Genomic DNA, 72,089 nt, shown 5'->3' on the forward strand with positions numbered 1-72,089 from the left:
TTAGTTAATTATTTATTTTTGTGGAACAGGTACTCATTGTTCATATATTAGGAGAGGGTAAGCTGGGGATGGAGGTAAGGGAAGTATGGAGAAGGTAAGAGCATTAGGAAATGTAGCAGGAGAAGACATACATGACTGATAGGGTGTGTGGTAACACAATAAGGGAAGTGAAAGCAATGGTGAAGGAGACATCAGACAGAACATAGGCAATGGTGAGGGGAGGGTTGTACAACAAACAACAGTGGTCAGTGAAACAAAATGGAGGGGGACACTGGAATAGGAGATTGAACTGGAATCTGCAGCTGCTGTCCTTCACCAAAATAAAACAAAGGTGATGGTAAAGAGACTTTAATAAACCAGTGCCTCAAGTTAAGCAGCTATTCAGAGGTTAAAAAAAGTCTCAAATAAATTATAAATATGGTGAAAAAGACTCCTCTCAATCATTTAACCTATAAGAACACTTTCCAGGCAGGGTAAGCATTTAAGCCATCAGGTTGCAATGTTTTAAATTGTAAAGTATACATCACCTCCATTTTGTCTAATAACAAAATTCTATATTTGTCAGTATAACCTGTTCTACATGCAACCTGTGTCAGGACAAAAAAATCTGAGGCTTGATACATTCCCCTCATATTTCCATAGATGTTCTTCCACTGAATTTTCCATTTTCATATTTCAGCAATAGGTTTGAAACAAATTTGAAATATGTGACTTTGCTCATTATTATTGTTATTGATTTTTTGAGACAGACGTTTGAGAAGGTTGCAGTCTTCAATGTGGTTACAATTTCTAGGTTTGGGGGAAGTTTATATATATAAATGTACACATGATCCTCCACTGGCCTGATTCATTCGCGTATTCAATGAATGTGTGTTTCAATGGAAGAAAAGTCTACTACTCTTTATGGCAAGTCTGTTTTCAATGTGAAACTGCTTTGTTTTGTTTATCAAATCACCATTAGTTTTTCTGTGATAACATTTGAAATAAAGGTTTTATATCAAATGTGTATAATCACTGTAAAAGTAAAAAAGAAAATAGTTTGCACACTGACGATTTGACCAGTGTTTATGGTAAATGGGGAAAGACAAGCAAGCAATGGGACACTGGAATGGCTGGGAGGTCTGACCACTTACCCTGCCTAAGACCCTATTGGACCATGATCTGTTTCTATACCAAACAGCACACAACTTTTCCTGCCTCCAGTAGAAATGTGGGATCCTATTCAGAAAAGTGTTTAAAAAAACAAAAGTAACAAAAATTATAGAAAAAGTATGACTGCATTACTAAAGAGACAGTATACATTTGGTACACTTTATCGAACTATATTACAAAATTCTCCCATACAAAGTCATGTATTTTTGCTTCTGAAAAAAAGGAGATGTAGATTTGTGTCTTTTTTCGTTTAAATTACTGGTATTGTACCACTATTATGCTGGTCATGCAGTGTGGTTTTATGTGCATTAGACTTCTTCAAAAATCATGTGATGAGGTAGGATTCAGAAAATTGTATGAAGAGGAATAATCAGTCCTAAAAATCTCCAAAAAAGGTATGCCATGTGCATGGGTAACTTAGGCATGACAATATTAATGTTCCTCCAAAGTAAGGAAAGCTGAGAGGTCTGCAACCCACTCATCATGTTGCACTATAGATGACCTGCATTCACAACCTTCTGTCTCTCTCTTTCTCTCACATTTCTTAAAACTTGCCTTTCCGTTTTTACAGGAAATAAAGCTGTATTGTGTGTAATTTTTTTGTTGTTAATTCTTGTCAATATTGCAGCAATCTCATCTCACCTAATTATCTGGAATTAATGGCAGATGCATAAATACCCAGCCAACAAGCATAAAAAGTAAAAGCCCATATCTTAGAAGCATTGACATCTTTATTGAGTCTTAAGGTAATTCTTGTTTATAGACCAACTCCCGCAATTTAGTCTGAAATACAACTCCCTTGGAGATTTGTTCAATTTACATAAACAACTAAATCGCTCTTGTAATGGAATTGTGTACTGTTCTGAGAGTGTTTTCAGTCTCATCAGCAGTTATTCTGGTTTTCAAACACAATGCAACCAAGATCTTCTCTATACAATGTGCAACAATACCTAAGGACAAAGCTTTCTTTGAAGAATTAGCTGGTAGACATTTTCTCCTGTCACACAGCTGTAATTTGTCTTTGTCATATGTCAATACCTTTGCACAATACATAACAGCTATGTGAAACGCAAGCTCTCTTTTAGAAGGCCTTAAATTCTAATTTTTCCAATCCTATCTAGAAAAGAAGTGAAAAAAAAGTGGTACAATTAAGAGCATTCAGAGTTTGTACATAATGTTATAATGAGTATTCATAAGAATAGCAGACAGACTTGCAAGGAAATCCATATATTATTGCATATGATTTGGCCACATCCATAAAAAAAGCATTATGTGTGCATATATTGTCTGATTTGTTGAGATTCAGACTTCTAAAAGGGATCAGGACCCAAATACTTACTGCCAATCACCCAACCCACTATCCTGCTAAAAGATTTTCTCTTCATCCTGTTTGGTCACTCTAAAATGGGATTGTTATCTCAACATACTTTATTTTAACAAAGGATTTTATAATTTTTATTTTCAACTGTGTTTAGCATCATGTTGTTATTTTAGCCACTAAAAGTGCAGTTTCATTCCATTTTATGAGTTTTTTAAAGGATTATGAGTGGATCACATATCACAAGTGGCTTATTATTGGTTCAAGACATGGATGCAAAGAAATTCACCTTTCAAGGTTTCATGTCAAGAACATGTAATTATGGGTTAAGATCAGAGACACAATCATAATTCTTTGCAGTGAATGTGGAAACATCTCTTCCAAGTGCTATGTGCAGAAAAAAAGGGCTACATTTTTTGCCAGCTTTGAAAGCTGCAAAGCACTTAGTGAGCTTTGTCAGAAAGGCAGTGACACACTCTGTTATATTACAGAAAAACAGGGACACATTACTGGCACAGACAGCAGGCAGAATACAATCTGTTTCTAATTCTGCTGCTGTCATTTACTGGTCACTATTGGCAGATTTAACTGCCTAAGAGAATACTTGATCTTAGCAAGTAACATAGAGGGTGCTGAACAATTGTTAAGAATGGCCACCAGATTTAATAATCTCAGTGTAGGAACAGTGTAAGCCCTACATGGAGTGTATCATGGCCATGTCTGCAGCTCCCCCTCAGCAGCATACCTTGCATATTAATGAATGTGCGCTATTGAGGGAGAGCCTTGTACACGGTTACTGAATCAGTGATAGGAGGTGTGTTACAGTGCTCAAAGATGTGTAACACACCCCTGTACTATCAAAGTGCTGTATGGCACTAAAAGATTTAAGTGAAGTGTCCTTGGACACTTTTTTATAATTAGAAGTATGTATTTTACACAGGGGGTTTGTTACAGTATCCGCAACATACCCCCTGCACTGTCAAAGTGCTGTACGGCACTGAAAAGATTAAAGTAAAGTGTCCTCGGGCACTTATTCATAATTATTTTAATGTACTTCACACGGGGGGGGGGTGTTGCAATGTCTGTAATACACCACCAGAACTGTCAAGCTGCTGTATGGTACTAAAATATTAAATTGTAACAGTGTCCCGGCCCGTATGTAAAATACATATGTAGGGGGTGTGTTACAGTGTCCATAACACACCCTCTGTAATGTCTTAGTGCTGTATGGTAGTGCATTTATATATGGAAATGTCATTTTGTCCCTGTGCATTTTTATTTTTTTGTGTTTGCGTGGCATAGCATGGCGCTTAGCCATAAACACATGCCAGACATCTAAAAATAGAAACCGGATGCTTTTAATTTTTGTCCAAAATGTCAAGTTTAAGCATAGCTGAGTGGGTTTGCACGGTGTGCCACATTGTTCAGCAATGTTTAAATGTAATGGAACAAAATGCTATCTAGAAATCTATAGCTAAATTCTTCACATCTATGTTAACTGAATGGTTAGAGTTTTGGCCTTGTATGCAGTAGGTGCCCAGTTAGAATGCAAGGGCGGACAATTTAGCTTGTATATGTGATAGCAATATTTTATGCAATATTATTTTTTTTACTGATGTATTTAATGACATTTGTTAACTGGGTTAGTTCAGCTGATCCACAAGCCCATGTCCCATGGAGCAAAGCTCCAGTTATATACAGGTGTCCAATACATTGCAGTGGCATTCCAAGATAATGTAATTAAAATACATAAGGTTAGGGGATAAAAAGTAAAAGGCATACATAATAATAAAAGTATCCCTAATGAAGAATGACTTTCAATATTTTTTTTAACTTGTAAAATATCTAATTTGCTGGTAGCTAAGCTCTGCTAAGCACTGCTAAGCAAAGCCAACCAATGCTTAAACAGGACCTGCTTTAGCTGTACTTAGCATTGGGCAGCCCTGCTTAACTGGTTTCAGCACTGCTAAACAGTCCCAGTTTAAGGAGTCCTCAGCACAGCTAAGCATGTTTGTGCACTGCTAAGCATTTCTAAGCAGTCCCTGTTTAAACACTGCTCAGCTGAGCTCATCAGGTTTGCACGATGCTAAGAATTGCTTAGCATTTTTAAAAATGGACCAATGGCAGCAAAGTGACGGAAAACAGCCTTATTTAAACTGAACAGGTGGGAATGCAGCCATAACCTGTTGGAGTTTGATCAATGCAGGAGCTATGGCTGGAGTCAGAGAGGGGAGCACTTCTGGCATTAGGGCACATTGGAGTTCAGGGTCATAGCTGGACTCCTAGTGAAAGACCATGATACCAGATTGCTGCAGAGCCATTACCAGGGCTGTCAATTCAAGTCTGAGGCCTGAAGCTGTCTGGCACATGACCTCACCATTGTCACTGGAATCCCTCAAGTGAAGGAAAGGGAGGATCTTGGCCAAATGGACCCAAGATGCTCAGGATGGGAATGCCCAAGAAGTTTGTAAGTATATCAACTGGTGATTTATCAAATTGCAGTATGAATATCTGATAGACAGGTATGCATAATGGTGTGTTTTTCCCCCACAGCTGCACAGAAGAGGAGTTACAACTTAGACGCACATGCTGGGTTCCTAGCAAGGATGCACCAGCAGTGTGGTGAGTACAGATCTATCTTGCAATATATAGTACAATAAATAAAAAGGAGTACATTGTTTACTGCCAGTAGATATAGTGTGTTCTAAGTGTACTCCAAAAAATGTGTTCTTAGACCCACATTGATATAAGTGAGTAATGCCAGGTATTGTGCAATACATATGAAGGCATCAAACAAGCTACTATTATAGTGTGCAGGAATGACATAAGTATACTGTATACTGTATTAATACTATGGATCTTGCAACAAAGTACACCGTGATTGAAACTGTGAAGGTAATAAATGACATTCATTCATCTAGAGGATATGCAGTACAAAGGCAGTCAGATTTCTGAATGTAGTAAACCACTGTAAAATGTCACCCTCAATAAAGTTCTGTCCACCAAGTGTTGTGTTTATTCTGGCCTGTTGTTGGTGAAATTCAGTTGCACAGGTGCTCCACAGCAAATATAGCTATGACACCATGAAGTGACTGAAGTTTAGCTGATAAAGAACTGTTATGCTAAAGTGTAGATGTGGAACTACACTAAGATCTGAACCTTGAATAGTAATGTGTAAGGTATTATAGTGTGTTTCCCTCAGGACTGTCTTGTGTTAACCTTTGCACTTCAGCTATATGTATTCCTGAATGTAGGTATGCTGATGCATGTGAGTATGAGACTATAATTTCATGGTGACTGCAAATATACCATGTGCAAATGTATATGGGTCACTTATGCAACCAAGCACCCCAATATGATCTGTACAGATCACTCATATTCCCATCCACTAGGAGTTAAATGTGTACACCTGCATTCTAACTATTAATACACACTTTTCCTACTATCTCTGTCATGCATTAATCTCATGCCTGTATGGCCAATTGTCACTGCAGTCTTCTGTGACACTCCACCTATATTACCAGGTCAGACTTTGTAACCAAGTGAGCTTTAGGCACAAATCAGTCAACCAGCACACAGTAGTGGCCCAGTAGCTCAGTGTGATAAAAAAAAATATGCTGTCCATTTGTGCATACTCAGACCAAGGTTTGAATCCAGAGACCAGTACTAAACTCTATTTATAATAACAGACAAGTAAGTAGTCTTGACTATTAATACAACCTGTCATGTAGCGTTAACAGATATTCTTGCCACAGGGCTTACAGGTAAAAAATGTTTGTAGTGTCCAGATGTACTAGTGTGTAAACAGCAGTACTCAGCAAGTTGATAAGACTCCATTAAATAAAATGTCAGGCAGTACACTAGTATTCCAACTGTATTAGACAAATTCAATATTCTACTGTTGGTACGGCTGTATGCCTGGTGCATCTGTAAATGTGTGCTGATAGTCCAACCCCAATGCCTACAAATGACAGCAGGATAGGTATATACACCATGCACTGTGCTCAATGCATGTCTCTCAAGTGTCATGCTGACATGTCTAGTGATCACTGTTGCCATTAAACTTGGACACAGATATAACTCCATTTAATGTATGCCAGTAGCACACTCACACAATATCAGTGCAGGGTACACCTTGTTAGTCATATATGTTATCCTGACATCTGCAACTCCCCTGTAGTTATGTACCTATAGGTCTTATAGCTTGGCCAATACTATTCTGTTTCAACAGCTTGAGAGGTATGTTTGTGTGTGCTACAGAAGCTTTAGGGCACATGTAGATGTAAAGTAAGGGCAGACCTGTAGAGTACTGAGCAGTACTGTTGTGAAAAATGTAGCCTATACAGTTGTTAATTAAATGTTTTTCTCTCCCCCTACCCATTATCTGCATCACAAATTACTATTTTTATACTATGGGTATGGTTTTATTTCCTCATATATTGTTCTCAAAACCTAATGTTGGACCTTGTGTTGTATTATTGGTTATATATTTCAATGGTTGCATACTAACATACCTTGTTGAAATTCCACCATTGTTGGCCTTTTGCCGTAACTTTTACTGGCATGTTGTTACAATAATGACTGTTATTCCATTTATGCCTACATTCCATATGCTATGCAATTCTATTGTTGCGGATAAATTGGAACACCCATGTATGCTGTTATAACTAATGTTGAAATATTTTGCTCATGACTAACCAATACACTTTGACAAACCTCAACACCATAGCACATTTGGGTAGGCCCATCTCAGTGGATCCACCTGCCCCATCTCATCTGGCCACTGCACCGGGTCCCAGCATGTCTGGGAGTCAACCTAGAGCTGCCTCCTCTGTTGGTCCTGCACCACCCTGAGGTGGAACCTCGATAGGGGGATGGGGCCTGTCCCCACTGGGTGCTGGTGCTTATATGATCCTGTCTCCTGTAATCAGCTTTCAGGGTTGTTGCGCAGAGCCCTCCAGAACAATTTGGATGTCCAGCTGCACCAGATCAAGGGCAGATTGGCACATCTTGAGGGACAGGCTGACCCTGGTACCCAGCCTCCAGCACAACCTCCTTCAGGGCCGTGAAGAGGTAGTGGTGACTGCCCATGGGTGGGGACCTCAGTCCCACTGTTTACATCTGGGGCCACTTGGTTCTCTGATTTCCAACCACCCTCCCTGTCCAAGGTGTTTGCCCCCATCATGTGTCATAGACTGTCCTTGTCCACTGTCTTGGCTGTCCTGAATGTCTGCAAATGCAACTTCTCCTACCCAACTTAGCTCCCCAAATGTACCTACAACCCTCCCCCAACATTCCACTCTCTCCTTAAAAGAAAAAAAAGTTGAGCACCTGTCTTGCAAAAAAATGTCGCCCCATACATACATGCAATTTTGCCACCATGTACACTGGCATAAAGCAATCATCACAGTAATTAATTAACCAAGTTATGTCACCCACACCCTTCCCTATGCGATATGTGAGCCTCCAAATTCCAAATTGTCCACAACATGCACACCTGTTGCTGTAGAAGAAATGGATAGCTATTGTCCTTTCCTGTACCCATCCTACACATCCCTACCTGCCTTTCATATTGTTTTTCCCCCTGCTTGTCCAATTTCCCCACTTTCCTATCACCCCTTTTTTCTTTTCTTTTTTGGAAATAGCGTGGGTTTAAGCAGGGATAAGTGTCGCTTAGCATCATTGTGCGCCATGCAAACCTGCACAAACCTGCTTAAAACTGCTTTAATCAACCTATCTGATTCAGACACTGTTCTGCCCAACAAAAAAATAACCACCCCTGCCTAGTCTTAAACCCAGGACCCTCTGCACTACCGTCAGAGCAACACATCAGTAGGCCAACTCAGCTCTGGGGAATTATGTTTTTTTAATAAATATATCATGCAGTACAGTCATGTAACATTAGGGAAATAAGACAATCCTACTAAGTATTGAACCCATGACCTTCTAAATTACAGTCAGAGCAACACACCACTAGGCCAACTCAGCTCTGGGGACTTGCTACTGATTTTGTAAATATATTGTGCAGTACAGTCATGTAATGTTAGGAAAAAAAAAAAAGACACCACTGCCAAGTATTGCAACCAGGATCTTTCAAACTACAGTCAGAGAAACATACCACTAGGCCAGCTCAGCGCTGGGGAATTGCTTCTGCTTTTGTAAATATATAATGCAGTACTGTCATGTAACATTGGGGGAAAAAGATACCCCTGCCAAGTATTGGCCCCAGGACCCACTGAACTACAGTTCACTTCAATACACCAGTAGGATAACTCAACTCTGAGCAATTACTGGTGTTGTCATGAAGACATCCTGAGTAACAGTGACACTACTTCTACATATAATGTGATAAATGACAGTGTACTTGGGCCTGTGATGCAGACACTGAACCAGTACACAGCCAAAAACATGCTGATGGATTGACCAGCAGCCTACAATATCAGGTACAGCTGACAATTGAACAGACTGTTGCAGAATGTCCACAGTCATGTCATCTGTGTATGTCATGGTTGTCATCAAAGCTATTCTGTGTGCTGACGTGCTGGCAAGGCAGTGCAGATTGATTTTACAAAAGCATGACAGACAGGTCAGTGTGTTACATATCATATCAATCCAAGCACTCATGTTCATGCCATTCCTGTGTAACACACTGTATGCATGCACACATGTCTTGCAACTACAGCTCACATAATAATTACTCAGTAGGTCTATCTGTAACATTCTAAGAATGTCTCACATCTGGACACCCACAGTTCAGGCCCACAGTCCAGTCTGTTACACAACAACTACATGCTTGGCAATACAACCTAGAAATAACTGAGCCCTGCAATGTCCAGCAGACCTGATTGCTGCTACCACAGTCACTGCCACCCATAATAGCACATCAAAGGCCTGCAGGGTGGGACACATTTCACAAATATGAATATGTGTCCTAAATGTCACCTACCAATCTGTGGATGGCACTATTACATAACATATATACCAGAGACACATGCTTCCCCTGGCCTGTTAGGGGTACTTTTAACCTGGTCATGTTGTGACACCATATCTGACACTGCTCCCTCACTGACAGTAACAACTTGAATCCCCCACTGTTCTCACAATCTCTAGTCTAACTCCTGGCCAGAATGCAACAGCTGTGGCCTGCTGCACATGAAGCAGTATGTTCAGCTACCTGCTATGGACCTAAAATACATCCCAAACACCTAGAACAGGACATTCACACAATACCCACACAAAAAAGGGTTGGGGGAAATGCTCAGGTGAAAGAGGCATGTGTCACAGTCTCCCCCTACAAACATACACAGCTGATAGACCAACATCAACTGCAGCAATATGAACATTCAGATAAAAAGGATGTATGACACTTACAGCTGCTTGTCTCCTTACTGACCCCAACACACATTGTTAAATAATACACTGCTACAGAATCTGGAAGTCTGTTAACAATGGCCAGGCATAGCATGCAAAACTGTGGACATAACATATCAATCCAAACAGTGGACAATATTTCTACCTATCCTCTGTGATGTTGTAGCACCCACACCTCAATAATGTCCTCCTCACAGGCCTGAAAAAGGGGCAAGGCCCTCATGAAGACCTTAATTAAAGCACTGGGATGCCTTGCCATTGACTAATGGAAAGGCAACCCAGCTGTTCTGGATGCAATTAGCAAGCAGGAGTCATAGATTGTTGCACAGGCAATAACCTGTTCATGAGCATTCCCTACAAAAGGCATGCTGCTGCCTATGGTAAACAGGTCTGGCACTTTCTTCAGGAAGACAGACTGTGATTCTCTAGGGCACTACAACTGGATTTCCTCTCACAAAGGAGTACAGCACCATACCAGGTGTGTCATAGAATTGAGCATGTAATGAAATGCAGATGGGAGGATGCAGACATAGGAAATAGGAATTTAAACAGTTGGTCTCAAAACATTTCCTGGACTGACATGCTGCTGTTCATCTGCTATCCAGCACCTTTGGCCATCCCTTATGGCTCTGTCTGCAGTGACACAGATCACAGCTCTGGCCTCTGAGTCACCCCAGCAATGGTCAGCTCACATATGACTGCTACTGGGTTTTCTGCTGTACAATGACAGTAAGTACTGGTGGATACAGCTGGCATATCACATCACTTACTGTCAGTGAGCCCCTCTCAGTCTGTGAATGTCATACAGGCTTAGTTCAAAGATTGTACAGGTGTCCCTGACCATTCCTAATGTACTCTGGCTAGGTCACTCCACACCTGTATCTAATTGCCTGACACCTATGGCTAGCATGCCTGGTGACCCCCTGCAACAGGACAGCATGTTATAGGTACTAGGAGTGGGGGGACACTGGCAATGCCTCAGCAGGAGTGTGTACATATTGAGCATACAATGTAAGAGAATAAATACAGTACCAGATATTCATGCACCATTACTGTATTCACAGAGGTCTGACATATCACAGACACATTCCCCAAACTCTGGGGACAGCCATTACATATTGTCCAACTGGTGTCTTAAAATACGCATTTGTCTGGCAGGGGGTCTACATCTATCAGGCACATGTACACATTCCGCAAACATTTGGGTACTGCAGATGTCAGACACCCATGAGGAGGACATTCTACACCACATATGCACTGCTCTCAGTTGTTGTGTGGCACAGATTTTGCTGGAATGTCCACATGCACTTGTACTACCACTCACCTATTTGTCGGATGTAGGCTGGATGACATGGTACTGTAACGCTGAGCATAGGGGACACCTAACAGTCAATGTCAGTGATTAGTGTGGACACATAACAACACAGTCTGTCACTGCACTCAGGCCATATCTGGTATTCCTGGTACCATATGACATTACTAGGCTATGGGCCCTGAACAGTCATATGCCTAGCCCAGATATTAGCCCCTGTGTATGCAAGGCAGCACTTGATGCCCCCGTCCAATAGGAACACAGATGGTTTCCCAAGGGTGCATGAGCAGTTAAGCATCCAGTTATCCAGGTTACGCCTGCAAAGGTGTAAATAGCGACCCTGCCTGATGTGGACAGGGTGCTCATTCCACCACAGGGTGATTATGTGGGACACACTTCTGAGCTACCAATAAGCCCAGTTCATGTCACACACCAGGTTGAGGGCATGTGTGTGAGTGTTAACAGAGTGTAGCATAACTTTCCAGTCTCTGCAATGTGGAGTCCATGATTGCCTTGCATGCCACACTGAGGTTACCCCTGAAGATTTTGTACAAAACTGGGTAGAGGGTTGACTTTATATCCTATTGTTGTATGGTAGATGTTTGAAGCTGTGGTATTCCCTGGTGAGGAACCTCTGTGATGTCCACAGCTGCTGCATGTGCTGTGTGATGTGAATGATGAATAGAGAATTATACACATTAATGGTCCTCACTGGGGGGAATATGGAGATGTTTATATCCTATGTCCCTTGATGACATACCCTTATGTACGACATGGGCTATGTAGAAGGTTTACCTTACAATGGAAGCAACATTGTGTTGAAATGTCATGTTGCCAAAGACCTGTGTCCACAACACCCTTACAACTGATTGCATACCTAGGATGTTGTTAGTACTGTGATAATATGTGGAGATGTCACTCTTCCCATAGGGGTTCACACTGCATGTCCTGGTATGCAGCCGCCTGAGGCCATGTTTCTGGTAGTAGTCATGTATCTGTGTGAAAACCTCCTAAGCAGATGTCCACATCACTAGGGAATCTGGTGATGGCACTCAGCATGCAGTTGTCCGCAGACATGGTTGGACATAGGCTAATGGCTGTTACATGCATCTCAGATGTGTACATCACACATAACAGAGGCCCAAAAACAAAACAATAGGTTATGCACCTAGTTATGGTTCAACCACTTCAGGTGGATTTCCCTATATGGAATATTTGGGTCGTGTCAGTGCACCGGTGTGTTACCCTTATAGTAACATATGGTGTGATGCATACTTGGGAGTGTTATATCTATAATGGCCATGTGGCTTATACTGTCACAGAGTTTGTCCAGGTCAAAGTAGGCAGTTTGCACTGTCACCCCTCCATCCATGGCTTTGGGGACTGTGTCATAGAGGTCAACCAAGTGTAACAGACATGAACCTTTTCTTGACAAAGCCTAAGTATGCATAATGAAGTGTGGGCAGGTCACCAATGTCCTTGTTAATGGGGTTCATTATAAACTGTGCTATGACCTTGCAGAACAGCCTAGTTAGGCTGCTGGGTCTATCATGTGACTGAGTGGGGGACACCTTACTTTAGTCTAAAGGGGTGACAGCAGTCGTCCATCAAACAGATGGGGCAAAGGTGGTAGTCAGTCCTCCTTTGAATATGGTTCCTTATGGTATTGCAAGGTTATGCTTGGAATCATGTAGGATGCATCCTGTGATGTGATAGGCTCCCATGGCAGATGTATACCATGACAATCACATGGGAGTGGTCACCTGTTCCCTACATATAGGAGACAGGAGAGGTACTCTGGATATCCTGAAATACTTATGGGGAACACAGTAGGCAAAGCCTACACTGACTATGTCAGGCAACCAGTATGGTATACCAACAGCACTGATATAGCTGGTGTCCTTGAGCACAAGTGAACGGTTGCAGGTGCTTCCTCTGCTGCTGCAGACATATGTGCAGTGGGGAGATAACTGTCTGTAGTAGATGTAGACAATGTAAGCTCTGTGTTTGTTGTGCAGGTTTGCAGGACTGATTACATTCTCATGTACATGCTAAGGAGACATTGCTCCAAAATGGGCACCTGCCCCTACTTTGTCTCTGACAGTGGTATGTCATCCCTGTTAGGGACAGTATGTATTGCACATGTCCACCAGACAGGTGTACATATCCTAGCAGAGGATGATGTAGGCCTGTTAGTCATACCTAACTACCTGCATCTATACAAACGCACGTATAGCACTTGTGTGTATGTGCAGATATTGGTGCCAGGTTGGGGGCTGTGAGGCTGTGTATACCCCCCAGGAAGATGTATTCCATGTTGGAGGTGTATGTATGACTGACCCTAGCTAGATGGGTATTGTGGGAGATGGTGACTGCAAGTATGACTGCATGATGGTTGGTTTGCCATGGAGGATGACACTGTAGGGATGCTGCAGTGGTAACCAGTGTTGTGTAATGTCAACTGCAATGCACCTTCACCTCATGTGGGGGTAGCCCCTGGCCACACCAATGTGTTTATACATCCACTGTTGATAGCTTTCTGGCCATTTGTGTGCTGGCATGGGTATGTCTTACAATGCATTTTAGGGTCATTCAACTAACACAGGATCAGGGTACAGACCTGACTCATAATACAGTTGATGACTTCCATATAGGCAAAATGGGCTTCCTTGTCAGATTTGGTGGCTGGTAGCTAGCTGTGATTTGAATAGGTTTGTGCTGGCAATGGTGAACTGCTCCTGCAGTGTCCCCTGTGCATCTTACTGACCATACAGTGTGAAGCTGTGTATGTGTCTCATATATATATATATATATATATATATATATTTATATATATGGAAACCCCATGTCCCATGGCATTACCGGCTACACTTTGGCTTCTTCATGTATGATAGGATGGGTGATCATGTAAGGCTGGGGTGCTTTTTCAGCTTTGAACCATGGTCTGTGTGACTGCTCAGATATCTGCAGTTCCCAGGTTAGGACTACTTGCAATGAGGGCAAAGTCATGCATACACCTCTAGCGTTTAGCAGCATGGCCTTCAATGTGTGTTGCACTGACACTTGTATGTTGGTAGTGATAACTTCACCAGTTTTGGAGTCACTATGGGGCTGGTGAAAACCACTACCAGATGCATGAAGACCAGTGAAGACAGATGGAGGCTATCTCTCACAGAACATTGTAGTCTGTTTACCATATCATCCCAGACTCACAGGTACTGGAACCCCTGGAATATCACAGGATAAGTGTGTACATGTTAAGGGCAATCATTCCCTGATTGTACTGTGTCATCCATCTAGGTGACAGGATAATGCTGCATAAGGCTAGGGACATACCTGCCTGGGACACATAACCAGTGTGCTCATTCATGTCTCACTGCATGTAGTCTAGGGATGTACATGTCAGGTCAGGCACACAAACATGTACTGTCACAGACACGCAACAGTACCTGTTGGTGAGAGACAGCAGTGTGTATGCAATATGGTGGAGTTTGTCACCTGACACAAAGGTCACTGTGACCATCCACATACACAGCCAGGTCAGAGGCACACCAGTGTGTCTCCACTGGAGTCCCCTATGTGTAACAAGTTTGACATAGCCTGATGCCTGTGTGGCTGTGGAACAAAGGTGTGTGGCCATGTGTGGTATGTGCTGTGTATGGCTGTGGTGTTCATTTGTGGCTTTGCCTCAGAGATCCCCTTTGTTTGTGGATGTGTATGTTGATGACCACTGCAGATGTTTGTGTGTGTTGTGTAGGTGTGGGTGGTGTGTGAGGTGCACTGATTGTGTTGACAACCTGTTTGGAGACAGATATGTGGCTTTGACAGGCAGAGAGCATGGACTGCAGATTCCTACAATCATTGCATCTCTTACACAGTGTGTTCCTTGGTGGTGTTCATAGATGTCTATCCATCCGCGTACATGAGGCAGGTGCTACACAGTGCCAGGACACAAATATCAACCACACTGGCCGGGGAAACTGTAGGACATTGTCCAGTCATATATTCCAGAATCTGAGGGAGGAAGACCAGGGAGACCTGAGGGATGGGCCTACAGACCAGGTGATTACTAATAAAGTAGGAGGCTGACACCACAGCAGGCCATGTAGACATCCCTATGAACAAGCAGTAATAGGTGCAACAGCTACATGCAGAGCAAAACCTCATAGCACATTCATCAAGTAGCATGAAACATCAGGATCAAGGGGGCAATGCATGCTGTATTGCCACTATGTTGCCGATACCCACAGACATACTGTGCTACTAGATGGCAGGGGTATGATGTGGGGGTTAGATGTGGCTAGCACTGGCAAAAGTGTATGTGCAGGGTCTCTACATAATGGTGAGCAATATATGCCATCCTGTGATGTGTTCCCCTGTTCTTATATTTCAGGTGAGATGTACAGATGATGCAACCCACCCTTCTCAGAAGCTGAGACCGCTGCAATTATCAATGCCCTAAGGCTTCATCAGTGGGTGCTGTTGTCAAGGAGCCACCATAACCTGCAACAACATGCTTCCCTGTGGGCAGAACTAGTAGCAACAGTGAATAATGTGGGCCATTGGAACAGGAGCTATGAACAGGTCTGGCACCATGCTACTGATCTCATATACCATGCACATCAAAGGACTGCAACTGTGGCCAGGGACCATGCTGGCACAGGGGGATGGTCTGCTACACAACCACCACTCTCAGCCCCAGAGGAGTTCCTGGAAACCCTTGGTTCAGCCACCAGCTCACAGGAAACCATCATTACACATATTGTGGAGGTGGGTGGCACACATTCCACAACTGATGAGTATCCAGGTAAGCCTCCAGTGGTCATGTTAATACTGTAGCATTCATAGTGGCAGCTTCTGCATACCTGCACACATATGTCAGGTCAATCTGCATTTGTGGGTGGGGTTTTATAATGCACAGGTGCACACATATTGTGAATGTCAGCAATTTATGTAGTATCACAGCTTGTACTGTACATGTTGATAAATGCACATATTGTCCTGTGTCACATGTGTGTGTGCTGACAATACCTCTCCCCACAAATCCATAGGTACCTCTGGTGTGGCTGGGGAACATCAACCTGTAGCCAGTGAGTGTGGAACTGTCATGTTATGGCTCACCTATACCCAAGGCATGTTATGTGCTGCCAGTTTGCCATGCACACAACTGTTAAGCTTAGTCATATTGCAATACGTGCATGATCACTTGTGGTGGGGTTCACTGCAGTGCATCACACTGGTAATCACAGTAGCATATTTGCAGGAGCTGTAACATATTAGCATGTAGTTTTGTATAGGTGTAGCCACTGTGCTATACAAGGGTGCATTACTTTTGTGTACATGGGTGCACTGTGTGTTAGGTGAAGGTTCATCACATACTGAAACTTGCCACATATCTCAAAGGTGTATAGTACTAACAACATTAACTGGACATAGCTGCACTGCATGTTGTTGAGGGCCTGTCCAAAGTGTGTCTGTTGTGTCTGATTCGGTCAGAAGGTGTGGTCTGTATAATGCCTTTGTGGCAACTCACCTGCATGTATGTGTATGTGTGTGCATGTGTGTGTGCGTGTGTGTGTGTGTGTGTGTGTGTGTGTGTGTGTGTGTGTGTGTGTGTGTGTGTGTGTGCGTGTGTGTGTGTGTGTGTGTGTGTGTATATGTGTGTGCGGATCAGCAATCATTATAGTCTAGGAATTAATGTAGTCATGTTATCTTTCCCTCACAGGTGACCATGGGTGTTGGAGTGGGTCCCCCTCAGAACCTGATGCCAGTGTCTCATCGGACTCTGATGATGATGGTGGCCATTGTGACGTACAGGTGGGGATGTTGGGGCTGAATCTGTCCCATTGGTTGACATCTTACTTCCATCCCCAGTGTCCCTGCACAGGGTCAGTATGCCCACACATACTCAGTCCCCAGCAGCCACAGATAGTGGGCAGAGGGTGGTGGCATTGAACAGGGTAGTGTGGTAATTATGGCATCTGTGACTGTAGACACTAGACATAGCCAAAGATCTGCCAAAGTCGCACACAGGCAAAGTGACAGGGATGCTCAAAGAAGGAATGCTGCCCATCCAGCACCTATCAGAGATGTCACAGCACATGTCACCCAATGCATGCTTTGGTCCATCATGGAGGCACAGGCACATTGTGAATGGTACACGAGACAGATGCTCTGGGTCATGGATGCAACACTGCTTGGCATGCATCACTCCTTCCATGGCATTGGTGATGCCTTACGTCATTTTGCTGATGTAGTGGATAGATGGTGAGGTGAGACATTGTCAGTCCTTAACCGTGCAATGTCTGTGCTTGAACATGTGGTGGGAGTAGTACATTGGACACGTGTGTGTAGGTCAACAGCAACATCAGCTGAAAGCCCACGTGGCCATGCAAACTCATACTCCCATAGTGGCAGTAGCACCAGCACTAATGAAGGGAGGGTGATGTTCACACCACAACACAGCAGGCCATGGGCACGTGGTCCTGGATGGTCCCATGAGGGACACAGAACCAGCAGATACAGGTCACTGTCAGGAAGTAGTACTGAATTTGGCCTTGGGTATGGTGGTACCAGTGCCACTCCTGGCAGAGCCAGTTCCCATGTTTGTGGCCAGAGACAGTGAACTGTACATTCTACCATATACAGTCCATGGCTGTCCAATATACCCTTGTGTAGAGCTAGCACATGGCTTGACTGTGTACATGCACACACTCACACATCACTGTCATATGCAGGTCACCAACAGATGCACACAGCTCCTCTCCATGGCCCAGCTGACCAGCACCCCTCAAAACACCCACACATGATGTCAACTGTATGGCACAGTCTAGGCCTTTGGCAACCCAACACCACACCCTGTGCATGTGATGATACATGTGCCACATCCTGGTTGCCATATCATCAATGTAGGTACATGCTAATATATATCTGATACAGAGGGTGAATATAGTACAGATAATGACAGTTTGTAGTGTAGTAGTGTTATTATGCCCTGTCTGCTGGCAATTGTCATGTGTACACATCAAAGGGTAAGTACCTTTGTGCCATGATGCTTTATTGCTGTTATTACTGCTGAATGACATTTGTCTCACAGACCTGATTCTTTTTCTGTTCCAGGTGCCTGTGTGTGTAAGTTGTGGTGAGCTGCTATCATTTGTGAAGCTCAGGATAGTGGAGTTGCAACACAGAGACTTTTTCATCGCCAAGGTACGGCTGTATATGTGCATGTTTACCTAGGTGCATATGCATGGAATAGTGTGTGAGGAACAATGGGGGCAGATAACGCAACCTTGCATGCATACCCCTTGACACAGCAAGCTAGTCTTAATACATGTCACCTGGGTGTTCTGTAGGATCACAGGCTCATAGTTACAGAGGAGGTTACTAGAGTACTGGACCTGGGTCCCTTAATTCACCCCCACCAGAATCATCGATCCTTACCTGTTGCCATGGCATTGCTGGACACAGGCTGGACACCTGGGACAGATGTTTTGTTTTTTTCCCATCCACTGAACCTTGAAGCAGTAGATGAGGGTCTGCATGGTACTGTGTTTGACATGTTTGGAGAGTGCATTTGTGAGACAGGGCAGCCTCTGGGTGACAAACCTGTCTCTCCATCAGTTTTTTTTTGCTGTGTCCTACGTGAATCAGGTCTGTCATGCAGGTAATGCGCACAGAGTTTTACGCTCATATACGAGGTAGCCATTGAAGAGCTGAGCACAATATTGCCATCTAGGCATGCCACAGCCCAGCTGTGGACAACCTCACCGATACCCAGTGGGGCAATACTGATTTGAGGCTGTCTTTGTGGAACAGGCATTGAAGGCCATGGATAACTTTTGTGGGGGTTAACATAGCCTTTACAGTTGCTGCAGATGTCTGCAAAGGTACATAGCAGACTGGCCATGCTGACAATGTATTGTTGTACTGGCTGAGGACTATACAGAGGTAATATCCACCTTTTGTCCGGATGCAGTCCTTTTACCTATGTGGTGAACCACATACAAGCTTTTTCTGACCACTGCCACAACTTGTTGCCTGAATATGACAGTGTTATCATCCTGAGTATCAAGGTCTGTCATAGTCTGTGTGTTTACAGGGTTGCTGTTGATGTGATAAATAGTGGGGGCATGGCCTTGCCATATGGTATGCTCCTACTGTTGTCTGCATTCAGCTTGAGGCCAGGACCTTTGCACCATTCCATACCCATTGTATGAACCCAATGCAGTGTGTTAACAGCTCTTTGGGGGTCAATGACAGACAGCACACTATTTACAGTTGACACAGCCTTAGGCAGTACTTACATATGTGGGTGGTGGCATTTAGCATGCAAGCTTATGTGGGTCATTTGGGACAGCAGCTACTTACATGGCCTCCACATGTCTACGTATTGCACACACATAGGCAACACAGATTGGAGTTGCTGCCTTATCAAATGTGGACTGTGCAATATATCTTGTAATACTGACACAGTTGGCAGGACATACCATACCCAGGTCAAATGCAATGGACAGGACTTCCTTTGATTTGCTAATATGACAGCTTCTTTGTGTGACATTACCTTAGCTTATGCTATTTCTCATAATATTAAGGTGCTTCTAATGTGAAATAACTGCTTTATGCAACTAGTAGACAACTTTAGGAAATGTTTGTTATCCTACACTCTGGGGACCTCTGTATTGTTTGAGTTGTTGGCACAGGTCAAACCTGGTCAAACATGGACTGCAACCTGCAGAGTGGTACAGATGGTGGCCATACCTCTCACCTCTACATATTTCTGCAGAATGTCCTGATGTTTGCCGCATATTTCTGTTCCATTTGTTATAACATTGTGGTTTTCTGGTAAATAAGTGGAAAATCATGAAAGATTAATGTTAGACAATAATGTTGGATATTGTGATGTCAGAACTCATACCCTTCAGAAAAGGCATGCAATTGCACAACTTGTTATACTATCTACTTTCTATGCTTGTCACTACAATATGTGAAGATTGAGCTTAATGTTTGGGCTCTGTCCCTATTTTCTGTTTGGCTTTATACAGATGTCTTTCTGTGAGGGGTTGAGAGGCATACTGGTGGCCCTAACATAGTTACACTGCTGCAAGGGGTTATACACACACACACACACACACACACACACACACACACACACACACACACACACACACACACACACACACACACACTCATGAACTTCTCCTGTTGAAAGTATAATGCCTACCAGCCTAGTTTTACATACAATAGTGCTATATACGTAATGCAAGCACCACAGAGCTTATATAGTTTTGCAGTGTCTGCCACTACTATTCAGGTGGATGACATTTGCAGGTGCTGTAAGGATTGCCCCTGGGTGGTTAACAGGCCCTTAAAATGGTAGAGCCATCTCAAACACACACCTACACACACACACACACACACACACACACACACACACACACACACACACACACACACTCACACACACTGCTGCATGGGAACATGCATTGAAATACACATGCACACAGAGTTGCCACTTTTGAGATTAGAACAACTACCTCTCTAGTTATGTACACTACAGACCAACATGAGTATTGCATGCACAACAGGGCTATTGTGTTAGAAAATGTGTAACTGTGCTTCTAAGGTGAATGACTTCAGTAGGGGCACTGACTAGGTTGGCAATGGGGGAGTTAACAGGGTGGAACAGGCACACAAAATGGTATAACCATCACGCGTGCACACACACACACACACACACACACACACACACACACACACACACACACACACACACACACACACACACACACACACACACACACACACACACACACACAACAGGCAAGACAGCCACAGGGGATATGCATACAGATGCATATACACTCACACAGTTGGCAGTATTCAGATTAGAACCCCTACCTATCTATAGTGCTACGTACATATCTCATGCACCATGGAGATTATATGCCGGAGGTATACCTCACAACCTCTTACAGCAATTAATCTGGACAAAGCCTTCGGGAGTGGTAGAATAAACTCCTAAAAATAGGGAGACTTCTCACATATTGCTGTTGCAAACCTAGACAACTGATAAGGTAATAGGGTTTGGATCAGCATGAATTTTCAGAAGGGTATGACATCTGAAGCACAAATGTCTGTCATTATTTCTGACTTCAACTTTCACTGATCTGCCAGTGGTTTGACAGAAAACCCCATTGGTATGAGAAACCAACCACATATATGCAGCAAACATCCGGACATTCTGCGTTAATCTGTACAGATGAGTGGCATGGCCTGGAGAGTTTCAAATGGTGTATTTAAGGTGGATGACATCACTAGGCCCTTTAATGTAACACCATAGGGAGGGGGTCAACAGGTTTCAAAATGGTATAACCAGCATGCATGACAGCCAAAGGGGATTTGCTTCACACTCACACAAATATATAATATTACAATTAGTTGTATTGAGATTCAAACCCCTACTTACTTAGTTACGTGTACTATAGTGCTGCCTATGTATCACATGTGCCAAAGAGCTTATATGCCTCAAAAGTGTCCAACAGTGAACTTAAAGTGGATGACATGAACAGGCCCTGTAAAGTAATGCAATTAGGGGGTGTCGACAGGGTGGAACAGGCCTTGCAATGGTATCACACACCCACAGTTGGCAATACTGAGATTAGAATGGGGTACTATAGTACTACATACTTACCACGTCCACCACAGAGCTTATATAACTGAAAACTGTCCAACGGTGCATTTAAGGTGAATGACATCAGCAGGCCTTGTAAAGTAGGGCATTGGGGGGGGGTTACACACACAGTTAGCAGTATTGAAATTAGAACTCCTATCTAGTTGTTTGTACTATAGTACTACATGCTAATCTCATGCACCACATAGCTTATATACCTGCAAACTCTCCAACTGTGTTTCTAAGGTGAATGACATCAGCGAGGACTTGGAAAGTAGGGCAGTGGAGGTTGCACACAGACACACACACACACACGCACACACACACACACACACACACACACACACACATACACACACACACACACGCACACACACACATATACAATCATTGTTGGCAGCATTGAGATTAGAACTCTTACCTGTCTAGTTGTCTGTACTATGGTACTACATAATTACCACATGCAGCACGAAGCTTACATACATGCAAACTGTCCAATGGTGCATCTAAGGTGAATGACATCAACAAGCTTGTAAAGCAGGGCAAAGGGGGGTTTACTGGGTAGAACAGGTCTTAAAATGGTATAACCTACAAGCACACACTTGGCAGTACTGAGATTAGAACCCTGGCCTATTTAGTTGCATGCACTATAGTGTTATGTACTTATCACATACACCACAGAGCTTATATGGCTAAAGAGTGTCCACCGGTGGTTCAAAGGTGAAGGTCATCAGCAGGCCTTGTAAAGTAGGGAAATGGAGGGGTTACTGGGTGGAACAGGTCTCAAAATGGTATAACCAACAAACACACACACTTGGCAGGACTAAGATTACAACCCCTACCTATCTAGTTGTATGTACTACATGCTTATCGCATGCGCTACAGACCCTATATGGCTGAAGAGAGCCCAATGGTGCTTCTATGGTGGATGACATCTACAGGCCCAGTAAAGTACACACATAGGCAAGAAATAAAGACAGCCACATGGGGATATCCTTAAACACCCACAGACTGAATGACCATTGTCGGAATTAGAACCACTACCTATCTAACTGTCTACGGGTGGGATGGTGGCATAATGGTTAAGGAGGTTAACTTACATGTACAAGATACAGGGTTTGATACTCACATAGGGTAATTGGCTAGGCTTAAAATGGCCCACAAGGGCAATTAGCCTAGTAGTAACCTATGAACCTATGAACCTATACACTACAGTGCTACATACTTATCACATGTGCTACAAGGCTCATTCACATGAAGAGTGTCTAACACAGCTTACCTTCATGTGTGTGTATTGCACAAGGGTGAACAGCAATTGTCCGAATAGCAGTTTGCAAAGTTTGCAAACGCCGAATGGAAAAAGGTTTGAATGTGCAATGAGCGTATGCACAGTGGCATTCGCTCATTACACATTCGACAATATAGGGCAGATTGCACTAGAGTGGGGATGGGAAAATGGTCCTTTTCCCCACTGTAGTGAGATCTCAGAGTTAGAATATTAAAGTAGGGGGTGGGGGGTGCAGTCCCCCACATGGGGGGTGTAGGAGGGCTTGCCCCCCTGCTTTACACTTCATTAAATTTTTTTTGTTGTCATTTATGCTTGAAAAATCAGCGAATCTGCTTTTCGATTTGCTGATTTTCAAACATTTCAAACTGTTGCTGATTTCATTTTCATGGTTCTGATTCGCTCATATGAGCAATCGCACCACTGTGTTTCACTTTCATAAAAGTAAACCATCTAACACTGCTGTTGGTGTGGATGACATTAGTAGCTGCTGACAAGAGGGCCACTGTTGTTGAGGACACTAGTATCAGGGCCATAAAATGGGTGATCATGACACAGACATAGGCCTGTTAGGCAAGTGTATTCTGCTGTAAATGTAAGATATAGAAATACACACACACACACGTGCGCGTGCGCACACACACACACACACACACACACACACACACACACACACACACACACACACGCACACGCGCACACATGCACACACACATGCACACACACACACACACACACACACACACACACACACACACACACACACACACACACACACACACACACACGCACACACATGGCGAGTGATGTGAGATTACAACCCCTACCTCACTACTATTACACAATGAAGCTCATCTTAGTACATGCACATGCCACTGGTTACAATTGGTGTGCAAATGGCTGTAGCTGTACATCACTCTATGCCTTTCAAGGTGTCTCTCTCTCTCTCACTCTCTGTATCTATCTCTATCTATATATCTATCTCTATATATCTCTGTCTGTCTTTCTCTCCCCCTGTCTCTGCCTGTCTATAATTGATATATCTGTATATGTTACCTGTATATTTGTATGTATATATATCACATTCAGCAGATCCAGCTATATCTTATAGTTACCATATACAGATAGATGAGGGTAATCCTGTTTGATGGAGATGAGGAGATACAGTTAATGTGTACATAGCTGTCTGTATGCAAAGGCATATATGTACAACACAGTTCTATATCAGATGTGGGTTTAGACATTGGCTGTAATTCTCTAAGTGTAAGAGCAGTCTCGAACCAGGGACCCCATTAACCACAGTATTGCACTTAGACCAGTAAGCAATGACAGCCACCAGTAACTGCTGTCTACTTCCTGACACTATTAACCATGCACATACATAGCACATTGACCCCTGCATATTTTGGAAATGGAACAAGTTAGCAAGTTGATTGGGACAGCCCTGGGCATGTGTAGTCTGATGCTATTACCTTACAAACATAAATATTACTGCAGTTCTATGGGAACACAAGTCTGTTGGGGGTAGGGGAGCATACCTCTCAACTGTACACATTTTCAAAGACTATCTAGATGCCTGTCTCATATTTTGGGTCCATTTTTCATAATATTGTGGTTGTCTGGGAAAATAATGGCAAATCGTTAAAGACTGAAGTTAGAAAGTCACAACAAACATCTGAGTTTCAGACTTTTTACCATTCTGAGAATTAATGCTACTGCAAGACCTGTTATAATATAACTTTCTAAGTTTGTAAGAGCAATATTTCATAATTGTCCCCATGTTTGGGCTTTAGCCACACATGTTTTTATGGCTTTGGACAGATATCTTGCTGTAAGAGGTTGAGAGGTATGTATGGAACTCAAACATTGAAATCCATGCATCTGTCCTATGACCCTACTGTTTGTTAGTCCCTCACATATACTGCAGTGAGTTTTGCCACCTTGGGGACTACTGCATATTCTTGGGCAGCCAGTACTTGGCAGACATTTCCTGTTGTCACACATAGCTGTCAGTTGCTTGTTGCTATCCCGGTAGCCCACTCTATTCCTTTGCATACATGCAGCAATACCATAGATATGCTACCAGAGTCTACTACCCCATTCATTTGTTGTTAAGAAGAGTGACTTACCTTGTGCTAGCAGCAGTTGAGAAGACAGTGCTTCAGGGCTGACTCTGTTGGATGCACACAGTACATAGCCTATACATGGTAAGGTCCAGGTTGTGTGATGTGGGTGGCATCCTTTTTACTGTGTGTGTGAGAGTTGGAGTGAGATGTCAGTCCCTGGGTCCACAGGATGTCAGTGTATGTACTATGCATTGCCTCTTTGGCAGGACTAGGGTGTACTGGGCATACCTATGTCTGCCTACAGGGACAGGCTCTGGGGGTTCCTCCTCCGAGTCCCCCTGTGCCTTTGGGGACCTTGGCAATGGTTGGGGGCTGTGTGTCCCTTCCCTCTGCTGCTCATACTGCAGCTGTTTCCACAAGAACATATTGTGTAGCATGGCACATACTATGAACATGTGTGCACATGTGGCTGGAGAGTACTTCAGAGCTCCACCAGATATGTCAAGGCAGTGGAACCGTGGCTTGAACAGCCCAAACACATGCTCTATAATGTTCCTAGTTTGTGTGTGTGCCTCATTATGGCATTCTTCAGTGGGTGTGTATGCATTTCTGATGGGTGTCATCATCCAGAGTTCCAGTGCATAGCCATCATCCCCCACTAGATGGTCATATGGGATATCCTCCCTGGCAAATGCCTGATACAGCTGTGATGCATGCCGGATGTGGGAGTCATGATAACTGCCAGGGCTGCCAGTGCACACATTGATCATATTACCCTGGGCATTGCACATGACCTGGCAGTTGATGGAGTGATACCCCTTGCAGTTGACGTAGACTCTACCATCCCCACTGGGTGGTGCTTTTATGTGCATGGATGCAGTCTATGGCACCCAGTACATCTGGGTTGTGTGCTACATGGTGGAAGAGATGCATATTGCTGGTCATCTCCTCAGGGGTTTTGGGGAAATAAATGTGCTCACTGGCATGTGTTACCATGACATTCAGGAACTGGTGGAGTACCCTGGATGTGGATGCCTGTGAGTCCCCCATGATGTCCCCAGTAGGTCTTTGGAAAGTACCTGTAGCTAGTATTCTTAAGGCTACACATACTTTTGTTTACACTGAGATGAGTCCTCCTCTGTTGGTTCTGGGTCTGAGGTGAGGGTGGCAGAGCTCGGTGAGATCCTGTAGTATGTCCCTGTCCAGTGCTCTACTATCTCCAGCTCATGTAGCTCCTGAAAGGTTCCCTGGGTCTCAATGCTCTTTTTCTCCTCAGTCTGGGCCTACTGTCAACATCATCATCATCACTGACCTCAGCCTGTAGCAAGTACAGATGTAGCAAAGCAGCAGCAGCCCCTATCATTTTGTTAATTAAAATTTGTATGCATACTATATAGTGGTGTGCTGCAGATACAGTCTGTGTAATTGACTGACTATCATACATTCCAACTGCCAGATATATTATTGAGTGGTTTCAATGGGCCAGTGTGAATGGAAGAGGGCTTATCAGTCATTTATAGTTGATTGTCTTTTCCAGACTACTTCCTTTAATTTTTTTTTCAATTCCCTCCCTGCTAAGCCCTGTGGCACTCCATGCAAACCCGTGGCTCCAGTGTAAACATTGCTCAGCAGTTTAGACCCTTGACTGAACATGGGCACTCTTAGCTTTTCTTTAACCAGATAAAGCAAGTACCTCAGGCTAAGCAGAGCTGAGCAGCATCAGACACACCCCCCTGCTTAGCTCTGCTTAGCTGAGCACAATCAGGTGCCGCTAAGCTCCAATCTGCTTATACATGCAGTGACACCCCCCCCCTTTTCATGTCATCTGTCTCTTCTACCTACACTACCACATTTCTAGCCCTTGCACAGTTAGCATCTATGGACATGGTGGCCCTTTTTGCTATGCAATAAACTTGGCTCATTTGCATACACCTAATTGCGTATACCCTAGATACTGCACTACACCAGAGCCGGTCTCCTTAGCTACCACTATAACCTGCCATTGTATGACTGCATGCTGGCACTGTAATGAAATAACTTTGCATAGCTTTAAATTTCATATTTTACACTTTTTATTTATTTATTTTTTTGCAAAATAACATGTTTGCATGTGCCACTTAAATGTGGCATATCCATTAAAAAAATGTTTGATTTTTTTATATATTGCATTACTTTTTTAACTCAGTGGCCATAGTTTTGGCCATTTGCATGCCTACTGAACAATTTGTAACCTTTTATTTGAGCTGTTACAGCCCCTGTTTCAATTTTATCATCCAGTACACAGTTAGTAACCACGTACATTTTTCCTGCAGACACGGTATCTACACAAATACCTTTCTGCTTGCTGGATCACAAAATCATCTAATTTACATGTTTTTCACCAGCAGATGAGGTGATTTGCATTCCACGGGCACCTCTGAGTTCCATCCATGTCTGCATACTCGTGCATTCCCCCAGCCCTGTTTCCTGAATCACTCGGTGGCCATATTCCATGTTCGGGCTGCAACATTCCTACATGGAGAATTGCTCACTATAGAAGCACTTAATGAATTGTCTTTTCCAGATATCGGAGTGTAATCACCACTCTCCATGCACTACTAAATTCCATTCAGCCTGAGTATGAGCATCATTTTTGTGCTTTTCTTCTGAATGTCCTAAGCTCTACAATGTATTTATTAATTTTCAGTACAAGTTTACTTTTTATTTTTCAGCCACAGCTTAATAAAACACTATTTTTCTATTTGCATTTTACATCATTTCATTACTTTGTTTTTTTAAACTTGCTAAATTTATCTTTTTGAATAGTGAATGTGGGAGAAATTATGCTATTTGGTATGCAAAGTTCATGCTGATTAGCTGTCCAGATTTTTTTTGTCAGATCTACTCACATTTCAGCACTGCCTCAAGGTACCTAGTGCTAATAGGCTGAGGTAGAGGATGAAAAAGTGGTCTGTGAACCCATGATCTCAAAATAATATGAGCTTGTGGTATCTGGTGTGTATTATGCTCACTAGGGTATTTAGCTATACTAAGTGAAGTATTCACCTACCAGAGGGATTTGGAGAATATAGAATGTAATGCTCACATGTAATTGGCACTATGGTCAGCAAGACATACTTGGCCCACCTTAGTCAGATATAACAGGGATGACAGTACTGAAAGGAGGGAGCAAAGTGCCACTTGGTGCAATAAAACGGACTTTAGATTAGATAGGGGGTGAAGATTGCAGGCAGGTGCGGCACGTTGTCCTTTAGTTGCATGATGCACTTGTTGAGCAGCTATGCAGCACCAACACGGGATTATGGGTAATGTGTGAAAAAAAAGTAGGAATATTAAGGCTATGGTCACAGTTTAGCTCCAATGACCTGCATCTATTGGATGCACTGCACCCTTTCACTGTATGATGTACCGCTAAGTCAAAATGATAATGATAATATGCAAAGAATATTAAATGCTTATTATAGTATAATAAATACTTTTGTATGGATGTCATAATGATTAATACTGCTCAGAATTCTTAACCTGTGCACATAAACAAAAACAGACACACTATCAAATGATGTTAGAGGGACAGAAAGCAACACTTTAACAAAGGGGAATAAATGTGATTTAAATGTTAATAAAATACTGAGTTGAGATAATGGTTAGTAAGGACAGTAGATACATTAGGGGATATTTACATAGACTGCAGTTACTGAAAATGACATATTGCTATGATGAAGCAATAATATACTCTGTATTTGCATCGTACTAGACTTGAGCTCACACTGGGACAAATATCAGAGAGTTGTATATTAACCAAAGACATCATAGAAAAATATACACCAATTGTATCATAAAGAAAACTCTTGAATGGATTACAGCACTCTCCTATTGTAATGGTTATCGATCCCCTACCTAGGATTGTGTGGCCTTAAAATGTGACCACAGACTTTGCCATAAGTAATCACTGTGCCTAAGGCAGCTTTTGTCTGTCTCCTTTGTTATTATCTCCCATTACCTAAAGTCCTGATAATGTGTCATGCAAATCAAACTGCTGGTGTGGCAAAGACATGTAAAGAGGATGACTTGGTCAATGTAAGGCACTATTTGCTCTGGCCATTAATATTTATACCCTTTGATTCTTTTATTTTTTCTTTCAAATGCATTCAGTACAGAAACATTAAATATGTTTGGCCTTCTGCAAAAACAGGATTCACTTCAAAAAAGGTAAATTTGGGCTGCCTTCTGTAGTGCAACTATGGTTCATGACAGTGCACAGATGTCAGCACTCTGGAGCGTACTGAATGGAGAAATTCCACCTGTAATATACCTGTCTCTGTTAAACAAGTTGTAAGTGCACTGAATTTAGATGAAGAAGACAGACTTTGCAACAATTGTATCAGTAATGCTTGCATACCTAAACTAATAATTGTATCAGTACTGCTTGCATACCTAAACTTTTATATCTACCATACTTCATTAATGCTTTACATATAATTCCAAAATAAAGTATGTAAAACTTATTAAATGTGACAATGAGTTTATCTGATTTGAAATGCAGTTGAATAGCTATGATGTGCACAATATTTATGTTATAATTATTGCAACTCAGCACATATCTTACCTATGGATGTGGGGTGGTTTGTCTTGTGACTTACAGACGTTAGCCTTCATCACAGTAATGTCAATAGCAAAACCCAATAACATGAGCATTGCATCCATCAGCCAACTAAATATGCTACAGTATAAAGTGATGAGATAGAAGGGGTGATAAGTGAAGCAGAGAAATAGAGAGAGAGACAGAAGAGTTTGGCTTGTGGGCTATTTATGATCATCTTTGTGGTGTGTTAGTCTTAGGCGTTTCCTCATTCTGAATATGACCTCCTCTGTACACTAAGTGATTGATGTAGGGGGTTGCTGTCAGTACTGGTTATTGCACTTTATTTGTTGTTGCTATGTAGGGCAGATCTCCTGCCACTGTGGCCAGTACTGGTTATTACTATGTATTTGTTGTTGCTATTTAGGACAAATCTCCTTCTGTTGTGGTCAGTGCTGGTTATTGCTGTGTATTTGTTGCTGTTCTGAAGGGAAGATCTCCTCCCATTGGGGTCAGTATTGGTTATTGCTGTGTATTTGTTATTGATATGTATAGCAAATCTCCTGCCATTGTGGACATTACTGGTTATTACTTTGTACTTGTTATTGAAATGTAGGGCAGATCTCCTGCCATTGTCGTCAGTACTGGTTATTAGTGTGTATTTGCTGTTGATGTGTAGGGCAGATCTCCTGCCGCTGTGTCATTACTAGGTATTGCTGTGTTTTTGTTGTTGGTGTGTAGGGCAGATCTCCTGCCATTCAGGTCAGTACAGGTTATTGCTGGGTATTTGTTATTAGTATGTAGGGCAGATCTCCTGCGGTTGCATTCAGTACAGGTTATTGCTCGTTATTTGTTGTTGCTATGTAGGGCAGTTCTCCTGCCATTGTGGATAGTTCTAGTTATTGCTGTGTATTTGTTGTTGCTATGTATCTATGTAGGGCAGATCTCCTGCTATTGTGGTCAGTACTGGTTATTGCTCTGAATTAGATGTTGCCATGTAGGGCAGATCTCTTGTCATTGTGGTCAGTACTTGTTATTGCTGTGTACTTATTGTTGCTAAGGAGGGAAGATCTCCTCCCATTGTGGTGAGTACTGGTTATTACTGTGTATTTGTTTTCAATATGTAGGGCAGATCCCCTGCTGTTATGGTCAGAACTGATTATTGCTTTGTATTTGTTGTTGCAATGTAGGGCAGTTCTCTTGCCATTGGTGTCCGTACTGGTTATTGCTGTGTATTTTTTGTTACTTTGTAGGACAAATCTCCTGCCATTGTGGTCACTACTGGTTATGGCTGTGCATTTGTTGTTACTATGTAGGGAAGATCTTCTCCTATTGTGGTGAGTACTGGTTATTGCTGTGCAATTGTTGTCGCTATATAGAGCAGATCTCCTGCCATTTTGGCCAGTACAGATAATGTTGTATATTTGTTGTTGCTATGTAAGTCAAATCTCCTGCATTGTGGACTGTACTGGTTATTGCTGTCTATTTTTTGTTGCTTTGTAAGGCAGATCTCCTCCCATTCTGGTCAGTACTGGTTATTGCTCTATATTTGTAGTTACTAGGTGGGGCAGAGGTCCTGCCATTCTGGTAAGTACTGGTTATTGAAGTTTATTTGTTTTTGCTAGGTAGGGCAGATATTCTGCCGTTGTGGTCAGTACTGGTTATTGCTGTGTTTTGTTGTAGCTGTGTAGGGCAGATCACCTGCCACTTTGTTCAGTACAGGTTTTTGTTGGGTATTTGCTGTTGCAGTGTAGGGCAGATGTCCTGCCATCAGTGTCTGTACTGGTATTTGGAGTGTATTTTTTCTTGCTTTGTAGGGCAGATCCCCTGGCATTCTGGTCATTACTGCTTATTGAACTTTATTTGTTGTTGCTATGTAGGGCAGATCTCCTGCCATTGTGGTTAGTACTGGTTATTGCTGTGTATTTGTTGTTGCTTTGTATGGCAGATCTCCTGCCGTTGTCACCAGTAGTGGTTAATGCTATATGTTTGTTGTTGCTAAGTGGGGCAGATGTCCTGCCATTATGGTGAGTACTGGTTATTGCTGTGTATTTGATTTTGCTATGTAGGACAGCTCTCCTGCCATTGGGTCAGTACTGGTTATAACTGTGTTTTTGTTGTTGCTGTGTAGGGCAGATCTCCTGAGGCTGTGGTCAGTACTGATTATTGGTGTTTATTTGTTGTAGCTATTTATAGCAGATCTCCTGACTTTTTGGTCAGTACTGGTTATTGCTGTGTATTTGTTGTTGCTATTTAGGGCAAATCTCCTTCTGTTGGGGTCAGTACTGGTTATTACTGTGTATTTGTAGCTGTTATGAAGGGCAGATCTCCTGCCGTTGTGGTCAGTACTAGTTATTTTTGTGTATTTGTTATTGATATGCAGGACAAATATCCTGCCATTGTGGTCATTGGTTATTGTGCTGTATTTGTCATTGATGTGTAGGGCAGATCTCCTGTCATTGCAGTCAGGACTAGTTATTGCTGTGTATTTTTTGTTGCTATGTAGAGCAGATCTCCTGCCATTGTGTCAGAAGTGGTTATTGCTGTCTATTTGTTGTTGCTATGTAGGGGAGATCTCATGCTGTTGTGGTCAGTACTGGTTATTGCTGTGTATTTGTTGTTGTTATGTAGAGCAGATCTCTTGCCATTGTTGTCAGTACTGGTCATTGCTATGCAATTGTTTTTGCTATATAGGGCAGATCTCCTGCCATTGTGGCCAGTACTGGTTAATGTTGTGTATTTGTTTTTGTTATGTAGGTTACATCTTCTGCATTGTGGACAGTACTGGTTATTGCTATTTATTTTTTGTTGCTTTGTAGGGCAAATCTCCAGCCATTGTGATTAGCACTGATTATTGCTGTGTATTTGGTGTTGCTATGTAGGGGCATATCTCCTGCCATTGCAGTTTGTACTGGTTAATGCTGGGCATTTGTTGTTGCTATGTAGTATGTAGGGCAGATATCCTGCCACTGTAGCCAGTACTGGTTATTACTGTGTATTTGTTGTTGCTATTTATAGCAGAACTCCTAATGTTGTGGTCAGTACCAGTTATTGCTGTGTATTTGTTGTTGCTATTTATAGCAGATCTCCTTCTGTTGAGGTCAGTACCGGTTATTACTGTGAATTTGTTATTGATATGTAGGGCAAATCTTTTGCTGTTATGGTCATTATTGGTTATTCAAGTGTATTCGTTATTTAGATATAGGACAGATCTTCTGCCATTGCTGTTGGTACGGGTTACTGCTGTGTATTTTCTGTTGCTATGTAGAGCAGATCTCCTGCCATTGTGTTCAGTACTGGTTATTGCTGTGCATTTGCTATTGCTATGTAGGGCAGATCTCCTGCTATTGCAGTCAGTACAGGTTATTGCTGTGTATTTGTTGTCGCTATTTAGGGCAGATATCCTTCCATTTTGTCTGTACTGGTTATTGCTGTCTATTTGTTTTTGCTAAGTGGGGAATATCTCCTGCTGTTGTGTCAGTGCTAGTTATTGATGTGGTTTTGTTATTGGTGTGTCGGTCAGATCTCCTACCATTCATGTCCATACAGGTTATTGCTGGGTATTTTTTGTTGCTATGTAGGGCAGATCTCTTGCCATTTTGGTCAGAAATGGTTATTGCTTCGTAGTTGTTGCTATGTAGTGGAGATCTCATGCTGTTGTGGTCAGTACTGGTTAATGTGTATTTGCTATTGCTATGTAGGTTAGATCTCCTGCCATTTGGACTGTACTGGCTATTGCTGTGTATTTGTTGTTGTTTTGTATGGCAGATCTCCTGCTGTTGTCACCAGTAGTGGTTAATGCTATATGTTTGTTGTTGCTAAGTGGGGCAAATGTCCTGCCATTATGGTGATTACTGGTTATTGCTGTGTATTTGATTTTGCTAAGTAGGGCAGCTCTCCTGCCATTGGATCAGTACTGGCTAGAACTGTTTTTGTTGTTGCTGTGTAGGGCAGATCTCCTGAGGCTGTGGTCAGTACTGGTTATTGGTGTTTATTTGTTGTAGCTATTTATAGCAGATCTCCTGACTTTTTAGTCAGTACTGGTTATTGCTGTGTATTTGTTGTTGTGATTTAGGGCAAATCTCCTTCTGTTGGGGTCAGTACTGGTTATTACTGTGTATTTGTAGCTGTTATGAAGGGCAGATCTCCTGCCATTGTGGTCAGTACTAGTTATTTTTGTGTATTTGTTATTGATATGCAGGACAAATATCCTGCCATTGTGGTCATTACTGGTTATTGTGCTGTATTTGTCAATGATGTGTAGGGCAGATCTCCTGTCATTGTGGTCAGGACTAGTTATTGCTGTTTATTTTTTTTTTTGCTATGTAGAGCAGATCTCCTGCCGTTGTGGTCAGTACTGGTTATTGCTGTGTATTTATTGTTACTATGTAGGTTAGATTTTCTGTCATTGTGTCAGACGTGGTTATTGCTGTCTATTTGTTGTTGCTATGTAGGGGAGATCTCATGCTGTTGTGGTCAGTACTGGTTATTGCTGTGTATTTGTTGTTGTTATGTATTGCAGATCTCTTGCCATTGTTGTCAGTACTGGTCATGGCTGTGCAATTGTTTTTGCTATATAGGGCAGATCTCCTGCCATTGTGGCCACAGTACTGGTTAATGTTGTGTATTTGTTTTTATTATGTAGGTTACATCTTCTGCATTGTGGACAGTACTGGTTATTGCTATTTATTTTTTGTTGCTTTGTAGGGCAAATCTCCAGCCATTGTGATTAGCACTGATTATTGCTGTGTATTTGTTGTTGCTATGTAGGGGCATATCTCCTGCCGTTGCAGTTTGTACTGGTTAATGCTGGGCATTTGTTGTTGCTATGTAGTATGTAGGGCAGATATCCTGCCACTGTAGCCAGTACTGGTTATTACTGTGTATTTGTTGTTGCTATTTATAGCAGATCTCCTAATGTTGTGGTCAGTGCCAGTTATTGCTGTGTATTTGTTGTTGCTATTTATTGCAGATCTCTTATGTTGTGGTCAGTACCGGTTATTGCTGTGAATTTGTTATTGATATGTAGGGCAAATCTTTTGCCGTTATGGTCATTATTGGTTATTCAAGTGTATTCGTTATTGAGATATAGGACAGATCTTCTGTCATTGCTGTTGGTACGGGTTATTGCGATGTATTTTCTGTTGCTATGTATAGCAGATCTCCTACCATTGTGGTCAGTACTGGTTATTGCTGTGCAATTGTTATTGCTATGTAGGGCAGATCTCCTGCTATTGCAGTCAGTACAGGTTATTGCTGTGTATTTGTTGTTGCTATTTAGGGCAGATATCCTTCCATTTTATCTGTACTGGTTATTGCTGTCTATTTATTTTTGCTAAGTGGGGAATATCTCCTGCCGTTGTGTCAGTACTAGATATTGATGTGGTTTTGTTATTGGTGTGTCAGTCAGATCTCCTACCATTCATGTCCATACAGGTTATTGCTGGGTATTTTTTGTTGCTGTGTAGGGCAGATCTCTTGCCATTTTGGTCAGAAATGGTTATTGCTTCGTAGTTGTTGTAGCTATGTAGTGGAGATCTCATGCTGTTGTGGTCAGTACTGGTTAATGTGTATTTGCTGTTGCTATGTAGGTTAGATATCCTGCAATTTGATTTGGACTGTACTGGCTATTGCTGTGTATTTTTGTTGCTTTGTAGGGCAGATCTCCTGCCGTTGTCACCAGTAGTGGTTAATGCTATATATTTGTTGTTGCTAAGTGGGGCAAATGCCCTGCCATTGTGGTGAGTACTGGTTATTGCTGTGTATTAGATTTTGTTAAGTAGTGCAGCTCTCCTGCCATTGAGGTCAGACTGGTTATAACTGTGTTTTTGTTGTTGCTGTGTGGGGCAGATCTCCTGAGCTGTGGTCAGTACTGGTTATTAGTGTGCATTTGTGGTAGCTATTTATAGCAGATCTCCTGACTTTTCGGTCAGTTCTGGTTATTGCAGTGTATTTGTTGCTGCTATTTAGGGCAAATCTCCTTCTGTTGTGGTCAGTTCTGGTCATTGCTGTGTATTTTTAGCTGTTATGAAGGGCAGATCTCCTGCCCTTGTGGTCAGTACAGGTTATATTTGTGTATTTGTTATTGATATGCAGGACAAATCTCCTGCCATTGTGGTCATTACTGGTTATTGTGCTGTATTTGTCATTGATATGTAGGACACATCTCCTGCCATTGCAGACAGTACTAGTTATTGCTGTGTATTTTTTGTTGCTATGTAGAGCATATCTCCTTCCATTGTGGTCAGAAGAGTTTATTGCTGTCTATTTGTTGTTCTTATGTAGGGCAGATCTATTGCTGTTGTGGTCAGTGATGGTTATTGGTGTGTGTTACTAGTTGCTATGTAGGGCAGATCTCCTGCCATTCATTTTGAACGGTACTATTCATTGCTGTGAATTTTTTATTGCTATGTAGAGCAGATCACATGCCTTTGTGGTCAGTACTGTTATTGATGTATATTTGTCGTTGCTATGTATGGCAGATGTCCTGCCATTGGGAATGAGTCCTGGTTATTGAAGTGTATTTGTTTTTGGTAGGTAGTGCAGATCTCCTGCTGTTTTGCTCAGTGCAGGTTATTACTGTGTTTTGCTATTGCTGTGTAGGACAGAGCTCCTGTCATTGCATTCAGTACAAATTATTGCTGGGTATTTGTTGTTGCTTTGCATGGCAGATCTCCTACCATTCTAGACAGTTGTAGTTATTGCTGTGCATTTGTTGTTACGTAGGGCAGATCTCCTGCTGTTGTAGTCAGTACTTGTTACTGTTGGGTATTTGTTGCTATTTCCTGCCATTGTTGTCATTACTGGTTATTGCTGTGCAGTTGTAGTTACTATGTAGGGCAGATCTCCTGCCATTGTGGTCAGTACTTGTTATTGCTGTGTATTTGTTGTTGTTATGTAGGATAGATCTCCTGCCATTGTGGTCAGTAGTGGTTATTACTGTCTGTTTGTTGTTGCTATATAGGGCAGATCTCCTGCTGTTGTAGTCAATACTTGTTACTGCTGGGCATTTGTTGCTATTTCCTGCCATTGTTGTCATTACTGGTTATTGCTGTGCAGATGTAGTTACTATGTAGGGCAGATGTCCTGCCATTGTAGTCAGTAGTGGTTATTGCACTGTATTTGTCATTGATATGTATGGCACATCTTCTGCCATTGTGGTTAGTACTTGTTATTGCTGTGTATTTGTTGTTATGTAGGATAGATCTGCCATTGTCATCAGTAGTGGTTATTACTCTCTATTTGTTGTTAATATATAGGGCAGATCTCCTGCTGTTGTAGTCAGTATTTGTTACTGCTGGGTATTTGTTGCTATTTCCTGCCTTTGTTGTCATTACTGGTTATTGCTGTGCAGTTGTAGTTACTATGTAGGGCAGATCTCCTGCCATTCTGGTCAGTGTTGGTTTTTGCTGTGTATTTGTTTTTACTATGTCGGGCAGATCCCTTGCCACTGTGACCATTAATTATTATTGCTTTGTATTTGTTGCTGCAGTGTAGGGCAGATCTCCTGCCATCAGTGTCTGTACTGGTTTTTAGAGTGTATTTTTTGTTGCTTTGTAGGGAACATCTCCTGCTGTTCTGGTCAGTACTGGTTATTGCACTTTATTTGATGTTGCTATGTATGGTAAATCTCCTGCCATTGTGGTCAGTACTGGTTATTGCTGTGTTTTGTTCTTGCTGTGTAGGGTATATCTCCTGCTGTTGAATTCAGTACAGGTTATTGCTGGGTATTTGTTGTTGCTATGTATGGCAGACCTCCTACCATTGTGGACAGTTCTAGTTATTGCTGGGTATTTGTTGTTGCTATGTATCTATGTAGGGCAAATCTGCTGTTGTAGTCAGTAGTGGTTATTGCTATGTATTTGTTGTTGCCATGTAGAGCAGATCTCCTGCCATTGTTGTCATTACTGTTTATTGTTGTGTATTTGTAGTTGCTATGCAGGGCAGATCTCCTGCCGTTGTGGTCAGTACTGTTATTGCTATGTATTTGTTGTTGCTATGTAGTGCAGATCTCCTGCCATTGTGGTTAGTACTGGTTATTGCTGTGTATTTGTTGTTGCTATGTAGGGCAGATCTCCTGCCATTGTGGTCAGTACTGGTTATTGCTGTGTATTTGTTGTTGCTATGTAGGGCAGATCTCCTGCCATTGTGGTCAGTGTTGGTTATTGCTGTGTATTGGCAGATTCCCTGCTGTTATGGCCAGAACAGGTTATTGCTTTGTATTTGTTGTTGCTATGTAGGGCAGATCTCTTGCCATTGGTGTCCATACTGGTTATTGCTGTGTGTTTATTCTTTCTTTGTAGGGCAAATCTCCTGCCATTGTGGTCAGTACTGATTATTACTGTGCATTTGCTGTTGATATGTAGGGCAGATCTCATAGGTTCATAGGTAGGTACTAGGCTATCAGCCTGAGGGCCTACATAAGCCTAGCCAGCAATGCTCCCTGGCTTCCGCCACCCAAGAAAATTATTTTCCTGTTCTACTGTCAAGCAGAGACATAAAAGTGATCCCCAGGGTGTATTTCCTATTTCCCATCCACTCATCAAGATTTTTTTTGAAGAGTGCTAATGAAGAACTTTACTTGACATTGATAGGTAGCCTGTTCCAGAGTATGGGAAGTCTCTGGGACAGTAATCTATCCCTCCAGCATGTCCTGTTTATTGTGGTGACAAGGTTTAGGTCCCTAGACCATGTAGCTTGGAGGGATTGGGATTTCTTTAGGGGTAGCTTGTCCAACAGCTCTGGGACTGGCATAGCTTTATATGTTAGACAGAGATCACCTCGGAGTAGCCGATATGCTACAGAGTAAAGCTGGAGTTTTTTGAGACGGTCAGTCTAGGACATCTGTTTGAGGCCAGTAATCCTCTTTGTGAGGTACTTTTGTGGCCTTTCCAGCTGCTGGAGATGTCTTGTGAGGTACGTTCCAAAAGGGGCGTTGTACTCTATAATGGGTCTAATGAGTGTCCAGTAGAGGGGAACAATGACCTCTTTTTTCCTGGATGAGAACCCTTTTATGATGAGGTGTGCCACGTAATAGGACTTCATGATTACTGTGGTAATGTGACTATCAAAGGACAGACTACTGTCCACCTGGGTCCCAAGGTCACTTATCACACATTCGGGGTTAAGTAGACTGCTATCTATGTAGTAGTTCATGGGTACAGACTTTTTACCAAAGGGGATGACAATGCACTTTTTGGCATTGAGCTTGAGACCATGGCTCTGACACCAGGCATCTGTCTCAGCGAGGCCCTTCTGTAGGATTTCCACATCATTTGGGGACTCGACTATGGTCCCTAGCTTGCAGTCATCTGTGAACTTCTTTAGCCAAATGCCTTCTGTGTTATCCTGTACTTCAGAGAAGTAGATATGAAACAGGAGAGGTCCCAGGACTGAACCCTGTGGTACTCCACTTGTCACTGGTTTGAGGTCAGATTTGGAATCTGCAACTTTTACAGTGTGGGTTCTGTCAGTGATTCAGTTGGCAACCCATCTTGTGACATAGGGATTTATACCTAGTTTAGTGAGTTTAGCTATTATTCCAGTATGGTGGATGGTGTCAAAAGCCTTGGTGAGGTCAAGATAGGCTGTGTAAACCACCTTACCCTCATCTATGAATTTGGTGACTGCCTCAAAGAAGTCGATCCGGTTCAGGAGGCATGATCTGCCCTTCACAAACCCGAACTTGGTGGGATCCAGAGTTTGGAGGTTACCAATGTCTTTGTTTATGAGTTCCATGATGATACATTCCATGGCCTTGCAGACCAGGCTTGTCAGTCTAATAAGGCAATAGATCATGGGATCAGTGGTGGCTCCCCCTTTGTGGAGTGGGATAATTGTTGCTGTGCACCATTCAGTGGGCACAAAGTCTGATGCAAGGCTATTATTGAACATGGCGCTTAGGTGGGGAGCCATTTCGTTCTGAAGTTCATGTAAAATGCAGCCTGGGATGTTGTCCGGTCCCATGGATGCTGTGTTTTTGGCTTTAGAGAGTGCAGCTTTTACCTGCATAGTTGTGATTGCAGGTACTCTGCATTCTTCCTGTATAGATATGGGCCCTATAGGGGGTAGGGGTGGGGTAAAGATAGCACTGAACCTATCTGCCAGGATGTTGGCAATATCAGTTGGTTCTGTAATTTTCATGCCGCTGTGCTGTAACTCAGAGCAGATCTGGGTGTTGCCATTGAGATTCTTGACATAGCTATTGAATGCTTTGTGGTTGTCTTCAGAATCAGTGGAGATTTTGTTTTTATAGCTAGCTTTGGAGGATCTTATAAGGGATCTCAGCTTCTTACTGAGGCTGAACAGGGAGCTCCTCCACTCATGGGATTTTACTCTCTTTTGCAACAATTTCTTCCTTCTGTTGTACAGTTTGTTTATGGCAGGGGACCACCAGATTGGCTTCCTTTTTTTGGAGGATAGCGTCTTGATTCTGTTTGGGATAGCCCGATCCATGCAGTCATGTAAGTGCTTATAGAGTGCATTTCTGTAAGATTCAGCAGTCATAACTCTATTGTTCATCTGCATGGGTATCATGAAGTTCACCACTTTTGTCTTAAGAAACATGTAGTTGGCTTTGTGAAATTTTTTACCATGGTTTCCTTAATGGGGGGTGGGGTTGGGATGTGGATATCAAGGGTGATTTGCTTATGGTCGGATCGGACCAACGAGGAGTTGACTTCAGGTGTGGAACACTGGTCACTCATATTGGTAATGACTAGGTCTATGATATTGTTGCCCCTGGTGGGGTTGTGGATTAGTTGATCTAGGGCATTGGAGTTTATGAATTCCAGAAAGCGTTGTGTGAAGGAGTTGGCACACGAGTAGTTTTCCCAGTTAATGGTGCGGTAGTTGAAATCACCCATTATTAGGGTGCTTGGTTGAACCTTAATATTTTCCAGTACATCAAGAAGAGAGGAGTGGGAATCTTGGGGCATGGTGGGGGATCTGTAGCAAGCTGCAATTTGGATTGCAGTTTTTCCCAGAGTTAGTTGTACTTGGATAACCTCGGATGCATTATGCTGAGCAACTAGCCTGGAGGTGTGGATATCCTTAATGGATATGGACACACCTCCACCTTTGGTGTTCCGCTCCAGCTCACATGGCCGAAAAGTGTGGTGTGAGTTATAGCCTGGTAGTGCAGGGGTGCTCTCTCGAGCCTTGAACCAGGCTCAGTCACTGCACAGATGTCAATGTTCTCCATTTTAAGGAGTATCTCGAGTGAGTGCATTTTGAGATTTAGACTTCTAGCATTGAGTAGCATTACCCTCAGTTTTTGCTTGCCTGTTCCTGTTAAGGTGGTGAATTTGTCATTTGAACCTTGCCTAAAAAATGCACTATAGGCAAGAGCCTTAGCCAGTATCCAGAATCCCTAGGGTGACAGGTGTAGGCCATCTCTGGCAAAGCATTGTGGTCTGTTGACCATGTCATCCCAAGCAGACAGATAATGGATCCCATTAGAATGACACCATAAGCTTAGCCAATTGTTGAAGTCAATCATTTTGGCCTTGTACTGTGGTATCATTCTGGGCAAAGGCAGAATGCTACTCAGGGCTAGGGTCATACCTGCCTGGGCTGCAAGATCAGAGAGCTCTTCCATGTCTCTTTTCATGTAGTCCAGGGAGGTACGTCTCAAGTTGTTCACGCCAACATGTACAATGACAGAGTCATATTTGTACTTGTTGTGGAGTGACCTGATTGCGTGGGTTATGTGGCGGATCTTGGCATCTGACAGGCAGCAGACAATAACCTTCTCTTTGTTTAGCTTGGTGAGTGGGACATCAGTATGCCTGATTATAGTGTCACCTATGACTAGTGTGTTGGATACGTTGTTTTTCCTTATTGGCTGTGGTTGAGTGACACACTGAGTCTGTGGGCTATGTGTCATTTGGGTTGTGTTGGGGGGTGGAAGTTGCTTGCGTTTCTGTTTTGAGGTCTCTGTTGCTTGAGCAGATTATTATTGAGAGCCTCGGTGAATGTTTTTGTTTTTCTATGTGTGGATTTTGGTGGTGTAGATTTAGTGAGACTATGTGATAAGTGTGATGTGGTGCAAGTTTTTGCCTTCTCTTCTTGAATGTCAAGTTCGGCCTTGGTTGGAGAGAGCTTTACCTCCAGTTTGGCTAGATAAGTGCATCTCTCACAGGTTGTAGTGTTGGGTGGTAGGAGGAGAGGGTTTTCTGTGTACATGAGACAATTTCTACATTGCCCCAAGATGCCCAGATTCATCAGATAGACAGAAGAGAACACTGGGAGCTGACCCCTTGGACATGCCTGAATAGAAAACTATTTTCCTCTAGATAAGTGAGGAAAATGAGTACAAGAACTGTTTTTCCCTAAGCAAGTGAGAAAAGTAAGTGCAAAAACTGTTCTCCACTAGGTAATGAGGAAGGTTTAGTTATATAGTAATTAGTAGCTTATATAGTGATTATAACAAGTTCTGAACAAGTGCTGACCATGAGTAAGCAAATTCAAGTGCTAAAACTAAAAATCTGTATGTGCACTAGACTAGTTACAGGAAAGAAATAAGTGCAAATGCAGGCTTTCAAATCAGAAAGTTGAGAGATAAAGAAAAGATTGGCAAGACAGCCAATAACTACAATTTCAGGGCCAGAACCACTCCTTATATGGTAGACAGGTTACCTAGTGCTTACCACTCCCACTGATAAACTAGAAGGCTTCCCTCCAACACAGAAAGGCTTGGGGGGGGGGTGCTCTGAAGCTTACATACAGTCCTGAATACAGTAAATCCGTATCTGGACTACACTAGATACAGGAAAGGTAGGAAACAGGCTTACAGTTTTTTTTTCTCCTGCCACTGGAGCCAGTACTGGTTATTACTGTGTATTTGTTGTTGCTATTTATAGCACATCTTTTGACATTGTGGTTAGTACTGGTTATTGCTGTGTATTTATCATTCCTATTTATAGCAGATCTCTTTCCATTGTGGTCAGTACTAGTTATTGCTGTGTATCTGTTACTGATATGTAGGGCAAATCTCCAGCCATTGTGGTCATTATTAGTTATTTCTGTGTATTTGATATTGATATGTAGGGCAGATCTCCTGCCATTGTGATCAATACTGGTTATTATTGTGTATTTTCTGCTGCTATGTAAAGCGGATCTTCTGCCATTGTGGCCCGTATCAGTTATTGCTGTGTATTTGTTGTTGCTGTGTAGGGCAGATCTCCTGCCATTGTGTCAGTATTGGTTATTTCTGTGTATTTGTAAGTGGCCAGATCTGCTGCTATTTTGTCAGTAGTGGTTATTGCTGTGATTTTGTTGTTGGTGGGTCTGGCAGATCACCTGCCATTCAGGTCAGTACAGGTTATTGCTGGGTATTTGTTGTTGCTATGTAGGGGAGATCTCCTGCCACTGTGGAAAGTACTGGTTATTGCTGTGTATCTGTTGTTGCTATGTAGGGCAGATCTCTTGCTATTGTGGTCAGTACTGGTTATTGTTGTGATTTTGTTGTTGATATGTAAGGCAGTTCTCTTGCCACTGCGGACAAAACTGGTTATTGCTGTGAATTTGTTGTTGTTATGTACGTCAGATCTCCCGCCATTGTGTCAGTACTGGTTATGGCTGTGTAATTGTTGCTGCTTGTAGGGCAGATCCCTTGCTGTTGTGATCAGTACTTATTATTGCTGTGTATTTGTTGTTGTTATGTAGGGCAGATCTCCTGCTATTGTGTCAGTACTGGTTATTGCTGTGTATTAGTTTTTGCTAAGTGGGGCAGATCCCCTGCTGTTTTGTCAGCAGTGGTTTTTGCTTTGTTTTTTTTTTTTTTTTGGTGTGAAGGGCAGATCAGTTGCCATTCAGGTTAGTACAGGTTATTGTTGGATATTTGTTGATGCTATGTAGGGAGATCTCCTGCTACTGTGGACAGTACTAGTTATTACTGTGTATTTGTTGTTACTATGTAGAGCAGATCTCCTACTGTTGTGGTTAGTACTGGTTATTGCTTTGTATTTGTTGTTACTATGTAGAGCAGATCTCCTGCTGTTGTGGTTAGTACTGGTTATTGCTTTGTATTTGTTGTTACTATGTAGAGCAGATCTCCTGCTGTTGTGGTTAGTACTGGTTATTGCTTTGTATTTGTTGTTACTATGTAGAGCAGATCTCCTGCTGTCGTGGTCAGTACTGGTTATTGTTGTGTATTTATTGTTGCTATATAGGGAGATCTCCTGCCACTGTGGACAGTACTGGTTATTGCTCTGTATTTGTTGTTGGTATGTAGGGCAGATCTCTTGTTATTGTGGTCATTACTGGTTATTGCTGCGTATTTGTTGTTGCTATTTTGGGCAATCTCCTGCTGTTGTGGTCACTACTGGTTTATGCTGTCTATTTCTTGTTGCTACATAGGGCAGATGTCTTGCCATTGTGGTCAGTACTGGTTATTGCTGAGTATTTTTTGTTGCTAAATAGGCAGATATCCTGCTGTTGTGGTCAGTACAGATTATTGTTGGGTATCTGTTGTTGTTATGTGGGGGAGATTTCCTGCCACTGTGGCCAGTACTGGTTATTATTTTATTTGTTGTTGCTATTTATAGCAGATCTCCTTCCATTGCGGTCAGTACTGGTTATTGCTGTGTATCTGTTATTGATATGTAGGGCAAGTCTTCAGCCATTGTGGTAATTATTGGTAATTTCTGTGTATTTGTTATTGATATGTAGGGCAGATCTCCTGCCATTGCGATCAATACTGGTTATTGTTGTGTATTTACTGTTACTGTGTAAAGTGGATCTCCTGTCATTGCTGCCAGTACCAGCTATAGCTGTGTATTTGTTGTTGCTATGCAGGGCAGACCTCATGCCATTGTGTCAGTATTGGTTATTTCTGTGCATTTGTTTTTGCTAAGTGGGGCTGATCTCTTGCTGTTTTGTCGGTAGTGGTAATTGCTGTGTTTTTGTCGTTGGTGGGTGTGGCAGATCACCTGCCATTCAAGTCAGGACAGGTAATTTCTGGGTATTTATTGTTGCTATGTAGGGGAGATCTCTTGGAACTGTGGAAAGTACTGGTTATTGCTGTGTATTTGTTGGTCTATGTAGGGCAGATCTCCTGGTGTTGTGGTCAGCACTGGTTATTTATGTGATTTTGTTGTTGCTATGTAGGGCAGTTCTCCTGCCACTGCGGACAGAACTGGTTATTCCTGTGCATTTGTTGTTGTTATATATGTCATTTCTCCTGCCATTGTGTCAGTACTAGTTATTGCTGTGTATTTGTTGCTGCTTGTAGGGCAGATCCCTTGATGTTGTGGTCAGTACTGATTATTGCTATGTATTTGTTATTGCTATGTAGGGCAGATCTCCTGCTGTTGTGTCAGTACAGGTTATTGCTGTGCATTTGTTTTGGCTAAGTGGTTAGATCTCCTGCTGCTTTGTCAGTAGTGGTTATTGCTGTTTTTTTTATTGTTGGTGTGTCAGGCAGATCACCTGCCGTTCAGGTCAGTACAAGTTATTTATGGGTATTTGTCGTTGCTATGTAGGGGAGATCTCCTTCCACTGTGGACAGTACTGGCTATTTCTGTGTATCTGTTTTTGCTATGTATAGCAAAAATTCCAAGAAAGTATAAATAAAATAAAACAATGTTTATTCCAAGATAAAAAACGAGTAAAATAATAAAATGCAGTCTTTCAATGTCCGATAAGCGCTTTCAGCAATTTGCCTTCTTCAGATCGTAAAACCAGGACTGTTATTTTAAAAACCGTATATCCAATAAATTACAGATTTGCAAAGGACAGTTTGCATCTAACCTATCATGAGTGTTTTCAACTTTTGCATGATAAATTCAGTCGTAATTTCCAGGAAATCAAAAGGACACAAACAGAGACCAATCATCTCCTAATAAAAGGACAATCTTTCTCTTTTCACCTATCGTGTCACTCCAAATTGATGCAAATGTGATCCTGTGTTGAAATAGGTCAGTCTTTCAATATATGGTGTGCAGCTGTTACTGGCCAATCACACATTTGTAAGATAGCATAAACGTTCATTCCACCAGTCACATACCTTCTGATTTTAATACTGATGGACCAATCAAGTCCTTTGCAAAGGGACAGGCCTCCTTGACCTGTCAGTCAACTCACTTTGAATGAGTGAGGTATGTAGCAAGGCATATTAGCCTTTTGATTTATTACACGTTTCTTCCTTCACCTAAAGTGAATCTCACAACTCATTTTTGAGTGAGTAAAATACATAGCAAGGTATGTCAGCCTTTTAGTTATTAATACGTCCCTTGCTTCCACACAAAGTGGATCTCACGTATAAACCGCAAAGATCATTTTGCATTCAACCAATCATAAATGCTCTCAGCTTTGTCATAACAAATTCAGTTGTGATTTCCACCAAATCAAAGGACACAAACAAGAACCAATCATCTCCTTGTAAAAGGACAAGCATTCTCTTTCTGCCTATCAGTTTAATGCAAATGCAATCATGTGCTATGTAAAGCAGATTTCCTGCCATTGTGGTCAGTACTTGTTATTGGTGTGTAGTTGTAGTTACTATGTAGGGTAGATCTCCTGCCATTATGGTCAGTACTGGTTTTTGCTGTGTATTTGTTTTTACTATATAGGTCAGATCCCTTGCCGCTGTGACCATTACTTATTATTGTTTTGTATTTGTTGTTGCAGTGTAGGGCAGATCTCCTGCCATCAGTGTCTGTACTGGTTTTTGGAGTGTATTATTTGTTGCTTTGTAGGGCAGATCTCCTGCCGTTCTCGTCAGTGCTAGTTATTTCACTTGATTTGTTGTTGCTATGTATGCTAATTCTCCTGCCATTGTGGTCAGTACTGGGTATTGCTGTTTTTTGTTGTTGCTGTGTATGTCAGAGCTCCTGCCGTTGCATTGATTACCAGTTATTGCTGGTTATTTGTTGTTGCTATGTATGGCAGATCTCCTGCCACTGTGGACAGTTCTAGTTATTGCTGGGTATTTGTTGTTTCTATGTAACTATGTAGGGCAGATCTCCTGCTGTTTAGTTTATACTGGTTATTGCTTTGTATTTCTTCTTGCTATGTAGGGCAGATCTCTTGCCACTGGTGTCCTTACTGGTTATTGCTGTGTATTTTTTGCTACTTTGTAGGACAAATCTCCTGGCATTGTGGTCAGTACTGGGTATTGCTATGTATTTGTTGTTGCAATGTAAAGCAGATCTCTTGCCATTGTGGTCAGTACTGGTTATGGCTGTGTATTTGTTGTTGCTATGTAGGGCAGATCTCCTGCCATTGTGTCAGTAGTGTATTTTTTCTGTGTAATTGCTTTTGCTATGTGGGGCAGATCTCCTGCTGTTTTGTCATTGGTGTTTTTTGCTGTGTTTTTGTTGTTGCTATGTCAGGCAGATCACCTACCGTTCAGGTCACTACAGTTTTTTGCAGGGTATTCGTTGTTGCTATGTAGGGGAGATCTCCTATCACTGTGGCCAGAACTGTGGCCAGAACTACTGTGTATCTGTTATTGGTATGTAGGGCAAATCTCCAGCCATTGTGGTAATTACTGGTAATTTCTGTGTATTTGTTATTAATATGTAGTGCAGATCTCCTGTCATTGCGATCAATACTGGTTATTGTTGTGTATTTACTGTTACTGTGTAAAGTGGATCTCCTGTCATTGCTGCCAGTACCAGCTACAGCTGTGTATTTGCTGTTGCTATGCAGGGCAGTTCTCCTGCCATTGTGTCAGTATTGGTTATTTCTGTGTATTTGTTTTTGCTAAGTGGGGCATATCTCCTGCTGTTTTGTCGGTAGTGGTTATTGCTGTACCAGGAAAATAGTCAAACTGTAGAAATCAGAAAGCACACAGAGGCACAAGGACAATGTGAACTGCAACTTTAATTTCAACAATAATCCAGTAATGCTCAACGATAATCCAGTGTTGTTACTATGTAGGGAAGATCTTCTGCCATTATGGTGAGTACTGGTTATTGCTGTGTATTTGTTGTTGCTATGTAGGGCAGATCTCCTGCCATAGTGTCAGTAGTGTTTTTTTGCTGTGTATTTGTTTTTGCTAAGTGGGCAGATCTCCTGCTGTTTTGTCAGTGGTGGTTTTTGCTGTGTTTTTGTTGTTGGTATGTTGGGCAGCTCACCTGCCGTTTAGGTCAGTACCAGTTATTGTTGGGTATTTGTTGTTGCTATGTAGAGGAGATCTCCTGCCACTGTGGCCAGCACTGGTTATTGCTCTGTATTTGCTGTTGCTATGTAGGGCAGATCTCCTGCCATAGTGTCACTAGTGTTTTTTTTTGCTGTGTATTTGTTTTTGCTAAGTGGGGCAGATCTTCTGTTTTGTCAGTGGTGGTTTTTGCTGTGTTTTTGTTGTTAGTATGTCGGGCAGCTCACCTGCCGTTTAGGTCAGTACAGGTTATTGTTGGGTATTTGTTGTTGCTATGTAGGGGATATCTCCTACCACTGTGGCCAGTACTGGTTATTACTGTGTATTTGTTGCTATTTATAGCAGATCTTCTGACATTGTGGTCAGTACTGGTTATTGATGTGTATTTATTGTTCCTATTTATAGCAGATCTCCTTCCATTGTGGTCAGTATTGGTGATTGCTTTGCATCTGTTATTGATATGTAGTCAAATCTCCAGTCATTGTGGTAATTATTGGTAATTTCTGTCTATTTGTTATTGATATGTAGGGCAGATCTCCTGCCATTGCGATCAATACTGGTTATTGTTGTGTATTTTCTGTTGCTGTGTAAAGTGGATCTCCTGTCATTGCTGCAACTACCGGCTATAGCTGTGTATTTTTTTTTTGCTATGCAGGGCAGTTCTCCTGCCATTGTGTCAGTATTGGTTATTGCTGTGTATTTGTTTTTGCTAAGTGGCACATATCTCCTGCTGTTTTGTTGGTAGTGGATATTGCTGTGTTTTTGTTGTTGGTGGTTCGGGCAAATCACCTGCCATTCAGCTTAGTGCAGGTTATTGCTGTGTATTTGTTGTTGCTATGTAGGGGAGATCTCCTGCCACTGTGGAAAGTACTGGTTATTGCTGTGTATTTGTTGTTGCTATGTAAGTCAGATCTCCTGCTGTTGTGGTCAGTACTGGTTATTGCTGTGTTTTCTTTGTTGCTATGTAGGGCGGTTCTCCTGCCACTGTGGACAAAACTGGTTATTGCTGTATAATTGTTGTTGTTATGTAGGGCAGATCTTTTGCCATTGCTGTGTATTTGTTCTCCTTGTAGGGCAAATCCCTTGATGTTGCGGTCAATACTGATTATTGCTGTATATTTGTTGTTGCTATGTAGTGCAGATCTCCTGCCATTGTGTCAGTACTGGTTATTGCTGTGTATTTGTTTTTGCTAAGTGGGGCAGATCTCCTGCTGTTTTATCAGTAGTGTTTTTTGCTGTGCTTTTTTTTGTTGGTACATTGGACAGATCACTTGCCATTCAGGTCAGTACAGGTTATTTTTGGATATTTGTTGTTGCTATGTAGGAGTGATCTCCTGCCACTGTGGACAGTACTGGTTATTGTTGTGTATTTGACATTGAATCGTAGGGCAGATCTCCTGTCACTACTGTGAATACTAGTTATTGCTGTGTTTTGTTTGGTGCTATGTAGAGCAGATCTCCAGCCATTGTGGTCAGTATTGGTTATTGCTTTGTATTTGTTGTAGCTATGTAGGGTAGATCTCCTTCCATTGTGGTCAGTAGTGGTTATTACTATTTGTTGTTAAAATGTAGGGCAGATCCCTTGCCATTGTGGTCAGTAGTGGTTATTGCTGTGTATTTGTTGTTCATAAATAGGGCAGATACCCTTCTGTTGTCATCAGTATTGGTTATTGGTGTGTTTTACTAGTTGCTATGTATGGCAAATCTCCTGCCATCGTGGTCAGTACTGGTTATTGCTGTGTATTTATTTTTACAATGTAGGACAGTTCTCCTGCCACTGCGGATGAAACTGGTTATTGCTGTGTATTTGTTGTTGCTATGCATGTCAGATCTCCTGCCATTGTGGTCAGTACTGGGTATTGTTGTTTTTTGTTGTTGCTGTGTAGGTCAGAGCTCCTGCCTTTGCATTGAGTACCGGTTATTGCTGGTTATTTGTTGTTGCTATGTATGGCAGATCTCTTGCCATTGTGGACAATTCTAGTTATTGCTGGGTATGTGTTTTTGCTATGTAGGGCAGATCTCCTGCCATTGTGGTAAGTACAGGTTATTGCTTTTTATTTGTTGTTGCTATGTATCTATGTAGGGCAGATCTCCTGCTGTTGTGGTCAGTACTGGTTATTGCTCTGAATTAGATGTTGCCAGGTAGGGCAGATCTCTTGTCGTTGTGGTCAGTACTTGTTATTGCTGTGTACTTATTGTTGCTAAGAAGGGAAGATCTCCTCCCATTGTGGTGAGTACTGGTTATTGCTGTGTATATGTTTTTAATATGTAGGGCAGATCCCCTGCTGTTATAGTCAGAACTGATTATTGCTTTGTATTTGTTGTTGCAATGAAGGGCAGTTCTCTTGCCATTGTGGTGAGTACTGGTTATGGCTGTGCATTTGTTGTTACTATGTAGGGAAGATCTCCTGCCATTGTGGTGAGTACTGGTTATTGCTGTGTTTTTGTTGTTGCTATGTAGGGCAGATCTCCTGCCATAGTGTCAGTAGTGTTTTTTTGCTGTGTATTTGATTTTGCTAAGTGGGGCAGATCTTCTGCTGTTTTGTCAGTGGTGGTGTTTGCTGTGTTTTTGTTGTTGGTATGTTTGGCAGATCACCTGCCATTCAGGTCAGTACAGGTTATTGTTGGGTATTTGTTGTTGCTATGTAGGGGAGATCTCCTGCCGTTGTGGCCAGTACTGGTTATTACTGTGTATTTGTTGTTGCTATTTATAGCAGATCTTCTGACATTGTGACCAGTACTGGTTACTGATGTGTATTTATTGTTCCTATTTATAGCAGATCTCCTTCCGCTGTGGTCAGTACTGGTTATTGCTTTGCATCTGTTATTTATATGTAGTCAAATCTCCAGCCATTGTGGTAATTATTGGTAATTTCTGTGTATTTCTTATTGATATGTAGGGCAGATCTCCTGCCATTGCGATCAATACTGGTTATTGTTGTGTATTTTCTGTTGCTGTGTAAAGTGGATCTCCTGTCATTGCTGCAACTACCGGCTATAGCTGTGTATTTTTTTTTTGCTATGCAGGGCAGTTCTCCTGCCATTGTGTCAGTATTGGTTATTGCTGTGTATTTGTTTTTGCTAAGTGGCACATATCTCCTGCTGTTTTGTTGGTAGTGACTATTGCTGTGTTTTTGTTGTTGGTGGTTTGGGCAAATCACCTGCCATTCAGCTTAGTGCAGGTTATTGCTGGGTATTTGTTGTTGCTATGTAGGGGAGATCTCCTGCCACTGTGGAAAGTACTGGTTATTGCTGTGTATTTGTTGTTGCTATGTAAGTCAGATCTCCTGCTGTTGTGGTCAGTACTGGTTATTGCTGTGTTTTCTTTGTTGCTATGTAGGGCGGTTCTCCTGCCACTGTGGACAACACTGGTTATTGCTGTATAATTGTTGTTGTTATGTAGGGCAGATCTTTTGCCATTGTATCAATACTGGTTATTGCTGTGTATTTGTTGCTGCTTGTAGGACAGATTCCTTGCTGTTGTGGTCAGTTCTTATTACTGGATATTGCTGTGTATTTGTTCTGCTCTTAGGGCAGATCCCTTGATGTTGTGGTCAATACTGATTATTGCTGTATATTTGTTGTTGCTATGTAGTGCAGATCTCCTGCCATTGTGTCAGTACTGGTTATTGCTGTGTATTTGTTTTTGCTAAGTGGGGCAGATCTCCTGCTGTTTTATCAGTAGTGTTTTTTGCTGTGCTTTTTTTTGTTGGTACATTGGACAGATCACTTGCCATTCAGGTCAGTACAGGTTATTTTTGGATATTTGTTGTTGCTATGTAGGAATGATCTCCTGCCACTGTGGACAGTACTGGTTATTGTTGTGTATTTGACATTGAATCGTAGGGCAGATCTCCTGTCACTACTGTGAATACTAGTTATTGCTGTGTCTTGTTTGGTGCTATGTAGAGCAGATCTCCAGCCATTGTGGTCAGTATTGGTTATTGCTTTGTATTTGCTGTAGCTATGTAGGGTAGATCTCCTTCCATTGTAGTCAGTAGTGGTTATTGCTATTTGTTGTTAAAATGTAGGGCAGATCCCTTACCATTGTGTCAGTACTGGTTATTGCTGTGTATTTGTTTTTGCTAAGTGGGTCAGATCTCTTGCTGTTTTGTCAGTAGTGGTTTTTGCTGTGATTTTTTTGTTGGTATGTTGGGCAGATCACTTGCCGTTCAGGTCAGTACAGGTTATTTTTTGATATTTGCTGTTGCTATGTAGGAGAGATATCCTGCCACTGTGGACATATCTGGTTATTGTTGTGTATTTGTTGTTGCAATGTAGAGCAGATCTCCTGCTGTTGTGGTCAATACTGGTTATTGCTTTGTATTTTACATAAAATTGTAGGGAAGATCTCCTGTCACTATGGTCAGTAATAGTTATTGCTGTGTCTTGTTTGGTGCTATGTAGAGCAGATCTCCAGCCATTGTGGTCAGTAGTGGTTATTGCTGTGTATTTGTTCTTCATAAGTAGGGCAGATCTCCTTCTGTTGTCATCATTATTGGTTATTGGTGTGTAATGCTAGTCGCTATGTACGGCAGATCTCCTGCCATCGTAGTCAGTACTGGTTATTGCTGTGTATTTGTTTTTACAATGTAGGACTGTTCTCCTGCCACTGTGGACAAAACCGCTTATTGCTGTGTATTTGTTGTGATGTACGTCACATCTCCTGCCATCGTGTCAGTACTGGTTATTGCTGTGTATTTGTTGCTGCTTGTAGGACAGATTCCTTGCTGTTGTAGTCAGTACTTATTATTGCTGTCTATTTGTTGTTGCTATGTAGAGCAGATCTCCTGCCATTGTGGACAGTACTGGTTATTGCTGTGTATTTGTTGTTGGTATGTAGGGCAGATCTCCTGCCATTGTGTCAGTACTGGTTATTGCTGTGTATTTGTTGTTGGTGTGTCGGGCAGATCACCTGTTATTCAGGTCAGTACAAGTTATTGCTGGGTACTTGTTGTTGCTATGTAGGGGAGATCTCCTGCCATTGTGGACAGTACTGGTTATTGCTGTGTATTTATTGTTGGTATGTAGGGCAGATTTCCTTCTGTTGTGGTCAGTTCTGGTTATTGCTGTGTATTTATAGCCGTTATGAAGGGCATATATCCTGCCCTTTTGGTCAGTACTGGTTATTTTTGTGTATTCGTTACTGATAATCAGGTCAAATCTCTTGCCATTGTGGTCATTACTGGTTATTGCAATGTATTTGTCATTGATATGTATGGCACATCTCTTGAAATTGCGATCAGTACTAGTTATTGCTGTGTATTTTTTTGGTGCTATGTAGATCAGATCTCCTGCCATTGTGGTCATTTCTTGTTATTGCTGTGTATTTGTTGTTGTTATGTAGGATAGAGCTCCTGCCATTGTGGTCAGCAGTGGTTATTACTGTTTATTTGTGGTTGCTATATAGGGCAGATCTCCTGCTGTTGTAGTCAGTACTTTGTACTGCTGGGTATTTGTTGCTGTTTCCTGCGATTGTTGTCATTACTGGTTATTGCTGTGCAGTTGTTGTTACTATGTAGGGCAGATCTCCTGCCATTGTGGTCAGTAGTGGTTATTGCTGTGTATTTGTTGTTGTTATGTAGGATAGATCTCCTGCCATTGTGGTCAGTAGTGGTTATTACTGTTTATTTGTTGTTGCTATATAGGGCAGATCTCCTGCTGTTGTAGTCCGTACTTGTCACTGCTGGGTATTTGTTGCTATTTCCTGCGATTGTTGTCATTGCTGGTTATTGCTGTGCAGTTGTAGTTACTATGTAGGGCAGATCCCCTGGCATTGTGGTCAGTACTGGTTATTTATGTGTATTCGTTCTTGATAATCAGGTCAGATCTCCTGCCATTGTGGTCATTACTAGTTATTGCACTGTATTTGTCATTGATATGTATGGCACATCTCAGGACATTGCGGTCAGTACTAGTTATTGCTGCGTATTTTTTGGTGCTATGTAGAGCAGATCTGCCATTGTGGTCAGTACTGGTTATTGCTCAGCAGTTGTAGCTACTATGTAGGGCAGATCTCCTGACATTATGGTCAGTACTGGTTTTTGCTGTGTATTTGTTTTTACTATATAGGTCAGATCCCTTGTCTTCGTGGCCATTACTTATTCTTGCTATGTATTTGTTGTTGCAGTGTAGGTCAGATCTCCTGCCATCAGTGTCTGTACGGGTTTTTAGAGTGTATTTTTTGTTGCTTTGTAGGGCAGATCTCCTGCCGTTCTCGTCAGTGCTAGTTATTTCACTTGATTTGTTGTGGCTATGTATGTTAAATCTCCTGCCATTGTGGTCAGTACTGAGTATTGCTGTTTTTTGTTGCTGTGTAGGTCAGAGCTCCTGCCGTTGCATTGATTACCAGTTATTGCTGGTTATTTGTTGTTGCTATGTATGGCAGATCTCCTGCCATTGTGGACAGTTCTAGTTATTGCTGGGTATTTGTTGTTTCTATGTAACTATGTAGGGCAGATCTCTTGCTGTTTAGTTTATACAGGTTATTGCTGTGTATTTGTTGTTGCTATGTAGGGCAGATCTCCTTCCATTGTGGTCAGTACAGGTTATTGCTGTGTATTTGTTTTTGCTAAGTGGAGCATGTCTCCTGCTGTTGTGGTCAGTGCTGGTTATTGCTGTGTATTTGTTGTTGCCATGTAGGGCAGATCTCCTGCCATTGTTCTCATTATTGGCTATTGCTGTGTAATTGTAGTTGCTATGTAGGGCAGATCTCCTGCCATTGTGGTCAGTACAGGTTATTGCTGTGTATTTGTTTTTAATATGTAGGGCAGATCCCCTGCTGTTATGGTCAGAACTTATTATTGCTTTGTATTTGTTGTTGCAATGCAGGGCAGTTCTCTTGCCATTGGTGTCCGTACTGGTTATTGCTGTGTATTTTTTGTTGCTTGGTAGGAGAAATCTCCTGCCATTGTGGTCAGTATTGGTTATGGCTGTGCATTTGTTGTTACTATGTAGGGAAGATCTCCTGCCATTGTGGTGAGTACTGGTTATTGCTGTGTTTTTGTTGTTGCTATGTAGGGCAGATCTCCTGCCATAGTGTCAGTAGTGTTTTTTAGCTGTGGATTTGTTTTTGCTAAGTGGGGCAGATCTTCTGCTGTTTTGTCAGTGGTGGTTTTTGCTGTGTTTTTGTTGTTGGTATGTCGGGCAGATCACCTGCTGTTCAGGTCAGTACAGGTTATTGTTGGGTATTTGTTGTTGCTATGTAGGGGAGATCTGCTGCCACTGTGGCCAGTACTGATTATTACTGTGTATTTGTTGTTGCTATTTATAGCAGATCTTCTGACATTGTGGTCACTACTGGTTCATCATCATCTTCTTTTGGCTGTTCCCGTTAGGGGTCGCCACAGCGGATCATCTGTTTCCATTTCTTCCTGTTGTCTGCATCATGCTCTTTCACACCAACCACCTGCATGTCCTCTCTCACCACATCCATAAACCTTATCTTAGGCCTTCCTCTTTTCCTCTTACCTGGCAGCTCCATCCTTAGCATCCTTTTCCCAATATACTCAGAATCCCTCCTCAGCACATGTTCAAACCAACGCAATCTCGCCTCTCTTGCTTTGCCTCCAAACTGTCCAACCTGAGCTGACCCTCTAATATACTGATTCCTAATCCTGTCCATCCTAGTCACACCCAGTGCAAATCTTAACATCTTTAACTCTGCCACATCCAGCTCTGACTCCTGCCTTTTCATCAGTGCTACCGTCTCCAACCCATATAAAATAGCTGGTCTCACTACCCTCTTGTAGACCTTCCCTTTCACTCTTATTGGTACCCGTCTGTCACAAATCACTCCTGACACTCTTCTCCACCCATTCCACCCTGCCTATACTCTCTTTTACCTCTCTTCCACACTCACCATTACTCTGAACTGTTGATCCCAAGTACTTAAACTCATTAAACTCATCCACCTTTACCAACTCTACTCCCTGCATCCTCACCATTCCTCTACCCTCCCTCTCATTTACACACATATATTCTGTTTTAGCCCTGCTGACCTTCATTTCTCTCCTCTCTAAAGCATATCTCCACCTCTCCAGGGTCTCTTCAACCTGGTCACTACTCTCACTACATATCACAATGTCATCTGCAAACATCATAGTCGACGGGGCCTCCTGTCTAATCTCATCTGTCAACCTGTCCATCACCACTGCAAATAAGAAAGGGCTCAGAGCTGATCCTTGATGTAATCCCACATCCACCTTAAACTTATCTGTCACTTCCACCGCAGTCCTCACCAATGTCACACTACCCTTGTACATATCCTGTACCAGTCTTACATACTTCTCTGCCACTCCCGACTTCCTCATACAATAACACAACTCCTCTATAGGCACCCTGTCATATGCTTTCTCGAAGTACACAAAGACACAATGCAACTCCTTCTGACCTTCTCTGTATTTCTCCAACAACACTCTCAGAGCAAATATTGCATCTGTAGTGCTCTTTCCTGGCATGAAACCATACTGCTGATCACTAATCATCATCTCCCTTCTTAATATAGCTTCCACTACTCTTTCCCATAACTTCAAGCTGTGACTGATCAATTTTATCCCTCTGTAGTTACTTCAGCTCTGCACATCACCTTTATTCTTAAAGATAGGTACCAAAACACTTTTTCTCCACTCCTCAGGCATCCTCTGACTTTACAAAATTTTATTAATCTGGTTAAAAATTCCACTGTCATTTCTCCTAAGCACCTCCATGCTTCCACTGGTATGTCATCTGGGCCAACAGCCTTTCCATTCTTCATTCTCTTCATAGCTGTCCTTACTTCCTCCTTGCTAATCTGCTTCACTTCCTGATTCACTATCCCCACATCATCCAACCTTCTCTCTCTCTCATTCTCTTCATTCATCAGCCCTTCAAAGTACTCTTTCCATTTACTCAACACACTCTCCTCACTTGTGAGTATGTTTCCCTCACTGTCCTTTATCACCCTTGCCTGCTGCACATCTTTCCCAGCTCTTTTCCTCTGTCTAGCCAATCGGTACAGGTCCTTTTCTCCCTCTTTAGTGTCCAATCTCTCATACAACTCTCTGTATGCCTTATCCTTAGCCTTCACCACCTCTCTCTTTGCCATGCGCCTCATCTCCTTATACTCATGTCTACTGTCTTCATCTCTTTGACAATCCCACTTCTTCTTCACCAGCCTCTTCCTCTGTATACTCTCCTGTACTTCCTCATTCCACCACCATGTCTCCTTGTCCTCCTTCCTCTGTCCAGATGTCACACCAAGCACCTTCCTAGCAGTCTCCCTTACTAGCTCTGCTGTAGTTACCCAGCTATTCAGTAACTCTTCATTGCCTCCCAATGCCTGTCTTAACTCTTCCCTGAACTCCACCTCACACTCACCCTTTTTTAACTTCCACCATTTAATCCTTGGCACTGCTTTCACACTCCTCCTCCGCTTCTTGATCACCAACATCATCCTACAGACCACCATTCTATGCTGCTTAACTACACTTTCCCCAGTCACCACTTTACAGTCTCCAATCTCCTTCAGACTGGCCCTCCTACCTAGGATATAATCCACCTGTGTGCATCTTCCTCCACTCTTGTATGTCACCCTATGCTCCTCCCTCTTCTTAAAATACGTATTCACCACAGCCATGTCCATCCTTTTTGCAAAATTCACAATCATCTGACCTTCTGTATTTCTCTCCTTAACACCATACCTACCCATCACTTCCTCATCCCCTCTGTTCAATTCACCAACATGCCCATTGAAGTCCGCTCCAATCACTAGTCTCTCACCCTTGGGTACACTCACCACCACTTTATCCAACTCACTCAAAAATTTTTCTTTCTCATCCATCGTACACCCAATTTGTGGAGCATATGCACTAACAGCATTCATCATTACACCATCAATTTCAAGCTTCATAAACATCACTCTATCAGACACTCTCTTCACCTCCAAAACACTCTTGGCATACTGTTCCATTAGGATAACCCCTACCCCATTTCTTCTGCCATCCACACTATGATAGAACAATTTGAACCTGCCTCCTATACACTTGGCCTTACTTCCCTTCCATCTGGTCTCTTGCACGCACAATATATCAACCTTCCTTCTCTCCATTATATCAGCTAGCTCTCTCCCTATATCAGTCATACTACCAACATTCAAAGTTCCTACCCTCAGTACTACACTCCTAACCTTCCTCCTCTCTTCCTGCCTTCGGACATGCCTTCCCCCTCCTCTTCTTTTTTGGCCGACAGTAGCCCAATTTCTGCCAGCACCCTGTTGGCTAACAGTACTGGTGGCGGTTATTGTGAACCCGGGCCTCGGCTGATCTGGTATGTAATTATGAAATGTTCTCCGCATCAGTAATTTGGTAGAGGTTTTACGATGGATGTCCTTCCTGACGCAACCCTCCCCATTTATCCGGGCTTGGGATCAGCACGAAGAAATGCACTGGCTTGTGCATCCCTGGTCACTACTGGTTATTGATGTGTATTTATTGTTCCTATTTATAGCAGATCTCTTTCCATTGTGGTCAGTACTGGTTATTGTTGTGTATCTGTTATTGATATGTAGGGCAAATCTCCAGCCATTGTGGTGATTATTGGTAATTTCTGTGCATTTGTTATTTATATGTAGGGCAGATCTCCTGCCATTGTGATCAATACTGGTTGTTGTTGTGTATTTTCTGTTGCTGTGTAAAGTGAATCTCCTGTCATTGCTGCAAGTACCGTCTATAGCTGTGTATTTGTTGTTGCTATGCAGGGCAGTTCTCCTGCCATTGTGTCAGTATTGGTTATAGCTGTGTATTTGTTTTTGCTAAGTGGGGCAGATCTCCTTCTGTTTTGTCGGTAGTGGCTATTGCTGTGTTTTTGTTGTTGGTTGGTCTGCCATTCAGCTTAGTACAGGTTATTGCTGGGTATTTGTTGTTGCTTTGTAGGGGAGATCTCATGCCACTGTGGAAAGTACTGGTTATTGCTGTATATTTGTTGTTGCTATGTAAGTCAAATCTCCTTCTGTTGTGGTCATTACTGGTTATTGCTGTGTATTTGTTGTTGCTATGTAGAGCAGATCTCCTGCTGTTGTGGTCTGTCCTGGTTATTGCTGTGCATTTGTTGTTGGTATGTAGGGCAGATGTCTTGTCATTGTGGTCAGTACTAGTTGTTGCTGTATACTTGTTGTTATGTTGGGCAGATAGCCGGCTGTTGTGGTCAGTACTGGTTATTGCTATTTCTTGTTGCTACATAGGGCAGATCTCTTGCCATTGTGGTCAGTACTGGTTATTGCTGTGTATTTGTTGTTGCTATGTAGAGCAGATCTCCTGCCATTGTTTCAGTACTGTTTATAGCTGTCTATTTGTTTTTGCTAACTGGGGCAGATCTCCTGCTGTTTTGTCAGTCATTTTTATTACTGTGTTTTTGTTATTGGTGTGTTGAGCAGATCAACTGCCATTCAGGTAAGTACAGGTTATTGCTGAGTATTCACTGTTGCTATGAGGGGAGATCTCCTGCCATTGTGGACAGTACTGGTTATTGCTGTGTATTTGTTGTTGCTATGTAGGGCAGATCTTTTGCCGTTGGGGTCAGTACTGCTTATTGCTGTGCATTTATTGTTGCTATGTAGGGCAGATATCTTGTTGTTGTGGTCATTACTCAATATTGCTGTGTATCTGTTGCTGTTATGTAGGGCAGATCTCTTGCCATTGTGGTCAGTACAGGTTATTGCTGTGTATTTGTTTTTGCTAAGTGGGGCATGTCTCCTGCTGTTGTGGTCAGTGCTAGTTATTGCTGTGTATTTGTTGTTGCTATGTAGGGCAGATCTCCTGCCATTGTTCTCATTATTGGCTATTGCTGTGTAATTGTAGTTGCTATGTAGGGCAGATCTCTTGCCACTGTGGTAAGTACAAGTTATTGCTGTCTATTTGTTTTTAATATGTAGGGCAGATCCCCTGCTGTTATGGTCAGAACTGATTATTGCTTTGTATTTGTTGTTGCAATGTAGGGCAGTTCTCTTGCCATTGGTGTCCGTACTGGTTATTGCTGTGTATTTTTTGTTGCTTTGTAGGACAAATCTCCTGCCATTGTGGTCACTACTGGTTATGGCTGTGCATTTGTTGTTAATATGTAGGGAAGATCCTCTGCCATTGTGGTGAGTACTGGTTATTGCTGTGTATTTGTTGTTGCTATGTAGGGCAGATCTCCTGCCATAGTGTCAGTAGTGTTTTTTTAGCTGTGTATTTGTTTTTGCTAAGTGGGCAGATCTTCTGCTGTTTTGTCAGTGGGTGGTTTTTGGCTGTGTTTTTGTTGTTGGTATGTCGGGCAGATCACCTGCCATTCAGGTCAGTACAGGTTATTGTTGGGTAGTTGTTGTTGCTATGTTGGGTAGATCTGCTGCCACTGTGGAAATTCTGGTTATTCCTGTGTATTTGTTGTTGCTATGTAGGTCAGATCTCCTGCTGTTGTGGTCAGTACTAGTTATTGCTGTGTTTTTGTTGTTGCTGTGTAGGCAGATCTCCAGTCACTGTGGCCAGTACTGGTTATTAGTGTGTATGTGTTGTTGCTATTTACAGCAGATCTCCTGACTTTGTGGTCATTTCTGGTTAATGCTGTCTATTTGTTGTTGCTATGTAGAGCAGATCTCATTCTGTTGTGGTCAGTACTGGTTATTGCTGTGTATTTGTAGCTGTTATGAAGGGCAGATCTCCTGCCGTTGTTGTCAGTACTGGTTATTGCTCTGTATTTGTTATTGATATGCCAGGCAAATCTCCTGCCATTGTGGTCACTACAGGTTAATGCTATGTATTTGACATCGAAATGTAGGGCAGATCTCCTGTCATTATGGTCAGTACTAGTTATTGCTGTGTCTTTTTTGGTGCAATGTATAGCAGATCTCCAGTGATTGTGGTCAGTATTGGTTATTGCTTTGTATTTTTTGTAGCTATGTAGGACAGATCTCCAGCCATTGTGGTCAGTAGTGGTTATTGCTGTCTATTTGTTGTTAAAATGTAGGGCAGATCTCTTGTCATTGTGGTCAGTAGTGGTTATTGCTGTGTATTTGTTGTTCATAAGTAGGGCAGATCTCCTTCTGTTGTCATCAGTATTGGTTATTGGTGTGTGTTACTAGTTGCTATGTACAGCAGATCTCCTGCCATCATTGTCAGTGCTGGTTATTGCTGTGTATTTTTTTACTGTAGGACAGTTCTCCTGCCACTGCGGAATAAACTGGTTATTACTGTGTATTTGTTGTTATGTACGTCACATCTCCTGCCATTGTGTCAGTACTGGTTATTACTGTGTATTTGTTGCTGCTTGTAGGACAGATTCCTTGCTGTTGTGGTCAGTACTTATTATTGCTGTGTATTTGTTGCTATGTAGGGCAGATCTCCTGTCATTGTGTCAGTACTGTTCATTGCTGTGTATTTGTTTTTGCTAAGTGGGGCAAATCTCCTGCTGTTTGTCACTGGTTATTGTTGTGTATTTGTTGTTGGTGTGTCGGGCAGATCACCTGTCATTCTGGTCAGTACAAGTTATTGCTGGGAATTTGTTGTTGCTATGTAGGGGAGATCTCCTGCCAATGTGGACAGTACCGGTTATTGCTAGGTATTGTTTATTGGTATATAGGGCAGATCTCTTTCCGTTGTGGTCAGTACTGGTTATTGCTGTGTATTTGTAGCTGTTATGAAGAGCAGATCTCCTGCCGTTGTGATCAGTACTGGTTATTTTTCTGAATTTGCTATTGATAATCAGGACAAATCTCCTGCCATTGTGGTCATTACTGGTTATTGCACTGTATTTGTCATTGACATGTATGGCACATCTCCTGACATTGCGGTCAGTACTAGTTATTGCTATGTATTTTTTGGTGCTATGTTGAGCAAATCTCCTGCCATTGTGGTCAGTAGTGGTTACTACTGTCTGTTTGTTGTTGCTATATAGGGCAGATCTCCTGCCGTTGTAGTCAGTACTTATTACTGCTGGGTATTTGTAGCCATTGCCTGCCATTGTTGTCATTACTGGTTATTGCTGTGCAGTTGTAGTTACTATGTAGGGCAGATCTCCTGCCATTGTAGTCAGTACTGTTTTTGCTGTGTATTTGTTTTTACTATGTAGGGCAGATCCCTTGCCACTGTGGCCATTACTTATTATTGCTTTGTATTAGTTGTTGCGCGTCTTCTTTGTGGAGACATGCGTGAATGGGTGTACCTTCGTTGAAGGTTGTGCATCAGGGCTAGCAACTCAGCATGTAAAAATCATCTGCCAATCATTAGTGGACCGGAGTTCCACTGTGGTGACCCCTAACCGGGAAAAGCCGAAAGACACAACAACAACTTGTTGTTGCTATGTTGGGCAGATCTCCTGCCATCAGTGTCTGTACTGGTTTTTGGAGTGTATTTTTTTTGCTTTGTAGGGCAGATCTCCTGACATTCTCGTCAGTGCTAGTTATTTCACTTGATTTGTTGTGGCTATGTATGTTAAATCTCCTGCTATTGTGGTCAGTACTGGGTATTCCTGTTTTTTGTTGTTGCTGTGTAGGTCAGAGCTCCTGCCATTGCATTCAGTACTGGTTATTGCTGGTTATTTGTTGTTGCTATGTATGGCAGATCTCTTGCCATTGTGGACAGTTCTAGTTATTGCTGGGTATTTGTTGTTTCTATGTAACTATGTAGGGCAGATTTCCTGCTGTTTAGTTTATACTGGTTATTGCTGTGTATTTGTTGTTGCTATGTAGGGCAGATCTCCTGCTGTTGTTCTCATTATTGGCTATTGCTGTGTAATTGTAGTTGCTACATAGGGCAAATCTCCTGCCATTGTGGTAAGTACAGGTTATTGCTGTGTATATGTTTTTAATATGTAGGGCAGATCCCCTGCTATTATGGTCAGAAGTGATTATTGCTTCGTATTTGTTGTTGCAATGTAGGGCAGTTCTCTTGCCATTGGTGTGCGTACTGGTTATTGCTGTGTATTTTTGGGGGCTTTGTAGGACAAATCTCCTGGCATTGTGGTTAGTACTGGTCATGGCTGTGCATTTGTTGTTACTATGTAGGGCAGATCTCCTGCCATTGTGGACAGTTCTAGTTATTGCTGGGTATTTGTTGTTTCTATGTAACTATGTAGGGCAGATCTCCTGCTGTTTAGTTTATACTGGTTATTGCTGTGTATTTGTTGTTGCTATGCTGGGCAGATCTCCTGCCATCAGTGCCTGTACTGGTTTTTGGAGCATATTTTTTGTTGCTTTTGTAGGGCAGCTCAACTGCCGTTCTCGTCAGTGCTAGTTATTTCACTTGATTTGTTGTGGCTATGTATGTTAAATCTCCTGCCATTGTGGTCAGTACTGGGTATTGCTGTTTTTTGTTACTGCTGTGTAGGTCAGAGCTCCTGCCGTTGCATTCAGTACCGGTTATTGCTGGTCATTTGTTGTTCCTATGTAGGGCAGATCTCCTGCCATTGTGGCAGTAGTGTTTTTTTGCTTCATATTTGTTTTTGCTAAGTGGGGCAGATCTCCTGCTGTTTTGTCAGTGGTGGTTTTTGCTGTGTTTTTGTTGTTGGTATTTTGGGCAGATCACTTGCCATTCAGGTCAGTACAGCCAGGTTATTGTTGGGTATTTGTTGTTGCTATTTATAGCAGATCTTATGACATTGTGGTCAGTACTGGTTAGTGATATATATTTATTGTTCCTATTTATAGCAGATCTCCTTCAGTTGTGGTCAGTACTTGTTATTGCTCTGTATCTGTTATTGATATGTAGGGCAAATCTCCAGCCATTGTGGTAATTATTGGTAATTTCTGTGTATTTGTTATTGATATGTAGGGCGGATCTCCTGCCATTGTGATCAGTACTGGTTATTGTTGTGTATTTTCTGTTGCTGTGTAAAGTGGATCTCCTGTCATTGCTGCAAGTACCGGCTATAGCTGCGTATTTGTTGTTGCTATACAGGGCAGTTCTCCTGCCATTGTGTCAGTATTGGTTATTGCTGTGTATTTGTTTTTGCTAAGTGGCACAGATCTCCTGCTGTTTTGTCAGTAGTGATTATTGCTGTTTTTTTTTTGTTGGTGGGTCGGGCAGATCACCTGCCATTCAGCTCTGTACAGGTTATTGCTGAGTATTTGTTGTTGCTATGTAGGGGAGATCTCCTGCCACTGTGGAAAGTTCTGGTTATTCCTGTGTATTTGTTGTTGCTATGTAGGTCAGATCTGCTGCTGTTTTTTTGTTGTTTTTGTTGTTGCTGTGTAGGCAGATCTCCAGTCACTGTGGCCAGTACTGGTTATTAGTGTGTATGTGTTGTTGCTATTTACAGCAGATCTCCTGACTTTGTGGTCATTTCTGGTTAATGCTGTCTATTTGTTGTTGCTATGTAGAGCAGATCTCATTCTGTTGTGGTCAGTACTGGTTATTGCTGTGTATTTGTAGCTGTTATGAAGGGCAGATCTCCTGCCGTTGTTGTCAGTACTGGTTATTGCTCTGTATTTGTTATTGATATGCCAGGCAAATCTCCTGCCATTGTGGTCACTACAGGTTAATGCTATGTATTTGACATCGAAATGTAGGGCAGATCTCCTGTCATTATGGTCAGTACTAGTTATTGCTGTGTCTTTTTTGGTGCTATGTATAGCAGATCTCCAGTGATTGTGGTCAGTATTGGTTATTGCTTTGTATTTTTGTAGCTATGTAGGACAGATCTCCAGCCATTGTGGTCAGTAGTGGTTATTGCTGTCTATTTGTTGTTAAAATGTAGGGCAGATCTCTTGTCATTGTGGTCAGTAGTGGTTATTGCTGTGTATTTGTTGTTCATAAGTAGGGCAGATCTCCTTCTGTTGTCATCAGTATTGGTTATTGGTGTGTGTTACTAGTTGCTATGTACAGCAGATCTCCTGCCATCATTGTCAGTGCTGGTTATTGCTGTGTATTTTTTTACTGTAGGACAGTTCTCCTGCCACTGCGGAATAAACTGGTTATTACTGTGTATTTGTTGTTATGTACGTCACATCTCCTGCCATTGTGTCAGTACTGGTTATTACTGTGTATTTGTTGCTGCTTGTAGGACAGATTCCTTGCTGTTGTGGTCAGTACTTATTATTGCTGTGTATTTGTTGCTATGTAGGGCAGATCTCCTGTCATTGTGTCAGTACTGTTCATTGCTGTGTATTTGTTTTTGCTAAGTGGGGCAAATCTCCTGCTGTTTGTCACTGGTTATTGTTGTGTATTTGTTGTTGGTGTGTCGGGCAGATCACCTGTCATTCTGGTCAGTACAAGTTATTGCTGGGAATTTGTTGTTGCTATGTAGGGGAGATCTCCTGCCAATGTGGACAGTACGGTTATTGCTAGGTATTGTTTATTGGTATATAGGGCAGATCTCTTTCCGTTGTGGTCAGTACTGGTTATTGCTGTGTATTTGTAGCTGTTATGAAGAGCAGATCTCCTGCCGTTGTGATCAGTACTGGTTATTTTCTGAATTTGCAATTGATAATCAGGACAAATCTCCTGCCATTGTGGTCATTACTGGTTATTGCACTGTATTTGTCATTGACATGTATGGCACATCTCCTGACATTGCGGTCAGTACTAGTTATTGCTATGTATTTTTTGGTGCTATGTTGAGCAAATCTCCTGCCATTGTGGTCAGTAGTGGTTACTACTGTCTGTTTGTTGTTGCTATATAGGGCAGATCTCCTGCCGTTGTAGTCAGTACTTATTACTGCTGGGTATTTGTAGCCATTGCCTGCCATTGTTGTCATTACTGGTTATTGCTGTGCAGTTGTAGTTACTATGTAGGGCAGATCTCCTGCCATTGTAGTCAGTACTGTTTTTTGCTGTGTATTTGTTTTTACTATGTAGGGCAGATCCCTTGCCACTGTGGCCATTACTTATTATTGCTTTGTATTAGTTGTTGCGCGTCTTCTTTGTGGAGACATGCGTGAATGGGTGTACCTTCGTTGAAGGTTATGCATCAGGGCTAGCAACTCAGCATGTAAAAATCATCTGCCAATCATTAGTGGACCGGAGTTCCACTGTGGTGACCCCTAACCGGGAAAAGCCGAAAGACACAACAACAACTTGTTGTTGCTATGTTGGGCAGATCTCCTGCCATCAGTGTCTGTACTGGTTTTTGGAGTGTATTTTTTTTGCTTTGTAGGGCAGATCTCCTGACATTCTCGTCAGTGCTAGTTATTTCACTTGATTTGTTGTGGCTATGTATGTTAAATCTCCTGCTATTGTGGTCAGTACTGGGTATTCCTGTTTTTTGTTGTTGCTGTATAGGTCAGAGCTCCTGCCATTGCATTCAGTACTGGTTATTGCTGGTTATTTGTTGTTGCTATGTATGGCAGATCTCTTGCCATTGTGGACAGTTCTAGTTATTGCTGGGTATTTGTTGTTTCTATGTAACTATGTAGGGCAGATTTCCTGCTGTTTAGTTTATACTGGTTATTGCTGTGTATTTGTTGTTGCTATGTAGGGCAGATCTCCTGCCGTTGTTCTCATTATTGGCTATTGCTGTGTAATTGTAGTTGCTACATAGGGAAAATCTCCTGCCATTGTGGTAAGTACAGGTTATTGCTGTGTATATGTTTTTAATATGTAGGGCAGATCCCCTGCTATTATGGTCAGAAGTGATTATTGCTTCGTATTTGTTGTTGCAATGTAGGGCAGTTCTCTTGCCATTGGTGTGCGTACTGGTTATTGCTGTGTATTTTTGGGGGCTTTGTAGGACAAATCTCCTGGCATTGTGGTTAGTACTGGTCATGGCTGTGCATTTGTTGTTACTATGTAGGGCAGATCTCCTGCCATTGTGGACAGTTCTAGTTATTGCTGGGTATTTGTTGTTTCTATGTAACTATGTAGGGCAGATCTCCTGCTGTTTAGTTTATACTGGTTATTGCTGTGTATTTGTTGTTGCTATGCTGGGCAGATCTCCTGCCATCAGTGTCTGTACTGGTTTTTGGAGCATATTTTTTGTTGCTTTTGTAGGGCAGCTCAACTGCCGTTCTCGTCAGTGCTAGTTATTTCACTTGATTTGTTGTGGCTATGTATGTTAAATCTCCTGCCATTGTGGTCAGTACTGGGTATTGCTGTTTTTTGTTACTGCTATGTAGGTCAGAGCTCCTGCCGTTGCATTCAGTACCGGTTATTGCTGGTCATTTGTTGTTCCTATGTAGGGCAGATCTCCTGCCATTGTGTCAGTAGTGTTTTTTTGCTTCATATTTGTTTTTGCTAAGTGGGGCAGATCTCCTGCTGTTTTGTCAGTGGTGGTTTTTGCTATGTTTTTGTTGTTGGTATTTTGGGCAGATCACTTGCCATTCAGGTCAGTACAGCCAGGTTATTGTTGGGTATTTGTTGTTGCTATTTATAGCAGATCTTATGACATTGTGGTCAGTACTGGTTAGTGATATATATTTATTGTTCCTATTTATAGCAGATCTCCTTCAGTTGTGGTCAGTACTTGTTATTGCTCTGTATCTGTTATTGATATGTAGGGCAAATCTCCAGCCATTGTGGTAATTATTGGTAATTTCTGTGTATTTGTTATTGATATGTAGGGCGGATCTCCTGCCATTGTGATCAGTACTGGTTATTGTTGTGTATTTTCTGTTGCTGTGTAAAGTGGATCTCCTGTCATTGCTGCAAGTACCGGCTATAGCTGCGTATTTGTTGTTGCTATACAGGGCAGTTCTCCTGCCATTGTGTCAGTATTGGTTATTGCTGTGTATTTGTTTTTGCTAAGTGGCACAGATCTCCTGCTGTTTTGTCAGTAGTGATTATTGCTGTTTTTTTTTTGTTGGTGGGTCGGGCAGATCACCTGCCATTCAGCTCTGTACAGGTTATTGCTGAGTATTTGTTGTTGCTATGTAGGGGAGATCTCCTGCCACTGTGGAAAGTTCTGGTTATTCCTGTGTATTTGTTGTTGCTATGTAGGTCAGATCTCCTGCTGTTGTGGTCAGTACTGGTTATTGCTGTGTTTTTTTTTTGTTGCTATGTAGGGCAGTTCTCCTGCCACTGTGGACAAAACTGGTTATTGCTGTATAATTGTTGTTATGTAGGGCAGATCTTTTGCCATTGTGTCAGTACTGGTTATTGCTGTGTGTTTGTTGCGTCTTGTAGGGCAGATCCCTTGATGTTGTGGTCAGTACTGATTATTGCTGTATATTTGTTGTTGCTATGTAGGGGAGATCTCCTGCCACTGTGGAAAGTACTGGTTATTGCTGTGTATTTGTTGTTACTATGTAAGTCAGATCTCCTGCTGTTGTGGTCAGTACTGGTTATTGCTGTGTTTTCTTTGTTGCTATGTAGGGCAGTTCTCCCACTGTGGACAAAACTGGTTATTGCTGTATAATTGCTGTTGTTATGTAGGGCAGATCTTTTGCCATTGTGTCAGTACTGGTTATTGCTGTGTATTTGTTGCTGCTTGTATGAAAGATCTCTTGATGTTGTGGTCAGTACTGATTATTGCTGTATATTTGTTGTTACTATGTAGGGCAGATCTCCTGCCATTGTGTCAGTACTGGTTATTGATATGTATTTGTTTTTGCTAAGTGGGGCAGATCTCCTGCTGTTTGTCAGTAGTGTTTTTTGCTGTGCTTTTTTTTGCTGGTATGTTGGGCAGATCACTTGCCGTTCAGGTCATTACAGGTTATTGTTGGATATTTGTTGTTGCTATGTAGGAGAGATCTCCTGCCACTGTGGACACTAGTGGTTATTGTTGTATAATTGCTGTTGTTATGTAGGGCAGATCTTTTGCCATTGTGTCAGTACTGGTTATTGCTGTGTATTTGTTGCTGCTTGTATGAAAGATCTCTTGATGTTGTGGTCAGTACTGATTATTGCTGTATATTTGTTGTTGCAATGTAGAGCAGATCTCCTGCTGTTGTGGTCAATACTGGTTATTGCTGTGTATTTGTTGTTGCTATGTTAGAGAGATCTCCTGCCACTGTGGCAGTACTGTTTTTTTGCTGTGTATTTTTTGTTGAGATGTAGGGCAGATCTCCTGCCGTTGTGGTCATTATTGGTTGTTGCTGTGTATTTGTTGTTGCTATGTAAAGCAGATCTCCTGCTGCTGTGTGCTGTCCTGGTTATTGCTGTGTATTTGTTGTTGGTATGTAGTGCAGATCTCTTGTCATTGTAGTCAGTACTAGTTATCGCTGTGTACTTGTTATGTTGGGCAGATATCCGTCTGTTGTGGTCAGTACTGGTTATTGCTATTTCTTGTTGCTACGTAGGGCAGATCTCTTGCCGTTGTGGTCAGTACTGGTTATTGCTGTGTATTTGTTGTTGCTATGTAGAGCAGATCTCCTGCCATTGTTTCAGTACTGTTTATAGCTGTCTATTTGTTTTTGCTAACTGGGGCAGATCTCCTGCTGTTTTGTTAGTCGTTTTTATTGCTGTGCTTTTGTTACTGGTGTGTCTGGCAGATCACCTGCCATTCAGGTAAGTGCAGGTTATTGCTGAGTATTCGTTGTTGCTATGTAGGGCAGATCTCTTGCCGTTGTGGTCAGTACAGGTTATTGCTGTGTATTTGTTTATGCTAAGTTGGGCATGTCTCCTGCTGTTGTGGTCAGTGGTGGTTATTGCTGTGCATTTATTGTTGCTATGTAGGGGAGATCTCTTGCCATTGTGGACAGTACTGGTTATTGCTGTGTATTTGTTTTTGCTATGTAGGGCAGATCTCTTGTCGTTGTGGTCAGTACTGCTTATTGCTGTGCATTTATTGTTGCTATGTAGGGCAGATATCCTGTTGTTGTGGTCATTACTTGATATTGCTGTATATCTGAAATCTCTCGAAATCATTCCTAGTACCAAACTACTTGGCATTACCATCGATGAAAACCTAAAATTCGACTCCCACATCCTCTCAGCAATCAAAAAAAACTCACCAGAAAATCGGCCTCCTCTACAGACACAACTACTACCTTAGTCCATATTCCCGTCATACCCTTGCATCTACCTTCCTTCTCCCCTCTCTCTTGTACGGTGCTCCCCTATTCTCCAACCTACAACTCAGACTCTGTGCTAAACTTGAGGCCTGTTACAACAAAATCTGCAAATTTGCAACCAATTCTAAGAACTCTTCCCATCACTGTCACTGCCTACACACCCTAAACTGACTAGAACTCCACAACCACCTAAAGTACCTACAACTTACAACAGCCCACAAACTCATCTTTAAACCAGCAGAATGCCCCTCTCTTGCTAAATATCTAACCCCCTACACACCTATCCGTACCCTGAGATCCACAGGCCAAAACCTCCTGCATGTACACAAACCCATCCACCCAACTGGTAAACTACTACTATCCCACACTATAGCCAAATTATGGAACAATCTCCCCACACCACTACGTAATATACCTAACCACAACAATTTCAAATCCATGCTTCTCTCCCATCTCTCCTCCAAATGGGAATGTCCTTCACATGCTCCCACCTAAAACTCCCACACTACTAACTCCACACCTAAGTCATCATTTCTTTGCCTACTTTCACTTATTTCAGAGATCTTGCTCAGAACACCTTTTCATAAATCTTTTGCATGCATGCCTCTGGCCTACCTTATTCATATTCTCAAACTTTCATTGTTTGTTTTTCTTATCCATTGTACCCATAATATTGTTTTCCTCTGTAATATTGTTAATTTGTCTCTATTCGTATGTATTTGTATGTCTGTTTGGGGCTTTTCCCCTCGGGTCTCCACTGAAAAAGGGTAATTCTTACCCAGCTGGACCATCCCAGTTAACAAATGCAAATAAATACATTAAATAAATATTTGTTGCTGTTATGTAGGGCAGATCTCTTGCCATTGTAGTCAGTACAGGGTATTTGCTGTATATTTGTTTTTGGTAAGTGGGGCATGTCTCCTGCTGTTGTGGTCAGTGCTGGTTATTGCTGTGTATTTGTTGTTGCTATGTATAGCAGATCTCCTTTTGTGGTCAGTACTGGCTATTGCTGTGTATTTATTATTGACATTGTGGAGAGTACTGGTTATTGCTGTGCATTTATTGTTGTTATGTAGGGCAGATATCCTGCTGTTGTGATCAGTACTGGCTATTTCTGTGTATTTGTTACTGTTATGTAGGGCAGATCTCTTGCCATTGTGGTCAGTACAGGTTATTGCTTTGTATTTGTTGTTGCTAGATAGGGCAGATCTCCTGCCATTGAGTCAGTACTGGTTATTGCTGTGTATTTGTTGCTGTTATGTAGGGCAGATCTCTTGCCATTGTGGTCAGTACAGGTTATTGCTGTGTGTTTGTTTTTGCTAAGTGGGGCATGTCTCCTGCTGTTGTGGTCAGTGCTGGTTATTGCTGTGTATTTGTTGTTGCTATTTATAGCAGATCTCCTTGCATTCTGGTCAGTACTGGTTATTGCTGTGTATTTATTATTGATATGTAGGGCAGATCACCTGCCATTGCTGTCAGTACTGGTTATTGCTGTGTATTTTATGTTGCTATGTAGAGCAGATCTCTTGCCATTGTGGTCAGTACTGGTTATTGCTGTGCATTTGTTTATGCCATGTAGTGCAGATCTCCTGCTATTGCAGCCAGTAATTGTTATTGCTGTGTATTTGTTTTTGCTAAGTGGGCAAATCTCCGGCTGTTGTGTCAGTACTGGTTATTGCAGTGGTTTTGTTGTTGGTGTGTCGGGCAGATCTCCTGCTATTCAGGTCACTACAAGTTACTGATGGATATTTGCTGTTGCAGTGAAGGGCAGATCTCCTGCCATTGTGGTCAGTACTGCTTATTGCTGTGTATTTGTTGTTGCTATGTAGGGCAGATCTCCTGCTGTTCTGGTCAGTAATGGTTAATCTTGTGTATTTGCTGTTGCTGTGTAGGTTAGATCTCCTGCCATTTGGACTGTACTGGCTATTGATTTGTATTTTTTTTTTTTTTGCTTTGTACGGCCGATCTCCTGCAGTTGTTGCCACTAGTGGTTATTGCTATATATTTGTTGTTGCTAGGTGGGGCAGCTCTCCTGCCATTGTGGTCAGCACTGGTTATTGCTTTGCTTTTGTTGTTGCTGTGTAGGGCAGATCTCCTGATGTTGTGCTCAGTACTGGTTACTGCTAGGTATTTATTGCTGTGAATGGCAGATCTCCTGTCACTGTGGCCAGTACTGGTTATTAGTGTGTATGTGTTGTTGCTATGTATAGCAGATCTCCTGACTTTGTGGTCAGTTCTAATTATTGCTCTGTATTTGTTATTGCTATTTAGGGCAGATCTCCTTCCGTTGTGGTCAGTACTAGTTATTGCTGTGTATTTTTAGCTGTTATGAA

Source organism: Protopterus annectens, chromosome 8.part0, assembly GCF_019279795.1.
Source record: "Protopterus annectens isolate FY-2018-M chromosome 8.part0, PAN1.0, whole genome shotgun sequence".
In the NCBI taxonomy this organism is placed as follows: domain Eukaryota; kingdom Metazoa; phylum Chordata; order Ceratodontiformes; family Protopteridae; genus Protopterus; species Protopterus annectens.